A 72,089-nucleotide genomic window follows, 5' to 3' on the forward strand; every position below is an offset into this window, starting at 1 on the left:
AGATATCTGAAGAAATGACACTCATGTATTTGGAAAGCTGTTTTCACTTGTTGAAACGATGCAAACAGTCCTTTGACAAACATGTCTTTCAAAGTCCTCAAGCCATGTGTGGCCCAGATAGTAAAGGAGTCATCAATAGTGGAAGGCACAAACATATGGTTTCGTGCAATAGGAGCATAAACTGACATATTATTTAAACTGAAGCTCCGTCTGAATTGTGCCCAAATCTTAAATGAATGTTTAACAACAACGCTTGTGGAAAAATTACATAAGGGCTGAGGCAGAGGTAATCCTGAGCACAGCAAAGAGTGTAAAGAAGTAGATCTGCATGACATATTCTCAAGTATCAACCATGTAGAGCCACCATTATTTGAAGTCAAAGACCAATACAACATTGCACGGATATTCGATGCCCAATAGTAATATTGAAAATTGGGAAGTGAGAATCCTCCATTTTCTCTGTGTCGTTGTAAGATATTTTTGGAAATGTGTGCACTTTTTCCATTCCATATAAATGATGATACCAACTTATCTATGAGTGAGAAAAAAGATTTTGTTAAGAATATGGGCACTGATTGAAATAGATATAAAAATTTGGGTAAAATATTCATTTTAATAATATTTATTCTTCCCCCTAATGACAACGGTATAGTATTCCAGCGTTCAAGGTCCTGTTTTACTGAATCTAGTAGTGGAATAAAATTTGTTTTGTACATCTGTTTGTATGTTTTCGTAATCCAAACTCCAAGATACTTAAATTTATTTTCACTTAATTTAAATGGGAGTGAACTTAGCATACTTTGTTGAACTGCACAATTTATGGACATAAGCTCACTTTTCTGCATATTAACCTTATAGCCTGATATTTTTCCAAAACTATCCAAAAGATCAAGGAGTCTTGGCAGGCTTTGAAGTGGCTCAGACACATATAATAGTGTGTCGTCCGCATAAAGGGAGACTTTATGTTCAAAATCACCTCTTCGTACACCCTTGATAGAAGCATCATTGCGTACAGCTGCTGCAAGTGGTTCAATTACCAGGGAGAATAATAAAGGGGATAGGGGACATCCTTGCCGGGTTCCACGTTCTAGAGTAAAAAAGTTTGAGCGATTGTTATTTGTACGGACAGCAGCCACAGGGGAGGAATATAAAGTACGGATCCAAGATATAAACTTCACACCAAAGCCAAATTTTTTAAGGGTATAAAAAAGGTAATCCCACTCCACCCGATCAAATGCCTTTTCTGCATCTAAAGAAAGAACCACTTCTGGTGTATCGGGTGGAGTGGGATAATGAAGAATGTTCAAAAGCCGGCGAATGTTAAAAAATGAATATCTATTCTTAATAAACCCCGTTTGATCATCAGTCACAACAGTAGGTACAACAACTTCTAAACGACGTGCTAATATTTTTGCAAAGATTTTACTATCAACATTTAACAATGAAATAGGCCGATATGAACTACATTCTAATTTACTTTTGCCATTTTTATAAATTAAAGATATGACAGCCTGTCTCATAGTTTCTGGAAATGTGCCAGCATCCGAAGACTCTTCATATACAGAAAGCAAAATAGAGGACAATTCCTTTGTGAAGGTTTTAAAAAACTCACTTGGGAATCCATCTGGCCCTGGAGCTTTTCCACGTTGCATAGAAGCAATAGCATTTGTTAATTCTTCTTTGGAGAAGGGCCTCTCCAAGTCTTGGGCAGATTGATCGCTTATAGTGGGAAGACCAAATTTACTAAAAAATGAACTAAACAACGATTCATTTCTTTTGGACTCAGAAGTATATAAATGTGAGTAATATTCACCAAAACGTTGATTGATTTCTAAAGGATCTGTTAATTTTACCCCATGCTTATTATTAATTGCAAGAATAGTTTGGTCAACCTGTTGCTGTCGCAACTGATGAGCCAAGATTTTCCCAATTTTTTCACCATGTTCATACATTTTATGTCTAGTTTTATTTAGAAGATTTTCCGTTTGTTTTGTAGTAATCAAATCAAATTCAGTCTGAAGAGCTATGCGTTGTTTGAACAGCTCAGGAGAAGAAGAATGGGTCAGGGCTTCATCAAGTCGTAAAATATCATCTTCAATCCTTCTGACCCGCTCTTCTTGAGCTTTTTTTACTTTAGCGCTATAAGATATAATTTGGCCTCTGAGATAAGCTTTTAGTGATTCCCAAATCAGACCAAAGGATATTCCTGGAGTTTTATTACGTATCAAGTATTCATTTATTTCTTTTGAAATAAATTTGACAAACTCATCATCAGAAAGCAAAAGTGTATTAAACCTCCAAGGTCTATATCTGCTGCCTGAAATTGGCATGTTTAGAGTCATCAACAACGGTGCATGATCTGAGATCACTATTGCCTGATAATCGCACTTATTAACTAGTGAGAGCAAATTATTGTCAAGAAAAAAGTAATCTATTCTAGAGAATGTCTTATGAACTGGCGAGTAAAAAGAGTAACTTCTACGACCAGGATTTCGAAATCTCCAGACATCAGTCATTCCATTCGCTTTAAGAACTACGGTCCAGTGAACATGATAGTACACAATTAATGTCACCTCCCAAAATGAGATGATGTGTATCTAAATTTGGTATTTGAGAAAAGAGTCCAGTAAAAAATGCGCTGTCATCCCAATTAGGAGCATATATATTTGCAAGGACAACAGGAGTGTTATTTAGTCTTCCCACTACAATTACATACCGCCCATTTAAGTCTGCTTCAACTTTTGACATAATGAACGGAACTGTTTTTTTAATTAAAATAGCTGTACCTCTAGATTTGGAATGAAAATTTGAATGAAAGAACTGTCCCACCCATCCGCCTCTAAGTTTAGAATGATCAAAGGTAATAAGATGGGTTTCCTGGAGAAAGGCAATGTCTGCATTCAGCTGATTCAGATGAGAAAGCACTTTTCTACGTTTTACCAGGCTATTAAGAGACTTAACATTCCAGCATACAAAATTCAGCTGGCATATATTGGCTGGAGATGTCAGCAATGGATTAACCATGAGTTTTGAGATGTATAAGTTTTGACAAGATTATATTCAGTTGAATCAGAACATACCTTAGGAAATCCCATCACTACTAAAAATACACAAAATAATTGCAATATAAATGGTGCAACAAGTACCCACCCCAAATTGTCACCAACAAGAACATGGTGACAGAGCAACCCTTTACAACAAAATCCACACATTGCGTGCTTATCAGAACTCTAGCTTTCCAAGTAGGTCCGCATAAAACTAAAGTAACAATGAAAATAATAAAGTCTTTTGTTTTACCAAAGTATAAATGAAGAATATATGTTTTAGGCGTTCAAAAATCAAATAATAATAGGAATACCACGGATATAATGGCAAATAGAAAAGAGGCAGAAAGAAAGAAAACAGTGCCCCAGCAACGCAGACATAGAAAATTTAAGGAATATAATTCTATAGAGACACAATCAATATAAAGAGTCCGAAATAATATTAAAATCAAAATGGGGCAACTTTACCAGTCATTATAGTCTCTTTCTTTTCACATATTTTCCTCCACGTACATCTTGGCTTTCGCTGGATCTTCGAAAAACTTTTCCGTGCCGTTATGTGTGATCCGTAGCCGGGCAGGGTGGAGGAGCCCGTAGCGTATCCCTTCTCGTCCGCGGAGGAGCTTTTTAACATCATTAAAGGCCAATCTGGCACGGGCCACACTTGGTGGGTAATCAGGAAAGATAAAGATGGTTGAGCCGTTGTAACTGAGTGGACCAGCTTCTTGTGCACGGCGAAGAAGGTCGACACAATCTTGGTAATAGTGAAGTTTTGCTATGATAGCTCTTGGTTTGCCGTCTGCTCTTCTCCCCTGTAAAGTGCGATGAGACCTGTCAATCACCACGTCCTTATCCATTTTCAAGGCATCTCTTAGTAGTCTGGACACTGAGGCAGGTGCGGACGAGGATGCTTCAGGGACATTCACAATGCGAATGTTAGACCTCCGCATACGCCCCTCCATGTCTACACATTTCTCCTGCAGCGTTTCCACAGTTTTCTCCAGTTTGCAAACCTTAGTTTGTAAAGTCGTGATGTCGTCCGAGCAGCCAGAGAGCCCCCGCTCTATATCTGAAATAGTTGTCTTGACAGTGTCCAAATCCGACCGGAGGGCTACCGTGTTGTTAGCAATTTCCTCCTTGACTGAGCGGAGCTCTGCCTTGACACCCTCGATCTCACTCATAAGCACTTTTGTCACTTCCCTCTGGAAAAGTTCAGTCATTTCAGTTTTAATGGATGACAACAGTTCCACTTTCAAATCCGCCAGGTTGGTTTGTTCACTTTGCTCGGAAAACATGCTAGCCGTATCGCTTGGTTCTTCTGACCCAGACGGTGTGCTAGCATTAGCTGCATTGCTAGCCGTGTCAGGGTTCGTCTCTCTTGATGAGGCCTTGCCTATGTATTTGTACTTGCGCAGGTTAGTCGCCATTTTCCGAAGAGAAAGCCGTCCCATATGATGCAATGGTGTCTTAGATAAGTCCGTAGTGTTTCACTCTTAATGAAAACGCCAAATAAAAAGACCTAAATTCAATTTATGCGGAGCTCACCGAACACACACCCTACTCCATTGCTTGCTCGCTAGCGCCCCCCATCCACACAATTCTTTGATCAAAATTTATTGCATACTCATTCATAGCAATGAAACTGTGTCATGCCCCAGTACTTCTGTTGCTGCCGTTTGTGGCCATCTTGTTGAATTCTTGCGGGTCTTGCGAGTGTACATAAAGTTTGTTGACATTCTACATCTCGCAACCTTTGGGACGATATCTAACACTTAAATGAGACTTCATCCGTCATGTATGGAGCATAAAAGCGGAAACAGAAGCAATATAAGTAATGACACACAGTGGCACAGCACACAGAGCCAATGGCAGCAGTTCCTTATATTGTGGAGCAGCGCAGCGTCCATAATGCCAGACCACCATGCTTCCCAGCACTCCAGTATGCTGGAACCCTACTGTTTTTAATGCTTTTCATTCTTCTTATTTGTCTTACTCAGCCAAAACCTTATGAGTATGGACAATGGCATTTACAAGACCTGGACCATACCTGGAAGGCTTTGCAGGTATGGTGTCTGACGGGTGTCTTTTTTTTTTTTTTTTCTTCACACCTGTCAGACACTAGGTGCCGCCATGGCAGAGGTCATTGCGTTTTGGCATTGAAAGAAAAAAATGGAAAGTCATAAAATCCGTAATGATACGTTGTCAGATTCCTTGTATGATGCACCATCTGTCTCTCGTTGACTATTTTTGTTGATAAAGTAATTTTTCTGGGTCTACGTAGAAAAATACGTAAAACCTATTTTCATTAACTTGTTTGAGGGCATTGACTGCATCAGTGTGAAATTTTGTCCCATCAAGCAAAGTCAAAACAAACCACTTGAAAAGACTTTCTCTTGGTTACGAAGTGAACAGAGGATGCTAGTGATGTCTGTGACTGATTTAGGACACTAACCTGGTACAACATTAAAAACAGGACAAAATGATCTCAGTCAAAAGCTGTTGCTCTTAAATGCAAATGCAATTTTACTTTAAAAATATGAAAAACTAAGACATTGTCGTCAATGTGAATGTAAACAGTGTGCTGGTTACCAGCTTCAAGTTATATAATTGTAATTTTTAATAAATGCAAATAGCAATGGTACAGTACGGTAACAAACATAAGTGCCTCACAGTCTTGTTTAAAAGCTTTGAGTACTTTAATTATAAGACATTTAACTGCCATTTAAGTGTAGGCATGTAAACCGGCATTTTAAACTTAAATTATAAATAGAAAAGCATTGCCCACTATTCTATTCTATTCTATTCTATTCTATTCTATTCTATTCTATTCTATTCTACAGTCATTTAACAGACACTTTTATCCAAAGCGACTTGCATATGGGTGAGAACAACACAAGCATGAAATCAAACAGTAGAGGACACTAAACTATAAACAGAAATGCTCTGCAATTGAAACTCAACTAGACAAACTGTCAACTGTCCTGTCAACTACCATTACTTCACCATAGTACTTCACATTACATCACCTGCAGTTGAAAACACCCTCTCAGACGCAACACTGGTCCCAGCGTCACGGAAATATCGCTTTGCCATGCGAGCCAAAAAAGGATACTCCTTTTTGTTCTCCCTCTACCAGACCAGAGGATTGTCCTGTAGTCCTGCAGGTCTCCTTGCCCTGACCTTTGGACCTCATTTTCTGCCTCTTCTGCTCTCGACAGCCGAAGCAACAAGCAGCATGTCCTTCTGCTTCACCATCCATCCATCCATCCATCTTGTGCTGCTTATCAGGTCGTGGGGGCAGCAACCTAAGCAGGGAAGCCCAGACTTCCCTCTCCCCAGCCACATTTGCCGACTCTGCAGGGGGATCCAAGGCATTCCCATTTCCATTCTAGATTGCGCCGTCTGTTGGCAGCAAATTGTAGTAGCTCTGACTTGCTATCTTGATTTTTTTTTTAAAGTACAAACTCTCCTCACATAGATATTACCTCAAATTAGGTCTTTTTTTCTGAGGATTTTATGCCGGTTCGGAGGGTGTGCTGCAAGGAAGCTTTTTCTGCATATATTTTGCTCTTTCAAGACTTGTTATGATGAGTCTCCATGACAACGAAAGACTTGTTTACAATCGGGATCAACTGATTAACCTCTCTCAAATCAGGATTATCAGCGAAACAACACATCAAATCCAGATGGAGTTGAAAAGAAAGAGAAGAGGATGCAGAGCGGGAGTGAGACAAAGGAGAAAGCGATGGAGATTTAAACCATTTCTCCCGACCGTCGTCATGGGTAATGTGAGATCGCTAGCTAACAAAACGGACAAGCTTGAGATGCTAACAAGGTCTCAGAAAGAATACAGAGAATGCAGTATTATGTGCTTCACCAAGACATGGCTGCATGAACACATCCCTGACTGTAATGTGTCTGTACCGGGCTTTAAAACGGTCCGTGCAGACCGCAGTAGACAACACAGCGGAAAGCTAAAGGGTGGTGGAATTGCAGTGCTGGTTAACCAGCGTTGGTGTCATCCTGGACATGTTACTGTCAAGGAGAAGATATGCACAAGGGACATGGAACTGTTAGCTGTGAGCTTCCGTCCATATTATTTACCCAGTGAGTTTACCTGTGTTATTCTGGTAGCGGTTTATATAATACCTGGTACCGCACCAGACACAGCCTGTGACGTCATCAGCTCCGTCGTTGCTCGGCTACAAACACAGCATCCAAACTCATTCATGGCGATCTCCGGAGACTTCAACAACGTCTCCCTCTCTGCAACTCTACCAACATTCCAGCAGTTTGTCAGCTGCTCCACCAGAGAAAATAAGATGTTGGACTTATTTTATGCAAATATGAATAATGGATGCAGTTGTTCTGCCCCGCCTCCTTTAGGAAGATCTGACCATAATCTGGTTCTTCTCACCTCCACCTACAAGCCCATCGTTCAGCAGCAACCAGTCATCACAAGGACTATCAGAATCTGGTCTGCTGAAGCTGAAGATGCTCTTAGAGGAGGCTTTGAGGCTACAGACTGGAACGTCCTCTGTGAACCTCATGGAGACGACATCAACGCCATGACTGAGTGTGTGACAGATTACATAAACTTCTGTGTGGACAGCATCGTCCCAACAAGAACAGTGAGGTGCTTCCCCAATAACAAACCCTGGATCACCAGTGACCTGAAAAAGCTGCTGAACATCAAAAAGAAAGCCTTCAGGGATGGAGACAGGGAGTTATTGAGGGCAACACAAAAACAACTTAAAACACAAACTAAGAAGTGCAAGGAGGACTACAGGAAGACAACCTCACAAACAGACCCCAGTTTGTGAGACTGAAAGGTTGTGTGTCTGAGATGGAGGTCAGCAGCACTGGTGCACCACAAGGAACTGTACTCTGGCCATTCATCTTCACTCTGTACACCTCAGACTTCCAGTACAACTCTGAGTCCTGCCATCTGCAGAAATACTCTGATGACTCTGCAGTTGTGGGGTGTATCAGGGATGGACAAGAAGCAGAGTACAGAGAACTGGTCAGTCAGTTTGTTAAATGGTGCGGTGACAATCATCTCATATTAAATAGCAGCAAAACAAAAGAGATGATTGTTGACTTCAGGAGGAAGAAGAATAAACAAAGCACTGTTTCCATCCTGGTGGAGGTGGTGGAGGAATACAAGTATCTTGGAGTTCAGCTGGACAACAAACTGGACTGGAAATGCAACACTGACTACATCTACAAGAAAGGTCAGAGCAGACTGTACTTCTTAAGGAAGCTGAGATGGTTTAACGTCTGCACCAAGATGTTGCATATCTTCTATAAGTCTGTTGTGGAGAGTGCAGTCAGCTTTGCAGCATCTGCTGGGGTAGTAGCATCAGAACCAGAGACTTGAAGAGAATCAACAAACTGATCCAGAAAGCTGCTTCTGTGCTTGGAGTAACTCTGGAGCCGCTGGAGCTGATTGTCCAAAGAAGAATGCTGCACAAGCTGATGAAGATGATGGAGGATTCTTCACACCCTCTCCACAACACAGTGATGAAACAACAAAGTGTGTTCAGTGAGAGGCTTCTTCAGGTCCCATGTAAGACTGAAAGATACAGAAGATCATTCCTGCCAGCAGCCATCAGCCTCCGGAACAAGACCTCCTCTAGTTAATTAAGTTAATAAAGTATTTTTTATTTCATTTCATTATAGTGGTCTTTGAGCCGCACTTGGTCTGGGCCCTCTCCTAGACAGCTGTTTACCATGGGTGACCCTACCAAGGGCATAAAGCTCCCGACAACATAGCTGCTAGGATCTTCAGGACACACAAACCCCTCCACCACGATAAGGTGGCGGCACTGCCACCTCAACTGGAGTTTGAGATCTTCTTGCGATGCAGTGTTGATGATGTGTACAAAGCAGCTGTCGTGAGTTAGCCCAATCATCTCAACTCCACGGACCATATTTGCCCCATTGTAGACACACAGCTGGGTTTTTGCTCATTAGCCCCCAGTCAACATTTCAGCTAGACTAGCAGAACGATGGTCGGTGTCAACTTCGGTGGTCTGTAGTACATACAATATAAGATTCCACTCTGCATCTATGTAGTGTGTAGTCACACTCATGTTTAATGTCATGACTGTCTCTAATTAACTGTGCCAGAGGCTCTATACTGATATTGAAGAGCAGAGGTGACAGGGGGCAGCCTCACCCCAACGCAAACTTCTCTGACAAAGTCCCATTTACCTTGACTGCAGCTAGCAGATTAGAATATAAAATTTGTATCCATTTTAAATAATTTGGGCCAAACTGGTATCTATCCAGAGTGTGATGCAAGTATTGCCAGGACACACTATCGAATGCCTTTTGGGCATCAAGAGACAGTACAATAGCTTCTTCCTTATTGGCTTTAGTATAGGACATTATGTTCAGCAATCTACGAACATTGTCTCCATAGTGTCTCCCTGTCATGAACCCAGTTTGGTCTGGACTTATTATTTCTGTAACAATTTTACTGACACGTTTAGCTAAGATTGTGCTAAGAATGCGTAGGTCAGTGTTAAGTAGTCAAATAGGTCTGTATGATTGGCACTTTGTGGGGTCTTTGCCCTCTTTATGAATCACAACAATTGTGGCATCATTCCAGGAAGGCGCCATGGTTCCAGATTGCAAAGCATAATGATAGGCATTCAGCAACAAAGGAGCAATTTTTTCTTTAAATGTTTTGTAAGATTCATTGATGAAACCATCTGAGCCTGGGCTTTTGTTGTTTTTGAGCTGAGAAATTACTTGTTTAATTTCTTGAATAGTAACTGGTTCATCTAATTGTTTTGCCATAGCCTCAGGGAGAGGTTTTAGTTTGATATTTTCCAAAAAACATGTCAGTTCGGCATCATCTTTGCATGTGTCTGAATTTTCATATAGGGCTTTATAGAAATCAGCAAAGCAGTCAGCAACCTTGTCTGGGTTAGTTATCATAGTTTCATCTGACGTAAGTTTTTGGACTGTGTTTAAAGACTGTTTCTTAAGTCTCATTGTTAATAATTTGCTTGCCCTGTTACTGTTTCCGTAGTATTTTTGTTTAGTGAATCTTAATGAGCCCTCTATTTTATCTGTGATTAGATGGTCAAGTTCTCTACGAAGAAGTTTTAGCTCCTCAAACAATTTAGTGTTTGATGTCTCTTTATGTTGTCGCTCCACACGCTAAATGTTGTCCTGTAACTCATACTGTCTGGCTTCCTTTTTCTTTCGTTTGGCACTCGCAAAAGATATTATGCGACCTCTGATATAAGCCTTGGCGCAGTCCCACAAAGTCAATGGTGATATTTCAGGTGTAGTATTTAAATCTAGGTAGACATCCAATTTGATATTTATAAAATCTAAAAATTCCCTATAATTTAAGAGTGAGGCATTCAATGTCCAGTATTTTCTTTTTGGTGTCTGTCCCAAATCCCATATTAGTACTAATGGTGCGTGATCAGATAAGGTTATTGGAAGGATTTCAATGTCATCTATTCTATGTTCCTCGGCTTTAGGGGTTAAAAAAAAAGATCTATTCTGGAATATGAGGAGTGCCTATGTAAAAAGAAGGTAATATCTCATTTTCTTGGGAATCTACTCCTCCATATGTCTACCAGACCAAGTTTTGTTACATAATATCTTAGAGCCTTACACATTTGAGGAACTGAACTTTTTGAACTAGGTTGTCTGTCCACGTGAGGGGACATGGCACAATTTAAGTCTCCACCGAGTAACAAAACACCAGAACTCTGTGGAAGCACAGTATTAAAAATATTGCGCATGAAATTAGGTTAATCATTGTTGGGGACATAAATGTTTAAAAGGGAGACCTGCACTCCATCCACTATTCCATTAACCATAATATATCTTCCTGAGGAGTCTTTAAATGTGGCGGTTGGTGTAAAATTAACCTGCCCATGTATTAGGATAGCAACGCCCCTTTTCCTGCCACACAGGTGTGAAGAATAGAAGACCTGCTTTGCCCATAATTTTTTCAGTTTATCATGCTCAGCATCCGATAAATGTGTTTCTTGGAGATAAGCTATTTGATAGTTTTCTTTTTTAATTGACCAATAATTTTCTTTCGTTTTATCGGACTATTAAGTCCTTTCACATTATATGTCATGACCTTCAGAGAACCCATATTTAATTAATTTAACAAATATGAAAATGATCTATCAACATAGAAATAGGTAGAAAATAAAACCATAACAGTCTGTAGGTAAAAATGAAGGGAAAGAAAAAGAAAGAAAGAATAAAAAAAATTTAAAAAAAACAAAGCAAAAAAAAAAAACAAAGCAAAGCAAAACAAGAAAAAAAAAGTTTGTTTGCATGAAAACACTTTTTTTGTTTTGTTTTTTATTTTTGTTTAAACATATGATCCCTGAAAAACCATGGGACCCGAACAAGAACAAACAACACACCATAACTCAAAAAAGCCCTGGACATAAACATTATCAACTTAAAACACTGAGAGTCACGATCAGGGCATCTACCAGTTCCAAGTCGCGTCTGGATACGCGTTTTTGCGTAAAGTATAGGCCTGCCTATAATTACGGCTCAGCTAGAGCCCCTGCATAATGGTAACAGATAGCAGATAGACATTGCGCACACAATGTTTATGGCTGCATCAAGTACCTCGCATCATTCAGTTGTGGAGTTTATCTGCGGCGGAGAGGATTCAATTCAATTCAATTCAACTTTATTTATATAGCGTCAAATCACGGCAATGCCATCTCAAGACGCTTTACAGACAGAGAAGAAAACATAATGAAAGCCAATTCATAACAGCCTATGTAAGGAAACCAACAGATTGAGTTGAGTCCAACTCAATCTCCCATCCTGAGCAAGCACACTGGCAACAGTGGGAAGGAAAAAACTCCCTTTTAACAGGAAGGAAACCTCCGGCAGAACCCGGCTCAGGACAGGCAGTTATCTGCCTCTGCTGTGTGGGGGGAAGAGGACAGAAAGACAACAGACAACAGGAACTGCTACTCCCGGCCAGGGAGACCTGCTGAGACAGGAGACATACATGTTAATGATGCAACACTGTTATTTGGGGGGGGGGGGGTAAAAGAAAGAGATAAAGAGAAAAAGAAAGAAGCTCAGTGTATCAGGAAATGTCCCTCAGCAGTCTAAACCTATAGCAGCATAACTAAGGGATGCTAACCATCCCTAGCTATATGACTTATCAAAAAGATAAGTCTTCAGCCTAGTCTTAAAGGTGGGGAGGGTGTCTGCTTCCCTAACACTAACTGGGAGCTTATTCCATAAGAGAGGGGCCTGATAACCAAAGGCTCTGCCTCCTGCTCGGCTCTTTGAGACTCTAGGAACCACAAGTAAGCCTGCAGTCTGCGAACGAAGTACTCTGCTTGGTATATAAGGAACTATGAGGTCTTTGATATATAGTGGTGCCTGGTTGTGGAGGGCTTTATATGTAAGGGGAAGGATTTTAAATTCTATTCTAGATTCAACAGGCAGCCGATGAAGAGAGGCTAAAACTGGAGAAATATGATCTCTCCTGCTGGTTCTGGTCAGGACTCTGGCTGCAGAATTCTGGATCAGCTGAAGGGTTTTCAGGGCATATTTAGGACAGCCCAGTAATAGAGAGTTACAGTAATCTAGTCTCGAAGTAACAAAAGCGTGAACCAGTTTTTCTGCATCACTCCGAGACAGAATGTCCCTAATTTTGGCTTTATTACGTAAACGAAAGAAGGCTGTTTTAGTAACCTGCTTAATATGTGGGCCAAAGGACAGGTCCGAGTCAAATATTACTCCAAGGTTTCTCACTGTAGCACTGGAAGCTAAAGTAATGCCATCCAGGTTCATTACAAAACTGGAAAATTTAGCTCTGAGTTTTTCAGATCCAAAGAGAATTACTTCAGTCTTATCTGAGTTTAAGAGGAGAAAATTTCTAGACATCCAAGTCTTGTCTATGAGACAATTTTGTAGCCTATTGGGCTGATTTGTTTCATCTGGTTTAAAGGATAAGTATATCTGAGTATCATCGGCATAACAATGAAAGTTTATTCCATGCTGTCTAATAATTTTGCCTAAAGGGAGCATATATAGTGTGAAGAGTATTGGTCCAAGTACAGAACCTTGAGGAACTCCATGACTTACTGTAGTTTGGGAGGAGGACTTGTCATTTACATGAACGAACTGAAGTCTGTCAGATAAATATGATTTAAACCAGCTTAACGCTGTACCTGTAATTCCAATCACCTGTTCTAGTCTTTGTAACAGAATGTTATGATTGACTGTATCAAATGCAGCACTAAGATCAAGCAAGATAAGTACGGACACAAGTCCTTTGTCTGAGGCCATAAGAAGGTCATTAGTAACTTTCACCAATGCCGTCTCAGTGCTATGATGAGCTCTAAATCCTGATTGAAACTCTTCGCATAAATTATTTCTGCTCAGGTGGGCATGTAGCTGAGCGGAAACTAATTTGGATGCTTCCCTTTACGTAGTCCATGGCTTTAGCGGCATCTACGAACTCCATCTCTGTATTGTTGTAAATGATGTGGAGTGTAGCCGGAAAAAAAATTCTGTAGCGAACGCCCGGCTTATCTTGAAGCATCTTCCTCACCTCGGTTTTAAATTAATTGTCTTTGACAACGCTGGCTGTATAATCCGGAAATATGGAAATGGGGTGGCCATTGTAGCGGAGTTTACCTCCGCTATTACGTGCTCTTCTTAAAATGTCCTTGGCGTCTCCTTCGCTGTTCATTTTGGCGATGATTGCTCTTGGGCTTCCTCCAGGTGTTCTTTTGGTCAGACTGCGGTGTGAGCGGTCAACTCCTACCTCCTTTTCCATCTGGAAGACGTCCTTCAGGAGCGATGAAACGGCCTCCGGCGTACTGGACCCCTGTAGCTCTGGGAAACCAATGATTCTAATGTTGCCCCTTCTCATCCTTCCCTCCATATCCTCACACTTTTCTTTAAGCACCGCAACTTGTGTTTCGAGTGTAGAAACTTTCCTGTGCAATTCTACTACGTTGTCAGACCATACAGACAAGCCTTCTTCCATGGCTGCCACATTAGCTTTCACATGGTCAACTTCGGCTCGAATGGCAGAGGTGTTGTTATTGATCTGTCTTTACATCTTGTGTTTTTCTCAACATGGCAAAATCATCTGCCAAAGCATTCTTCATTTCTTCTTTGATGATGATAGTGAGGTCTTTTCTCGAAGATTGAAGAATGTCCGTTTTCATTGCAGTGGGATCCATGCTAGCTGTAGCAATAGCACTCGTCTTCGGTGGTGATGACCGGTGCTCGGGTTTGTCCGGGCTTTTTGCCGTGGTCGCGTCTGGCCTTGTATTAGATGGACCTTCGTACTTGAACTTTCGAAGACCCGACGCCATAGATGTAGAATTCCGCACTTATTTAACGTCTTGCCACTGTTTTCAGCCTTAGGAAAACTTTGCTAGACAACTTGGTTGCGCAATGTCAATATATAGTATAATTATGAGCAAAAAGTGTCGGAGCTCTGCAAAGTGCGTCTTCACTGCATTGCCGCCATTTTGTCCCCCATGACAATATGTTTTAAAAAAGACTTAGCGTCTGCTTGCCAATACTAACGCCGATGCATTGTGCATCTTTACCTGAAAGTTAAATTTCCCAAACTCTTTGCAAGTAGTGAATGTTTGTAGCTGCCAACCAAACATCTGTCTAAACATTAGAGTAGCGTAAAAGAACTTCAGCAGCCAGGTATGATGGAAAAAGAGAGGACTGTCCAGAATGTCCCCACTTTGAAAATGTTTCACATTAAGAACCTAGAGGTCCTTACAACGGCAACAGAACAAACCCCCCCCCCACAGTTCTGATGATTAAATTCAGACAAATAAATGACTGATAGTTTTTCATCGTATTGCGTACCAGATCTGTTCCTGTTCCTCAGCTAAAGTTCTCTGACAGGATTTTTCTGACTCTTTCTGGTTCTGTTGTATCTCAGATGGTCTTCAATGTGGTCTACCCCATGGCTCCAGACCAGAGGCGACATGTCAGCATCAACTCTGCCCGCTGGCTGCCGGATCCAGGGATGGGCCTGGCCTATGGAACCAACAAGGGTGACCTGGTCATTTGTCGACCTGTGTGAGTGTACAAACACAGACAGTTGAGACATGATGAAGTCCAGGAGGAGGCCTGGGTGGAGGGAGAACCAGCTCAGAACAAAGACAACTTGTTGGATCCCGGGCTTTGCCTCCATCAGGGAGTGGGTGGTTCCGATCACACCCAAAGTGATTCAGTGGAGGACAGGAAATTAAATGGTCATGTCAGAGTAACAGATGCTGCAGCCTTTACACATTACTAATTCATGGCTTTCGTTCACGGTTTACATCACAAAGAAAAAATATTCACTTTCTATCTCCACTGTTCACTACACCACAAATGAAAAGGAGCAGGTTGAAGAAAACTTATAAATACCTGCCCCTCTCTATAGATCGCCTTCTATTTGGGGCCAGAAGTATCACTTCCAACATTCACATGAAATAGAAAAAAATAATAAAAAAACAAAAAACAAACACAAATTAAGTTTTCTATTCATCAACTAAAACATAGCAACTAATTTTCTGTTTTTTAAACATTTTCTTAAAACAATAGTTGTACGACTTTTCACATTAACATCCAATGAATTCCACAATTTACCGCCTGCAACACAACTTCACATTTGCTTTATGGTTAATTGAGATTATTTGGGTTTGAAATCCGGCCATCGCCTCCAGCCCTCCCTGTCTAATTCTAATTCTGTAATTGCTCAGGTAAAACTTTGTTTTTCACTTTATATATTATTATTGATGTTTGTAACTCAGCTAAATCCTTCATTTTCAGTAAACCAGATAAAATAAAAAGTTTATTTTTATGTTCCCTGTAGCCTACTATATGAATCATTCTTAATACTCTTTTATGTTTTGTAACAAAAACAAGGGGGTGAAACTGCTTCTATACTTCTCTTCCCCATACTACCGAACAATAAGTAAACTCTGGTAAAATCAAAGCACAAAACATTTTAAGGTATTTGTTATAAAAAAAAAAAAAACTTAACCTTTGTTTAAAATTAAAATGTTTTTGCCTACTTTTGTTTTTATGTAAAAATTATTTTTCCATGTTAGTCTTTAATCCAATATGACTCCATCCATCCATCCATCTTCTGCCGCTTATCCGGGGTCGGGTCGCGGGGGCAGCAGCCTAAGCAGGGAAGCCCAGACTTCCCTCTCCCCAGCCACATTTGCCAACTCTGCGGGGGGGATCCCGAGGCGTTCCCAGGCCAGCCGAGAGCTATAATCCCTCCAGCTTGTCCTGGGTCTTCCCCGGGGTCTCCTCCCAGAGGGACGTGCCTGGAACACCTCACCAGGGAGGTCCAGGAGGCATCCTGACCAGATGCCCGAGCCACCTCAACTGGTTCCTCTCGATGCGGAGGAGCAGCGGCTCTACTCTGAGCCCCTCCCGGATGACCGAGCTCCTCACCCTATCTCTAAGGGAGAGCCCGGCCACCCTGCGGAGGAAACCCATTTCAGCCGCCTGTATACAAGATCTCCTTTCGGTCACGACCCACAGCTCATGACCATAGGTGAGGGTAGGAACGTAGATCGACGGGTAAATGGAGAGCTTCGCCTTCTGGCTCAGCTCCTTCTTCACCACGACAGACCGGCGCAGAGCCCGCATTACTGCAGACGCCGCACCGATCAGTCTGTCGATCTCACGCTCCATCCTTCCCTCACTGGTGAACAAGACCCCGAGATATTTAAACTCCTCCACTTGAGGCAGGACCTGACTCCCGACCCGGAGAGGGCAATCCACCCTATTCCGGCTGAGGACCATGGTCTCAGATCTGGAGGTGCTGATTCTCATCCCAGCCGCTTCACACTCGGCCGCGAATCGCTCAAGCGAGAGCTGGGGATCACGACCAGATGAAGCCAACAGGACCACATCATCTGCAAAAAGCAGGGACCCAATCCTGAGGCCACCAAGTCTGATCCCCTCAACACCTCGGCTGCGCCTAGAAATTCTGTCCATATAAGTTATGAACAGAATCGGTGATAAAGGGCAGCCTTGGCGGAGTCCAACCCTCACTGGAAACGAATCCGACTTACTACCGGCAATGCGGACCAAGCTCTGACACCTGTCGTACAGGGACCGGACAGCTCGTACAAAGGGGTCCGGTACCCCATACTCCCGGAGTACCCCCCACAGGAGATTCCGGGGGACACGGTCGAATGCCTTGTCCAGGTCCACAAAACACATGTAGACTGGTTGGGCAAACTCCCATGCCCCCTCCAGGACCCCAAAGAGGGTATAGAGCTGGTCCACTGTTCCGCGACCAGGACGAAAACCACACTGCTCCTCCTCAATCCGGGATTCAACTTTCCGGCGGACCCTCCTCTCCAGGACCCCCGAATAGACCTTACCAGGGAGGCTGAGGAGTGTGATTCCCCTGTAATTGGAACACACCCTCCGGTCCCCCTTCTTAAAAAGGGGGACCACCACCCCAGTCTGCCAATCCAGCGGTACTGCCCCCGATGTCCACGCGATGCTGCAGAGGCGTGTCAGCCAGGACAGCCCCACAGCATCCAGAGCCTTAAGGAACTCTGGGCGGATCTCATCCACCCCCGGGGCCTTGCCGCCAAGGAGCTTTTTGACCACCTCAGCGACTTCAGCCCCAGAGATAGGAGAGTCCATCCCTGAGTCCCCCAGCTCCGCTTCCTCATTGGAAGACGTGTTGGTAGGATTGAGGAGGTCTTCGAAGTATTCCTTCCACCGACCCACAACGTCCCGAGTTGAGGTCAGCAGCTCCCCACCTCCACTGTACACAGTGTTGATGGAGCACTGCTTCCCCCTCCTGAGCCGCCGGATGGTGGACCAGAATCTCCTCGAAGCCGTCTGGAAGTCTTTCTCCATGGCCTCGCCGAACTCCTCCCATGCCCGATAGGACTCCTTCTTCAGCTTGACGGCATCCCTCACTGTTGGTGTCCACCAACGAGTTCTGGGATTACCGCCACGACAGGCACCAACGACCTTACAGCCACAGCTCCGGCTGGCCGCCTCAACAATAGAGGCACGGAACACAGCCCATTCGGACTCAATGTCCCCCGCCTCACTCAGGACATGGTTGAAGCTCTGCTGAAGGTGGGAGTTGAAGCTCGCTCTGACGGGGGACTCAGCCAGACGTTCCCAGCAGACCCTCACAACACGTTTGGGCCTGCCAGATCTGACCGGCTTCCTCCCCCACCATCTGAGACAACTCACCACCAGGTGGTGATCAGTTGACAGCTCCGCCCCCATCTTCACCCGAGTGTCCAAGGCATGTGGCCGCAGGTATGACGATATGACTACAAAATCGATCATCGAACTGCGGCCCACGGAATCCTAATGCCAGGTGTACATATGGACACTCTTATGTTGGAACATTGTGTTCGTTATGGACAATCCATGACGAGCACAGAAGTCCAATAACAAAACACCATTTGGGTTCAGAGGGGGGGGGACCATGCCTCCCAATCACTCCCCTCCAGGTCTCACTGTCATTGCCCACGTGAGCATTGAAGTCCCCCAGCAGAACAATGGAGTCCCCAGAAGGAGCACCCTCCAGCACTCCCTCCAAGGACTCCAGAAAGGGTGGGTACTCTGAACTGCTGTTCGGTGCATAAGCACAGACAACAGTCAGGACCCGTCCCCCCACCCGGAGGCGGAGGGAAACTACCCTTTCATCCACCGGGGTAAACCCCAACGTGCAGGCACCAAGCTGGGGGCTGATGAGAATGCCCACACCTGCTCGGCGCCTCTCACCATGAGCAACTCCAGAGTGGAAGAAAGTCCAGCCCCTTTCGAGGGTTCTGGTTCCAGAGCCCAAGCCATGCGTCGAGGTGAGTCCAACTATATCTAGCCGGAACCGCTCAACCTCGCGCACAAGCTCAGGCTCCTTCCCCACCAGAGAGGTGACGTTCCACGTCCCTAGTGCCAGCTTCTGCAGCCGGGGATCGGACCACCAGGGTCCCCGCCCCTTGCTGTCGCCCAGCTCACATTGCACCCGACCCCTACGGCTCCTCCCGCAGATGGTGAGCCCACGGGAGGTGGGGCCCATGTAACACTTTCGGGCGAAGGCCCGGCCACCAGACGCTCGCTCTCGTACCCCACCTCCAGGCCTGGCTCCAGAGGGGGGTCCCGGTAACCCGCGTCCGGGCAAGGGAACATTCATGCCCAGGTTGGTCGTCATCGTAGAGGTCGATGACTCGTAAGAACTTAATTTTATGTACTTTTTCAATCTTAACTCAATCTATGAAAAGTGAAATATCTTGCTGTTTATTAGTACTAGAAACCATAAATTGAGTCATTTCTAAATTCAGTCTCATCAACAAACCATTTTTATAGTTTAATCATTTCATTTCTTTCTTTTTTTTTTTACAAAGAAATTTTAAGTTGTCCCAAGAACAAAAGAAATCGGTATGATCTGCAAATAAAACACATTGCATTGAGACTCACAAATACCATATAAAATAAAGGTTTTTGAAATTATGAAACCTTGTGGGACTCCACATATAATAATCTTATCATTAAAAGTGTAGTTTTCTTCCTGAACATATTGTTGTCTTCCCAGTAAATAACTCCTTACCCAGTGTGATGCCAAACCTCGCATCCCATAATTATACAGCTTAGAGATTAAGATCGATCTTTTTCTGTTTTAAGTTCTGCTTTGCTTTTGCAGAACTGAGTTTATGTAGATGACCAGAGATCAGATCATCTTCAGTTTGACACTTTTTTCTATCCAAATTAAATTTTTTATCGCACACTGCTACTAGTTACCATTCAGTTAAGCATTAAACACTAGTCCTGACACAATCACTCCATCTGGGCCAACTTAATTCGAGGATCAGAGAATGGGAGAGTGAAGGTGTGACTCATATGGATGATTTGTTTGAAGTGAAAACCCCACAAGTCACATTCAGGAGGAAAATTGGTGTCATTTCAATTAACATTCCGATTTTTGCAGCTAAGGAGTTATTTCGGATGTCCCATGAGGAATGATCACTCCTCAAAATAAACTGCTCAAAAAAATACAGAGAACACTTAAACAACACAATCTAACTCCAAGTCAACCAGACTTCAATGAAATGGAACTGTCCACTTGGGAAGCAACGCTGATTGACAATCAGTTCCACATGCTGCCCAAAACTCTTGGGAGTTCTCCTTTGTGATTTCTTGAATAACAAAAGAATATATGTTTAAATTTAGTTGTGAAAAGATGGAACCCGATAATAACGTACTTTGTTTGTATAAATAGATGTATTTATACAGAAGACTTCCCTGTCACACCTTTATAAATCTCTAATGATCATAGTCAAAGACATCCGCTGGCCAAGACGTTCTAGCCCCCCGATTTTTACAACAGTGTGGAGATATTACAGGCCGTAAGTAATACTTGTAATATTACCAAAACATTTTATGAAAAAATATTTACATTATTAAGTAAATTTATCTTGTTAATTCACATGGCCCTGAAGATGTTTTTATTTATTTTTATGTAAAATGATTTAATTTACTGAGGGAAACCTGATCAGGTCCAGCTGACTGGAAATTGTATAATTTATACGCTGGGTGTTTTCTTCCTCTGAGCTGTTTGTTTACATGTTTCTGTCTCCAGTAAACAACACATTAACCCCCTTCTCTCCTCCATGTTTGTGGAAACCTTAATGTGGATCTGTGTGAGCTCAGCATCCCTCCCTCCTCCACACCAAAACTGATATGATTATCTTAATGCTGGATCTCAACAGGAAGAGCATAAATTGGAAAAGTCCAATTAGGGGTTTTAACGAGGTTTTGATTCCACAAAGATGCCCCTCCTCTGCTCAGAGGCTTCCTGAAGGGAAGTCTATTAACACACATTTTGTGTGTCTGTGTGTGTGTTCAGATTTTACCGGAGTGATGGGGAAAGTCCTGCAGAGCCCAGCAGCGAGCCACTATTCTCTGTCAACAACAGCGGAACCAGCCGGACCCGAGGTGCAGAAAGGCCAGGGTAAGAACCGCGCCCTGCTACTGAACCAGGACCCTCATCTCATGAACCGATACCTCAGTTTTTACCTTCAGTCCTGAACACTTCTGCTCATTCACAACCAGGAATGCTCCCATCTACTATATATGGTACCAACACACCTGCTGAGAAATCACCTGGACACTTGTTGGGCCTCATTCACCAACATGTAATCTTAAATTTGTTCTGAAGTTGTGCTTAAGAAGTCTTTTATGAAAGAAGACTCTTATCCAGAGAATACTCTAAATAAAATCATCAAACTGGGCAGTAAAGTTATAGACCGGCAGCAGTCGCTTAAAGACCGGAACGATAACAGAGTCCTGAGGAAAGGACCTGGTATCCTCCGGTCCAGGTTCGTTGGGCAGACCTGCTGTCCGTCAGGGAGACCTGCTGTCCGTTAGGACGTTGGGCAGACCTGCGGTTCGTTGGGAAGACCTGCGGTGCGTTGGGCAGACCTGCGGTGCGTTGGGCAGACCTGCGGTGCGTTGGGCAGACCTGCGGTTTGTTGGGGAGACCTGCGGTCTGTTGGGGAGACCTGCAGTTCGTTGGGCAGACCTGCGGTTTGTTGGGCAGACCTGCAGTTCGTTGGGCAGACCTGCGGTTTGTTGGGCAGACCTGCGGTGCGTTGGGGAGACCTGCGGTTCGTTGGGCAGACCTGCGGTTTGTTGGGGAGACCTGCGGTTCGTTGGGCAGACCTGCGGTTTGTTGGGGAGACCTGCGGTTCGTTGGGCAGACCTGCGGTGCGTTGGGCAGACCTGCGGTTTGTTGGGGAGACCTGCGGTCTGTTGGGGAGACCTGCGGTCTGTTGGGGAGACCTGCAGTTCGTTGGGCAGACCTGCGGTTTGTTGGGCAGACCTGCGGTTTGTTGGGGAGACCTGCGGTTCGTTGGGCAGACCTGCGGTTTGTTGGGGAGACCTGCAGTTCGTTGGGCAGACCTGCGGTCTGTTTCGGAGACCTGCGGTTCGTTGGGCAGACCTGCGGTTTGTTGGGGAGACCTGCGGTTCGTTGGGCAGACCTGCGGTTTGTTGGGGAGACCTGCGGTTCGTTGGGCAGACCTGCGGTTTGTTGGGGAGACCTGCGGTCTGTTGGGGAGACCTGCGGTCTGTTGGGGAGACCTGCAGTTCGTTGGGCAGACCTGCGGTTTGTTGGGCAGACCTGCGGTTTGTTGGGGAGACCTGCGGTTCGTTGGGCAGACCTGCGGTTTGTTGGGGAGACCTGCGGTTTGTTGGGGAGACCTGCGGTTCGTTGGGCAGACCTGCGGTCTGTTGGGGAGACCTGCGGTTCGTTGGGCAGACCTGCGGTTTGTTGGGGAGACCTGCGGTTCGTTGGGCAGACCTGCGGTTTGTTGGGGAGACCTGCGGTTCGTTGGGCAGACCTGCGGTGCGTTGGGCAGACCTGCGGTTTGTTGGGCAGACCTGCGGTGCGTTGGGCAGACCTGCGGTGCGTTGGGCAGACCTGCGGTGCGTTGGGAAGACCTGCGGTTCGTTGGGCAGACCTGCGGTTTGTTGGGCAGACCTGCGGTTCGTTGGGCAGACCTGCGGTTCGTTGGGCAGACCTGCGGTCCGTTGGGCAGACCTGCGGTCCGTTGGGCAGACCTGCGGTGCGTTGGGCAGACCTGCGGTGCGTTGGGCAGACCTGCGGTGCGTTGGGCAGACCTGCGGTTTGTTGGGGAGACCTGCGGTCTGTTGGGGAGACCTGCGGTTCGTTGGGCAGACCTGCGGTTCGTTGGGCAGACCTGCGGTTTGTTGGGGAGACCTGCAGTTCGTTGGGCAGACCTGCGGTTCGTTGGGCAGACCTGCGGTGCGTTGGGCAGACCTGCGGTTTGTTGGGCAGACCTGCGGTTCGTTGGGCAGACCTGCGGTGCGTTGGGCAGACCTGCGGTTTGTTGGGCAGACCTGCGGTTTGTTGGGCAGACCTGCGGTTTGTTGGGCAGACCTGCGGTTCGTTGGGCAGACCGTCTGTTGGGGAGACCTGCTGTCTGTTGCGGAGACCTGCTGTCTGTTGGGCAGACCTGCGGTTCGTTGTACAGACCTGCTGTCTGTTGGGAAGACCTGCGTCTTCCCCCGTCAGAACCAACAAAGTCAACATCCTCTTCCAGCTCTGAATGTTGTTGGGTTTTTCCTTAACGTCAATTAGTTCTAAATGTTATGTAAATAGACCAGTCACGATGGAGCGGTTAGACCAGTCACGATGGAGCGGTTAGACCAGTCACGATGAACCATTTAGACCAGTCACAATGGACCAGTTAGACCCATCAGGATGGACCAGTTAGACCCATCAGGATGGACCAGTTAGACCCGTCTCGATGGACCAGTTAGACCCGTCAGGATGGACCAGTTAGACCCGTCTCGATGGACCAGTTATGTATAATAAACAGTGTCCCTAACGGTTTATTTGTTGTTGTGACGATGTTAATTGACATGATTGTGTTGTGACTGTAGACCGAACCGATCCGGGTGGAGACTGGACCGAGACATGGGACTGATGAACGCCATCGGCCTCCAGCCACGAAACCCCGCCCCTTCTGTGACATCACAAGGAACCCAAACACCAATCATCCAGCTGCAAAACGCCGAGACACAGACGGAGAGGGAGCTGACCGAGACGGGCACCTCGCACCCGCCACCATCCGGTACTAAACACACCTGCAGAGACAAGGATCAGACGGGGGACAGACAGGGGACAGAGGGAAAGACGGGTGACAGACGAGGGAAAGACGGGGACAGAGGGACAAACAATGGACAGAGGGACAGACGATGGACAGAGGGACAGACAAGGGACAGAGGGAAAGACGGGGACAGAGGGACAGACGATGGACAGAGGGACAGACGATGGACAGAGGGACAGACGATGGACAGAGGGAAAGACGATGGACAGAGGGACAGACGATGGACAGAGGGAAAGACGGGGACAGAGGGACAGACAAGGGACAGAGGGAAAGACAGGGACAGACGATGGACAGAGGGACAGACGATGGACAGAGGGACAGACAAGGGACAGAGGGACAGACGATGGACAGAGGGACAGACAAGGGACAGAGGGAAAGACGGGGACAGAGGAACAGACAAGGGACAGACGATGGACAGAGGGACAGACAAGGGAAAGACGGGGGACAGAGGGACAGACGATGGACAGAGGGACAGACAAGGGAAAGACGGGGGACAGAGGGACAGACGATGGACAGAGGGACAGACAAGGGAAAGACGGGGGACAGAGGGACAGACGATGGACAGAGGGACAGACAAGGGAAAGACGGGGGACAGAGGGACAGACGATGGACAGAGGGACAGACAAGGGAAAGACAGGGGACAGAGGGACAGACGATGGACAGAGGGACAGACAAGGGAAAGACAGGGGACAGAGGGACAGACGATGGACAGAGGGACAGACAAGGGAAAGACGGGGGACAGAGGGACAGACGATGGACAGAGGGACAGACAAGGGAAAGACAGGGGACAGAGGGACAGACGATGGACAGAGGGACAGACAAGGGAAAGACAGGGGACAGAGGGACAGACGATGGACAGAGGGACAGACAAGGGAAAGACGGGGGACAGAGGGACAGACGATGGACAGAGGGACAGACAAGGGAAAGACAGGGGACAGAGGGACAGACGATGGACAGACAAGGGACAGACGAGGGACAGAACTTTTCCCTGAAACATCAGGACGAACTGGAGTTTTACTGGTTCCTGTCTTCAGATGTCCCTCCTGAGACTCCGTCCACCAGTCAGGCCGCTCCGGCGGACAGCAGCAGCGTTCCGGACGCCGTCCCGGCTGATCCTCCGTCTGATGCTGGTACGTCTGTCGGAACTTTAGCCAGCCGTTGTCATGGGTACGGGTTCAGCGAGCTCTGTCGGTGTCACACAGGTCCGGTGGACTCCGGGGACTTCGGCTCGGGGGAGGACGCTCTGGCGCGGATCCGCCGGCTGATAGCGGAGGGCGGGATGACGGCGGTGGTCCAGCGGGAGCAGAGCACCACCATGGCGTCAATGGGCGGCTTCGGGAACAACATCATCGTCAGCCACCGGATCCACCGCGGCTCCCAGACCGGCTCCGGGGTCGCCAGGACCGGAGCCGACCCGTTGTCACGCCCCCTCCTCCTCGCCCAACCCTACCCCCCCTCTCAGGCTGCAGGCTGGGGCCCCCAGGTGCTGCCGGCCCCCCGGCCCCCCAGGCTGTCCCTGGGCGTGGATGATGTGTTTGATGGAGGACGGATGGACGACGACTCTCCTCCCGGTCCATCGACGTCTTCGTCGTCTCACGCTGAGGGCAGTGGGCCTAGCGGTTACCACGGCGACCCGTATAGCAGGTAGTCGTCCTATTGGCCAGGCGGTACAGGACGGGTGCTGCCCCCCCACATCCAAACCAAGCCCCCCTTCCTGCTCCCTGCTTACCAACCGCATCATGAAGGACGCCGACTTCATTCCACCGGATCAGTGTTGTCGTCATGGAGACGCCATGTCTTCGGGCAGCGTAACCTGTGGCTCCCGGCGCCGTCATGCAAAGTCGAGATGGCGAAGCGGACTCGGCGTGCCGCCGATCCGAAGGAAGGTTCTGGAAGTCGGACATTGGGAACAGGAAGCTGGAATGACTGAGGACGGGTCGGAACCGATCAGACTGATTGATTAGGACTGAACAGACTGATTGGTTAACTGTTTCCTGTAGGGGGGCGGGGCATCGTGACCCGTTGCACCCCTCCCACCATGGCCCCTCCCTCTAAAAACACATCGCTGCACTGCAGTGTGATAGGTGCTAACCAAGACTGGACGTGTGTGTGTGTGTGTGTGTGTGCGGGCGCCTGTGTGTGTGTGTGTGCGTGCGTGCGTGTGTGTGTGTGTGTGTGCGGGCGGGCACGTGTGTGTGTGTGTGCGCGGGCGGGCACGTGTGTGTGTGTGTGTGTGTGTGTGCGGGCACGTGTGTGTGTGTGTGTGTGTGCATGCGTGCGCGGGCGGGCACGTGTGTGTGTGTGTGTGTGTGTGTGCGGGCGGGCACGTGTGTGTGTGTGTGTGTGTGTGCGCGGGCGGGCACGTGTGTGTGTGTGTGTGTGTGCGGGCACGTGTGTGTGTGTGTGTGTGTGTGTGCGGGCGGGCACGTGTGTGTGTGTGTGTGTGCGGGCGGGCACGTGTGTGTGTGTGTGTGTGAGACCATTGTTTTTAGTTTTAGCCTTTCTTCTTCATCATCATGTGAGATGCAGGTGTTCACCTGCATCAGGTGAGACGTCGGCGGTACCGACCCCGCTCTCCCAACCAGATCAGGTTGCTTCAGTAGACGGTACGGTCCAGAACGGGTTGGAACCGGTTCTGTTGGTTCTGACAAAAGGAACGGTTTTGTTTTGGAAGCAGAACTCCATGCTGGTTCTGGTTCTGATGACCCAGACCCTGAAGTCTCAGATCCAGACCAGTAAGTCGGTGGTTCTGCTCCAGAACCCGTAACCTGGTTCTGCTAATGAGAAACTGGTCTCAGAACCAGAACCGGGACTGCACACAACGAACTGCTTCCACCACCACAAGGCATCATGGGAGTCGAAGAGAAGCCCGTCAGAACAGCACCTGGTTCTGGATCATCAGGTTCTGGAAGACTTTGGATCCTCTGGAGCCGTTCATGGTCTCGTGGCGAGCTGTTCTTCACGTTGAGTTCTGGATCTTTCAGATCATTTTGTAGGTTCTGGTGAAGTAAAGCAGCAGAACTAACTGGATCAGAACCAGGTTTGGATCCAGTGCTTTCCTGTCTGAGAGCGGCTCCTGGTCCCAGTTGGGTTTGGATCAGACCCAGTGTGTGTGCGTGATCGGTGGTTCGCTGTAAGACTTTCAGACGTGATGAAATTAAAGAGCTTTGAGAGTTTCTGGACATCTGGAGGTTTTTCTGCCCGGTTACATGCATCTGATTGGACGAGGGCAGCTGTCAGTCAGCATGATTGGTGAGATGGACCAATCAGCTGTATTTAAAATAAAGGTTTGAAACGACCAACGTGACTGAAATGAATTGAGAAAAAGTAAATATCTATATTATAATATTTAAATGTAAAAAAAGGTGCGGGCGGCTTTGTGGACGATGAGCGGTCTCGGGTCTGGACATGATCCGGTTCAGCTTCATAAAACCTGTCGACGTCTCGGCGTTTCACAGACGGATCGCATCTCATCTAGAACCCACTCTTTTATCCTGAGCTGAACGGGAAGGGAAAGCTCTGGTAGAACCAGAAACCGGATCAGGCCGGCTGTCTGCCCGGGCCTCACACACACACACACACACACACACGTTCAGAGTCATGGCGCTGCTGGCAGAGAAGGCTTTTGGGTGTTCCTGGTAAAACATTGAGTTGGTCTGAAACTTCATGAGACCTGCTGGAAGGAAGGAAAAGTTGTGTTTTAATCATCGAAAAAAAATCGTTTTATTCTTGGGATATGTTCTAATTCCAGCAGGTGACGGAGGACGAGGGTCCCTTCAGGAGTTCTGAGTAAAAGTTGCACTTGGACATATTTTAAACTATCAGATATGAAATGTAGGACATTACCCGTGTTTTTCTGGGAAACGTCAGCGGATGAAAAGGGAGACGAGGCCATGATGATGGGACGTCTCAGTGGTGTCGGACCAGGATCTGCTGGACCAGATCCTGGTCCGACACCACTGAACCGGTTCGGCCCCAACGGCGGAGGGTTCCGACAGAAACCAGATCCCGGTCCGGCTGAACCGGTTCGGCCCTAACGGCGGAGGGTTCCGACAGAAACCAGATCCCGGTCCGGCTGAACCGGTTCGGCCCTAACGGCGGAGGGTTCCGACAGAAACCAGATCCTGGTCCGACACCACTGAACCGGTTCGGCCCCAACGGCGGAGGGTTCCGACAGAAACCAGATCCTGGTCCGACACCACTGAACCGGTTCGGCCCCAACGGCGGAGGGTTCCGACAGAAACCAGATCCCGGTCCGGCTGAACCGGTTCGGCCCCAACGGCGGAGGGTTCCGACAGAAACCAGATCCCGGTCCGGCTGAACCGGTTCGGCCCTAACGGCGGAGGGTTCCGACAGAAACCAGATCCTGGTCCGACACCACTGAACCGGTTCGGCCCCAACGGCGGAGGGTTCCGACAGAAACCAGATCCTGGTCCGACACCACTGAACCGGTTCGGCCCCAACGGCGGAGGGTTCCGACAGAAACCAGATCCCGGTCCGGCTGAACCGGTTCGGCCCTAACGGCGGAGGGTTCCGACAGAAACCAGATCCCGGTCCGGCTGAACCGGTTCGGCCCTAACGGCGGAGGGTTCCGACAGAAACCAGATCCCGGTCCGGCTGAACCGGTTCGGCCCTAACGGCGGAGGGTTCCGACAGAAACCAGATCCCGGTCCAGTAAAACCCCGTTCAGTGATCACTTCCTGCTTCCACTCGGGGAACATTCTGCAGTCACGCTTTGTTCACGTGATCCGTCAACCTGACATGTGGGAGGAAGGGAACACACACACACACACACAGAGCAGAACATGCTAAACCCATGACGCTACTGGTCACGCCTACTCGAGCATGGAACCTTGCTGTGAGGCTGCAGCGCTAACCACTCCTCCACCGTGGCGTCAGGATGGCGTTTTCCAGGATGAAAGTCGATAGTTTTGCTCATGGTTGGTTGTTTAGACGAAGCAGGATGTAGTTTATGTAAAATATCTCCTCTTCATCATTTATTTTTCTTCTAAAAAGATGTTGTCAGGTTATTAAATTTGCATCTAAAGGGGGGGGGGCTGCAGGCAGGGCTTCACGCTGATGATGAGAATAAATCTTCCTCGGCTGCATAAAACCTGCTGCTGCTGGTGATGACGATGATGATGGTCTGAAGGAGGACGAACAGCTGCAGCAGCTCCGACAGCAGAGGTGAGCAACATTTCCAACATTTTTAGACCTTGAAGGCATGGCGAGCTAAGACTAAAACCAGACCAGAAGACGGGTCTCTGGACTGGGTCCGTCAGTGCCTGCTTGATTAAATGTGTCAGAACGATGACGAGTCTGAGTCCTGATGAAAGACTGAAACAAAACGGCTTCATTACCACCAGGTTCCGCTCGCAGAGGAAAATAAATTAATGTCAATGGAAAAAAACCAACTTTTTTTTAATTACTTAATTAGAATTATGATCTTTTAAATCAGCTGATCGCTTTGAATTCCCACTTTGGATTATAACAAACTCACTGTATCACATCCAGAGACCTGATCCAGTCCTCATGTCCTACTCTGGTTTTATCATCATCTCCTCACAGGGTCTGGATCAGTACCTCAGGTTCAGTCCCGGCACTGAACCCGTTCCAGCCCGGTCCTGCTTCCGGCGGATCCTTTCGGATAGAAGTCTCCTAACCGGCAGGATCCGGCAGTCAGTACATAACCAAGGACAAAGAACCAGTTTCTGTAGTTTAATCTGCAATGATCAGACGGGATTTTTATCAGATTTCTTCATATTTAATAAAAATATTGGTTTTCGGGATTCAGTAAAAAAAAAAAAAAATCGTTCATTTCCTAAACCTCTTAATCCAATTCAGGGTGGCGGGAAGCTGGAGCCTATCCCAGCTGGCTTTGGGCGACAGGCAGGGTACACCCTGGACAGCTCGCCAGTCCATCGCAGGGACACACAGAGACACACAACCACACACTCCTAGGGCAAGTCAGAGTAACCAGTCTCTGGTCATCATGTCTCTGGACGGTGGGAGGAACCCGGAGAACCCGGAGAGAACCCAGCATACACGGGGAGAACATGGAAACTCCACACAGACCACTGACCAAACCCCTCCACAGCCAAGGATCAAACCAGCGACCTTGCTGTGAGGCCACAGTTCTAACCACTATTCCACCGTGCAGCATAGTGAAAAAAAAGTTCAAGTAAATGTAAATTATTTTTCTGATAATTTATCAAAAATATCCATTTTTAAAGTGAAATATAATTGTGTCAGTGAAGTCAAGCTTCCCATACAACCTCAACAACTTATCAAAGTAGAATAATAATTTATTACTCTGATCCAAGTAACTTTTTAAGATCTAGAAGTGATTCTACATGTGCATACATGTCACTCATGCTGAAATGTGGAATCTGTGGTTCTACAGGTTAATGTACTCGGTCCCCACTTTGCAGTTGAGACAGGAATATGTGTGTGTGTGTGTGTGTGTCTGTAGGAAACATGGAACCTGATTTTATTCTCAACACTTCTTCTCGGCTCAGCCCCTGCACAAACGTGTCCTGCCACCCTCCGGTTACAGACCTGTATCCGTACAGCATCGCTCAGCTGATCCTCGTAGTCATGGTAACCGGCTCCCTCAGTGTGGTCACCATCCTGGGTAACGCGCTAGTCATCCTTTCCATCAAGGTGAACCGACACCTGCGGACGGTAAACAACTACTTCCTGTTGAGCCTAGCAGTGGCTGACCTCATCATTGGCCTGCTCTCCATGAATGTGTACACGTTGTACCAGCTGCGGGGCCGCTGGCCCCTGGGGCCGGCGCTGTGCGACACGTGGCTCGTCCTGGACTATGTGGTGAGCAATGCCTCAGTCCTGAACCTGCTGCTCATCTGTTTGGACCGGTATTTCTGCATGACGCGGCCGCTCAGCTATCCGGCGTGGCGAACCAGCAGGACAGCAAGCCTGATGATCGGTGCCGCCTGGCTGTTGTCCTTCCTTCTCTGGACCCCCGCCATCCTATGTTGGCAGAGCGTCGGCGGACGGCGCCTCATCCCTGAGGACGAGTGTTACATCCAGCTTCTGGTCAGTCCAGCTGTCACGCTCGGGACGACACTCCCCTCCTTTTACCTGCCGGCGCTCGTCATGGTCGGGTTGTACAGCCGCCTGTCGGCTGCCAGCCACAGCCGCCTGAGCGCACTCAGAGCCGAACGGGTGGCGCCCAGGACGTCCAGCCGGTCTTTCAAAGACGTCCTGAAACGACGCAGCTGTGTGGCCAGTGATCTGGGTTTGGACCTAAACCAGTCTGAGTCCACTGGCTTGAAGACCAGATGGACCCAGAGAGCGTCGGGAAATCCTGTAGACGTGTTGGAGTCGGGGGATGGGTGGAGACGCCTGGTAGGCTCAGTTTAGCACATTCTGTCTTCTGCTTGTGATGTCAGAAACTGACCCTTCTCCTGTCTCCTCAGCGCCGTCTTTCTCGCTCTGTTTCCTACCACGCTGGAGACGAAGACTCCAACAAGATGGACAATGACTCCTCGTCCAACACTGACCTCCACCGGTCCGCCTCGGCAGCATTCTCCACCTGCCCCAGTTTCAGGTCCCAGGAGAGGCGGCAGAGACGGGTCATGGCGAGGGAGAGGAGGGTCACTAAGACCATCCTGGCCATCCTGCTGGCCTTCATCCTGACCTGGACTCCATACAACATCATGGCCGTCATCGCCGCTTTCTGCCACTTCCGCATCCCCAAGATATTGTGGACCACAGGTTACTGGCTGTGCTACGTCAACAGCGCCATCAACCCCGCCTGCTACGCGCTGTGCAACATCACCTTCAGGAAAACGTTCTGCAGCCTCCTGAGCTGCCGCAGGAATCGCCACTGACGCTCCGGCAGGTGATACACCACGACGCAGGATAACGTCTGCTGCTGGGTTTCAGAATAAACGGTTTGGTTGGAGCACAAAAGCCATTCGAGCTGAAGAACCAATCAGCTGCTTGCTGCACTGACCGTTCATTGGTCATATGAATGCTAGTGTTTGACATGAATTCAGTCTTAAGCTTCATTTCGGATCCCCAAACGTACAGTAAGGGTTAAAAATCTGGCATTTATGTCATGTCACGTAACATCCAAACAGATCACGTTGTTGCATCACGACGTCACACGATATCATGTCACGTCATATAGCGTGACGCGAGGAAAGACTCGAAGCAGCTCAAGGACATTTGGGAAAGGAGCTTCGGTGTGGCATGTGTGAAGGCAGTTAATGGCGGACAACGTCGCGTTGAGTCACCACCCAGTCTGCTGTATCAATGTTTTGCAACAAGTCTACAACGTGTTTTTTCCCTGAGACCTGGGATCCGTGAGTTCAGTACGAGCATGAGTAACTGTGATTGTGTGTGTTGGGGCCCACCGCCGTTTAATATGAGACTCAAATTGTTTTGATGTGGTTTACATTTCATTTGGTATTTGAATGTGTTGGACTGAGAAATGCTGATAGTATTGAGACGGGTGTAACAGAAATAAAAAAAACAAAAATGACAGGACATTGTGCCGCTAAGAGGTTTTGAACCAGCTGGAAAAACATTGGCTTATTTGTTTTATTTTGTGATTAAAGTTTTATGTTAATTTGCTCGTCCTACTGTTCTTGTCGACAAAACTGGGTGGATGTTAAATAAAGGTCAGGCAGTTTGACAACTTTCAGTGATCTCCAGGTCATATCTGTGGAAAGACATTTTTGGACATTATCTTTACTTTTAAATCAAATCAAATCAAAGATACTTTATTCATCCCCAAGGGGAAATTCAAGTCATCCGCTTTTCAGGTGTCCCTTCGTGCACCTTAGTTAAAACGAACCCAAGCATTCGCTATTCACAGCTGAAAGAGTGTTACACTAGCATACCTTTAGACTCAGCTTTGACAAGTAATGTCCTGCAATTAATTGGTAAAATGATGTTAAAATAATGTTATCATCAAAATGTTCAAAAAAGTACAATACCATTTATAAGCTAGAAAACCATTCAGAGCGCGCAAACCTGCGCCAAGGGCAAATCCTGGATCCAAATGGTGAGATCTCCTTCTTTCGGTCACGACCCACAGCTCATGACCATAGGTGAGGGTAGGAACGTAGATCAACTGGTAAATCGAGAGCTTCGCCTTCTGGCTCAGCTCCTTCTTCACCATGACAGACCGGCGCAGAGCCCGCATTACTGCAGACGCTGCACCGATCCGTCTGTCCATCTCACGCTCCATCCTTCCCTCACTCATGAACAAGACCCTGAGATATTTAAACTCCTCCACTTGAGGCAGGACCTGACTCCCGACCCGGAGAGGACAATCCACCCTATTCCGGCTGAGGACCATGGTCTCAGATCTGGAGGTGCTGATTCTCATCCCAGCCGCTTCACACTCGGCCGCGAATCGCTCAAGTGAGAGCTGGAGATCACAACCAGATGAAGCCAACAGGACCACGTCATCTGAAATTCTGTCCATATAAGTTATGAACAGAATCGGTGATAAAGGGCAGCCTTGGTGGAGTCCAACCCTCACCGGAAACGAATCCGACTTACTACCGGCAAACTCCTTCTTCAACTTGACGGCATCCCTCACTGCTGGTGTCCACCAAAGAGTCCTGGGATTACCGCCACGACAGGCACCAACGACCTTACAACCACAGCTCCGGCCGGCCGCCTCAACAATAGAGGCATGGAACACAGCCCATTCGGACTCAATGTCCCCCGCCTCACTCGGGACATGGTTGAAGCTCGCTCTGACGGGGGACTCAGCCAGACGTTCCCAGCAGACCCTCACAACACGTTTGGGCCTGCCAGATCTGACCGGCTTCCTCCCCCACCACCTGACCCAACTCACCACCAGGTGGTGATCGACTGTTTAAATTAGCCAATAGGTTCATACGGGTTTTTGTAGGGCTTGACATGGAGCATTTGTGTACCATATGTCGTGCATTTCAGTCAACTGAGTGGGCGGGGCTAACCAATTGCATTATTCTAGAGGCGCCATTCATCCAAATTGGGACTTGTTCAACATGCACATACACGATTCAGTTAACAGCATGACTATCCACGTTGTCAGGTTTGGTGGAGATCAAAGGTTTCCTGGCTAAGTTACAGGTCCTTCATGGGGTCGGAGCATTATTTACCATGGTTACATTTGGTGTAGCAACTTGAGTTTTTGTCTGAAAGCGTTCGACATGTAAAGAATTTCCGAGTTTTTGAGATTGATTGTTCAGGAGAAGGACCACCCTTGGGGGAAAAAATCACTTCCTGTTGGAAATGGGTGGGGCTTAGGCTAAGAATGGAAATGGTCAAATCCAGAGTGCTCCAATGAGAGTGGCATTTTCTCAGGTAACAGGCTAAAATGATTAAATCAACTGGTTTTTTTTTTGTTTTTTTTAATTTGGCCAGTTTTAGTTAATCAAGCAGCTAGTGATAGTTTAAACTGTGGTTAGCTAACAGGAGCCAGACTCCAGTCTCTAGACGTTGCCAGTAAATCTGTATTTATCTCCGTTTTTTTTGCAGTTGTTTGATGTTTGTTCCCATGTAAAGATTTTTGTTGAGGTTTAGATTTATCCTTTGGTGATGACTGAATTAGTTCACCTGGTTTTAATTCCTGCTTGTAAACTAGACATAATATTAACTAGATATTTAACTTTCTGTGAGGTTCATTTAGGAGGAGTTTTACATCCATGAAGAGAAAAAGTCTCAGTAACAGCAGCATTAATGCAGAGACAGCCTGGTCATGCTGGATAATTCTGAATGTTATTAGTTAAATGATGAATATTTGATAGTATAAATATGTATTTAATGTTTTCCAGCAGATGTCAGAGCCTGGTGAACCTCCAGGATTCCTCTGTCTGATGCAGCTGCTGCAGTTTTCCACACAGTCTTTTCCATCTTGTGCTTCCTGTCAGCATGAAGCTGCTCCAGTACGTCCAGTCACATTGTCCAAAAGCTTCCCAGTTCCATGTTGCCGTGGTTACCATCTCTGCACATACTCTCCATCTCTGTGAGACTGTACAATAAGGTTATACTGAATAAAAATGTTTTGTTTTCTGTTTGAAAGTTGTATTTTTTTAAGATGTGAATTTCAGATTAAAAATTGTTTGATATTTTACAATAGTTTTCTGGCTACAACAACAATAAACAGGGTTACATGTGTATTTATTCAATTACACAATGAAAAGTGAAAAATTAATTATTTATTGATATAACTGTTCTCCATAATCAATTAGATTAATCAGAAAAATGAATCCCAAGTAATTTGATTTGATACATAAATCATCATTTACAGCATCTGCAGCGACTTGTCCTTCAAATCATTGAAAAGATCTTGAAAAGGATTTATTGAGATCTCTGCCATTCAGCTAATTTCCCATCTGACACCAGTTAAACCAGACAGACGGACTGGTTTCCACTACTGGTTTGTTAGCAGACAGTAAAACCTGGAACAGACAATATCATGGCTTTGTTGTATAATGTAGCACCTGTTTGAAGGTAACATCAGACAGGTGCTAGCAAGCTGTAGCAGGTATAGACATAATATACGTAGACGCCTCATTGTGTGCTGGAGAGTGAACCAGCGTCACCGCCATATTGGATGGGTCTCTGCTTTCCAGTCTTGCTGCAGATCAAAGTAGTTTCCCCACATAACTGTTTTCTGTGGAACAACGCGTATATATTACACACAAAATATTTTTCTACATTACTGGTTAACAAGTAATGTTAACACAGTGAAATAATCTACTAAATGCAAATTTTACTCCTTTGAGGTGTTTATGGAAAAATATGATATTGATGCTTCACAAAGAGTTTTACATGGTAGCATAATTTCCTCCATCAAGGAGGTTATGTTTTTACCGGCTTTATCTGTTTGTCTGTGTGGCACGAAACAGTCAGCTACAAGCTAAAGATATAAAACCGGACAACACCACCCTGGGTATTATGCCCAAGGAAAATAGCTAGGTGGTTACACCCACCACCAGGCACTCAGGTTCGTTTACCAATGGAGGCAGACATCAGTTACTATAAAAAGAGATTATTCCCACTTAAAAACCTACTAGATACTTTAAAAAGAAAGATAAATCAGGGCTGAGACCTACTGGGGTGGATGTGTCCAGAAGCTAGGGAAGGGACCCCAAGAACACCACACATGAAGACTAACTAAAACCACACCAGAGAAGCAGGGAGGCACCACCACCAGGACACCAATCCACCACTGCAGTCTCAGCACCTGAAGAATAGAAATAAGTTAAACACAAATTAAACAATTAAGAAGAAAATAATCAGCTTTGTCCCAAAATGTCCTTCTGCCGCTCCCCACCATCATGGGCGGCTCAACTGTCCAGTCTGCACCAGCTTGTGGTGAATCCGGCGCCCACGTCAGTGTTCCCTTTCGCCAAGAAGGGGTTGTTGCAGGCGGAGAAGGGAATGAAGTGAAGTAGAAGCCGCAGTAAAACAGAGCAGCCGATGGAACACCTGAAGAGATGCGTCAGAGCAGAGCAGCAGCGGTCTCCAGAGCAGTTTGATACAGCGCATCCAGCTGCTCCTCGTAACTCAAAGGAGATCAGCGTCGGCCCAGTACAACGTGGGTGACAGAGTATTTTGACATCAACTAATTCAGCGCCAGCAGATTTATGTCAGCTTCTGCCTGACCATAAGACTGGAACACCGTCGTGTGCCTCGGAACCCGCGATGCTGCTGGCAACAGCTTGCCACAGCAATGAACAAGTCCAGGCTACTGAACCAAGCCTCGGAGCACCCAGCGCCGATCTCTGAAACAAACCCAGAGAGCAGTACCGGATGGATAAAATGTAATTAAAACGTGACATGCTGCACTGCCGCTGAGCCTACCTGCCACCAACCTGAAGCGGAAGCAGGGAATCCCCTGAATGTAGCCCAGCTGCTCATCGGCAATCTAAGAGCTGAATTCCCAGCTTACCTATATAGGATGGCTCCCCTGCAGCGATTGGCTGCTGGGAGGGGAAGCCAGAAACTACTAAAAAGACACAGCTGTGTCCTGCTACATCCGTTTGTGTTCAAGATAACTATAAAAGTTAAGGACGGATTTTCATTAAATTTTCACGACTTGTTGGAAATGTGAATAGGAAGAACTGGTTTAATTTTGGTGGTGATCCAGATCACTGTTTGGATCCAGGAAGTTTTTAAAGGCCGTGGCGGAGGTTTACGCTCTCCAAGTGTTTTTCTTGGTAACTTCTGAATTGTACAGTTTTGATCCAACACTTTATTTTCAGACTTCGCACAACTCTATATTTATATTGATGAATTAATAAAAGTAAAAAAGAAAAAAGTCACCTCACCAGGCAGGCGTCCAGGAGGTATCTTGACCAGATGCATCCTAACTCCCATGCCCCCTCCAGGTCCCCAAAGAGCTGGTCCACTGTTCCGCGACCAGGACGAAAACCACACTGCTCCTCCTCAATCAGAGATTCTGAGATCAGAGATGTGGTGGACCCTCCTCTCCAGGGACCCTGAATAGACCTTACCAGGGAGGCTGAGGAGTGTGATTCCCCTGTAGTTGGAGCACACCCTCCGGTCCCCCAGCGGAACTGTCCCCAATGTCCATGCGATGCTGCAAAGGCGTGCCAGCCAGGACAGCCCCACTTGACTTATATGATTCAGAATATTCAACTAATGACTCACAAGGCAACAAATGTCATCATTTCAGCTATTTAGCCGAGAAAATTCTTCCAAATCAGCAAGAATAAATGATGAACATGCAACTATTGGTGCTTGGAGCTAATGGCAGCTCCATTAACCACATGACTTCTGCATTTCCATTTTCATTCTAGATTGCGCCGTCTGTTTGCAGCAAACTGTAGCAGCTCTGACTTGCTATCTTCATTTTTTTTTTTTAAAGTAAAAACTCTTCTCACATAGATATTACCTCAAATTAGGTATTTTTTTCTGAGGATTTCATGCCGGTTCGGAGGGTGTGTTGCAAGGAAGATTTTTTTGCATATTTTTGGCTCATTCAAGGCTTGTTATGATGAGTCTCCATGGCAACGAAAGACTTGTTTACAATCAGGATCAACTGATTAACCTCTCCCAAATCAGGATTATCAGTGAAAAAACACATCAAATCCAGATGGAGTTGAAAAGAAAGAGAAGAGGACGCAGAGCGGGAGTGAGACAAAGGAGAAAGCGATGGAGATTTAAACCATTTCTCCCGACCGTCGTCATGGGTAATGTGAGATCGCTAGCTAACAAAACAGACGAGCTCGAGATGCTAACAAGGTCTCAGAAAGAATACAGAGAGTGCAGTATTATGTGCTTCACTGAGACATGGCTGCATGAACACATCCCTGACTGTAATGTGTCTGTACCGGGCTTTAAAACGGTCCGTGCAGACCGCAGTAGACAACACAGCGGAAAGCTAAAGGATGGTGGAATTGCAGTGCTGGTTAACCAGCGTTGGTGTCATCCTGGACATGTTACTGTCAAGGAGAAGATATGCACAAGGGACATGGAACTGTTAGCTGTGAGCTTCCGTCCATATTATTTACCCAGAGAGTTTACCTGTGTTATTCTGGTAGTGGTTTATATAATACCTGGTACCGCACCAGACACAGCCTGTGATGTCATCAGCTCCGTCGTTGCTCGGCTACAAACACAGCATCCAAACTCATTCATGGCGATCTCCGGAGACTTCAACAACGTCTCCAGATGTTGAGAAGAACCACACACCCTCCATAAGCCCACTGCTTTCCTGTCACGCCTCCAATCTGTCACCCTGCAGCTCAGTCATGGACCAGAACACAGCTTCATCTCCCTCCACATCAGGACATCCTGAGACCTCCACCTTGTTTGTCTCCTGCAATCAGGTTAAGAAGCAACTTGAGAAACTGAACCAGAACAAGGCTGCAGGTCCAGATGGTGTCAGTCCCAGAGTTCTCAAGACCTGCTCAGAACAACTATGTCCGATTCTCCAGCACCTTTTCAACACCAGTCTGAGACAAAATAGAGTCCCGGTGCTGTGGAAAACCTCCTGCCTTGTTCCAGTGCCTAAAAAAACACAACCAGCTGAACCAAGTGACTACAGACCAGTTGCCCTGACATCTCACATCATGAAAGTCCTGGAGAGACTCTTACTGGCTCACCTCAACAAGCAAGTAAACCCCTTTCAGGACCCATTCCAGTTTGCATATCGTAATGGACTTGGGGTTGAAGATGCCATCATATACCTGCTCCAGAGAGCACACTCTCATCTGGACCATTCAGGCAGCACTCTGAGGGTCATGTTCTTTCATTTCTCAGTGCTTTTAATACCATTCAGCCTGCTTTGTTATGTGAGAAGCTCCATAAATTCCAGGTGGATACCTCCACAACCACCTGGATCTATGACTACCTCACAAACAGACCCCAGTTTGTGAGACTGAAAGGTTGTGTGTCTGAGATGGAGGTCAGCAGCACTGGTGCACCACAAGGAACTGTACTCTGGCCATTCCTCTTCACTCTGTACACCTCAGACTTCCAGTACAACTCTGAGTCCTGTCATCTGCAGAAATACTCTGATGACTCTGCAGTTGTGGGGTGTATCAGGGATGGACAAGAAGCAGAGTACAGAGAACTGGTCAGTCAGTTTGTTAAATGGTGCGGTGACAATCATCTCATATTAAATAGCAGCAAAACAAAAGAGATGATTGTTGACTTCAGGAGGAAGAAGAATAAACAAAGCACTGTTTCCATCCTGGGAGAGGAGGTGGAGGTGGTGGAGGAATACAAGTATCTTGGAGTTCAGCTGGACAACAAACTGGACTGGAAATGCAACACTGACTACATCTACAAGAAAGGTCAGAACAGACTGTACTTCTTAAGGAAGCTGAGATGGTTTAACGTCTGCACCAAGATGTTGCATATCTTCTATAAGTCTGTTGTGGAGAGTGCAGTCAGCTTTGCAGCATCTGCTGGGGTAGTAGCATCAGAACCAGAGACTTGAAGAGAATCAACAAACTGATCCAGAAAGCTGCTTCTGTGCTTGGAGTAACTCTGGAGCCGCTGGAGCAGATTGTCCAAAGAAGAATGCTGCACAAGCTGATGAAGATGATGGAGGATTCTTCACACCCTCTCCACAACACAGTGATGAAACAACAAAGTGTGTTCAGTGAGAGGCTTCTTCAGGTCCGATGTAAGACTGAAAGATACAGAAGATCATTCCTGCCAGCAGCCATCAGCCTCCGGAACAAGACCTCCTCTAGTTATTATTATATACTACAATGTTGAATTTTCCTTTGGGGATTAATAAAGTAGTTTTCATTTTATTTTTTCATTTAATTTCATTCTTCGAATAGAGGTCTATGATAATGTCGCCACTATTGGAGCACTCAGGTTTGAGGGCTACATGAACTGCATGTTTGCAAATTCCAGGAATGTAGTAACTCTCTTATTAAATGGCTCTTGATACGCCCATCTTAAACGTCACGGCTCTGATGTTAGCATGGTTGTTAGCAGATACGCTCACCAGAGGGCGGCACAGAGTCCCAGTTTGCCTCCCAAGTTCTGATGTCGGTTTCAGACGGTGGAATAGACCAGATCATAAATAACAGCCTACTACAGATAAATAGTTTGTATATGTCTTTGGGGTTGAGCATAAGTGGACCTCAGAGTAGGTATGAGCTTCTGGATTAGTCTCCATAAATGTGTAATCGCAGAAAAGCTTGGTAGGTTTCTCGCTGGGTCTGAACGCTCACATATGGAAACTCTGCACAGGGATGTTTTTCCTTAAGTTATGTTCCCATCACATTGTCTTGGTTATTTCAGCTAATTTATAGCGTTATGTTGGCAAAAGAAGAAGAAATTAGGCTAAAGATGATATCTAAATATAAAAGTCACACTTGAGTCCTGATCATTGCTGCTGCAGATTCTATTTTTCTGTACTGTAGCAGCAGAACATGGATTAAATGCATTTCAGTTTTTGTGTTTCTAAAGTTAAAATAAAGTTTATTAAATAAAAATGAACTGGAAAGTAGAATAAAAGTAGAAACTGTTGAAACTTTGTTTCAGGTTTGATGCTTCACAACCACACGTGATGGGTACTTCTGATTACATGACTGTAAAAGCACATCATCTGGACCCGGTGTTGGATCTGTAAAAACTTCTGAACCAGTAAACAGACCACACTTCCACCAGAACAACGTACACTCTTTAATTTGTTCATTTGTACATAAGTCATCAATAATCTGGAGACACCCCACTCCCCCCTTTTTTCTTTGTTTAATAAATTTTAGAACATTTCAGAACCAAACTGAATCAGCGGGAAGACAACGCCGTTTCCTAGACATTATTTTTCTCTTAGCTACAGCAAAACTAGCTGTTAACTGTTAAACTATCGGCTACTGCAGGACTCATCATCTAAGCTTCCAGACTTTACCTGAAGAAACATCAAACTAGAACCAGAGCAAACGTCAGAACCAGGTAGGCAGTTTTAGAGTCTTTTGTGTTTGGAGGAGGACGGAGGATTGTTCATCTGGACGACGAGGAGGAAGAAATCTGTCCATTATTCTCTCATCCTTTAGTTAGACTTTTTCTCCCCTGGAAACAGAAAGACAGACAGATAAATGATCCAAGATAACACCATTATTCATCACATCTTCATCACCATCACTACTATGCTGCTAAGAGACCTCTATTTTCACCTGGACATCCTGATGATGATGTTAGACTTTCGACCAAACAGAGAGCTTAAATTGCTGGTAATGTCCAATCAGGAGCAGCCAAAGATGAACTAGAATGTGTAAATGCAATAATGTGTAATTACGGATGTATAATGCAAAAAAGCTGAAGATGTGACTGAAATCAGTTGCAACACATTCCAGCAGCGAGCAGATGTGCAGCATTCTTTCCAATCAGATAACGTATAAAAGAAATTCAAAGAAAACACCTTTTTGAAGTAATGAAAACTGCAGAGAGAGGAACAATTTCTTAAAAATTAAAATGAGGAAGGAGGTGATAAGTTGTATTGTGCAGACATATTAGGTAAAAGGTCACTTGATGGATTTGAACCCACAACATCCAGAACCAAAGCCTATTCTCATAGCCACTAGGCCACTTCCCCACAAATTCTACACACTTATACCCTATATGTGGAAAAAGACAAAACTCTTCTATTGAGAAGAGGATGCATTTTCTATTTGTGCATGTGAAGACATTGTAGAAAAAAATGAAATGTTTCACTATCTTCCAATGAGGACTGGTGGACTCAGGGGTGGACTCTCCTATCTCTGGGGCTGAAGTCGCTGAGGTGGTCAAAAAGCTCCTTGATGGCAAGGCCCCGGGGGTGGATGAGATCCGCCCGGAGTTCCTTAAAGCTCTGGATGCTGTGGGGCTGTCCTGGCTGACACGCCTCTGCAGCATCGCGTGGACATCAGGGACAGTGTCTCTGGATTGGCAGACTGGGGTGGTGGTCCCCCTTTTTAACAAGGGGGACCGGAGGGTGTGTTCCAATTACAGGGGAATCACACTCCTCAGCCTCCCTGGTAAGGTCTATTCAGGGGTCCTGGAGAGGAGGGTCCGCCGGATAGTTGAATCCCGGATTGAGGAGGAGCAGTGTGGTTTTCGTCCTGGTCGCGGAACAGTGGACCAGCTCTATACCCTCTTTGGGGTCCTGGAGGGGGCATGGGAGTTTGCCCAACCAGTCTACATGTGTTTTGTGGACTAGAAGAAAGCCTTTGATGTCTCCCCCACGACCCCTTTGGGAGGTACTCCAGGAGTATGGGGTACCGGACCCCCTTGCGCGAGCTGTCCGGTCCCTGTACGACTGGTGTCAGAGCTTGGTCCGCATTGCCGGTAGTAAGTCGGATTCGTTTCCGGTGAGGGTTGGACTCCGCCAAGGCTGCCCTTTATCCCCGATTCTGTTCATAACTTATATGGACAGAATTTCTAGGTGCAGCCGAGGTGTTGAGGGGATCCGGCTTGGTGGCCTCAGGATTGGGTCCCTGCTTTTTGCAGATGACGTGGTCCTGTTGGCTTCATCTGGTCGTGATCTCCAGCTCTCGCTTGAGCGATTCGCGGCCGAGTGTGAAGCGGCTGGGATGAGAATCAGCACCTCCAAATCTGAGACCATGGTCCTCAGCCGGAATAGGGTGGATTGCCCTCTCCGGGTCGGGAGTCAGGTCCTGCCTCAAGTGGAGGAGTTTAAATATCTCGGGGTCTTGTTCACGAGTGAGGGAAGGATGGAGCGTGAGATGGACAGACAGATCGGTGCGGCGTCTGCAGTAATGCGAACTCTGCGCCGGTCTGTCGTGGTGAAGAAGGAGCTGAGCCAGAAGGCGAAGCTCTCGATTTATCAGTCGATCTACGTTCCTACCCTCACCTATGGTCATGAGCTGTGGGTCGTGACCGAAAGGAGGAGATCTCATATAAAAGATGGGCGGAACCTCCGTGATGTCACCCGTAGGTTTCTGAAAAGCTGAATTGAAGCTCGGTGGGCGGTTCCTACCATCACCATCTTGGCAGGGGCATGCGCATCATCTCATCCGAAAACAACAAATATGGGCAAAGAGGTGGAGCTGAGAGGGGGGCTGTGAGCGTCATGGTGGATAATTGACATCGAGCGAACTCCAAGCTTTCTGTAGCTAAGAGCTAACCGAGCTAATCTGGAGATAACAGGAGCTAACCAGCTAACAGAGGTAAGCGGGCTAAAGCTAAGTCACGTTGTTAACCAGCTAAAAACCGCGGTTGTTCTACGTTCTTCTGACTTGAAGCCAGAGATCGGGTACCTGTCAATCAAAAGGACACGCCCCTAAATCAGCCGAACTTTGTGATTAAATTACATTTAAACGGGCGAATTAGAAAAAAATTCACTCCCCCCACAGTTGTCATGAAGATAAACCTGACCTATTAAACCTAAAATGGATTTTTGAACCAGGCTGTAAACATGTTTATTTTAGCTGTAAACATGTTTATTTCTGCTGTAAACATGTTTATTCCTGCTGTAAACATGTTTATTTCTGCTGTGAAGTTGGTCTTTTTAACATGGGAGTCTATGGGGATTTGCTCTGTTTTGCAGCCTCTAGTGGATGAAGGGGGAACTGCAGTTTTATGCACTTCTGCAAAGGCTTCACTTTCGGGATCCCCCCACAGAGTTGGGAAATGTGGCTGGGGAGAGGGAAGTCTGGGCTTCCCTGCTTAGGCTGCTGCCGCCGTGACCCGACCCCGGATAAGTGGCAGAAGATGGATGGCTGTTGTAGTTTTTGATGAACTCAAAGAGAATTTTGGTTTTAAAATCAGGTGTTGGTCCCTGCGATGGACTGGCGAGCTGTCCAGGGTGTACCCTGCCTTTCGCTCAAAACCTGCTGGGATAGGCTGGAGCTTCTAAGATTTGGAAACCTGGTCTCTGACCTATTCTCTGTCTCAGACTGTGTCCCGGTCTCTGACCCGGTTTCTGTCCCAGTCTGTGTCCCGGTCTTTGACCTGGTCCATGTCCCAGTCTCTGACCCAGTTTCGGATGACTGCAGCTGAAAAGGATACACAAACCCATCTGAGAGATCTGAACCAGGTTTTATGACCCAGCTCACCTCTGGTCTTCTTGGCTTTGGAGGAGCAGGGTTTGGACACCTTGACGGTGGTCTGACACTCGGCGTTGAACAGGGCTCGCTTCAGTGTACCAGAGCGGGTCTTGGTGTTTGTGGCGGTGTCGCAGGAGCTCCACGATCCAAACTTGTATTTGCAGTCACCTGAGAGAATGGTTTAGATTTTAGGACCCTGATCTGGTTCACGAGTACAGTTCACCTGCAAGCTGGGTTTCATAGAGGTTGCCATGACAACAAAGGCAGGTCTTTATCCAGACATAAACAAAAGATGAAGCTTTCTTTCTCCTCCCTGAGGAGAAACTTCAGCTTTATTCGACAGTTTTCAGGTAAAACTTTGTTTAAAAAACGTTTTTGTTTTGGAGTTGATGTTGTTGCTGTAGTTTTCCCTTTATGTCATGATGAAAACAGAAGTCTGGATCAATAACTCTTGACCATAGACTGTATATAAAAGATGGGCGGAGCCTCCATGACGTCACCCGTAGGTTTCTGAAGAGCTGAATTGAAGCTCGGTGGGCGGTTCCTACCATCACCATCTTGGCAGGGGCATGTGCGTCGTCTCTCCCGGAAAATACAAATATGGGCAAAGAGGTGGAGCTGAGAGGGGGGCTGCGAGTGTCATGGTGGATGATTGACATCGAGTGAACTCCGAGCTTTCTGTAGCTAAGAGCTAACCGAGCTAATCTGGAGATAACAGGAGCTAACCAGCTAATGGAGGTAAGCGGGCTAAAGCTAAGTCACGTTGTTAACCGGCTAAAAACCGCGGTTGTTCTACGTTCTTCTGGCTTGAAGCGGGAGATCGGCACCTGTCAATCAAAATGACACGCACCTAAATATGCCGAACTTCGAGATTAAATTACTTTTAAACGGACGAGTTAGAAAAAAAATCACTCCCCCCACAGTTGTCATGAAGATAAACCTGACCTATTAAACCTAAAATGGATTTTTGAACAAGGCTGTAAACATGTTTATTTCTGCTGTAAACATGTTTATTCCTGCTGTAAACATGTTTATTCCTGCTGTAAACATGTTTATTTCTGCTGTAAACATGTTTATTCCTGCTGTAAACATGTTTATTCCTGCTGTAAACGTGTTTATTCCTGCTGTAAACATGTTTATTCCTGCTGTAAACGTGTTTATTTCTGCTGTAAACATGTTTATTTCTGCTGTAAACATGTTTATTCCTGCTGTAAACGTGTTTATTCCTGCTGTAAACGTGTTTATTCCTGCTGTAAACGTGTTTATTTCTGCTGTAAACATGTTTATTCCTGCTGTAAACGTGTTTATTTCTGCTGTACACATGTTTATTCCTGCTGTAAATATGTTTATTTCTGCTGTAAACGTGTTTATTTCTGCTGTAAACGTGTTTATTTCTGCTGTAAACGTGTTTATTTCTGCTGTAAACACGTTTATTTCTGCTGTGAACATGTTTATTTCTGCTGTGAAGTTGGTCTTTTTAACATGGGAGTCTATGGAGATTTGATCTGTTCTGCAGCCCCTATTGGATGAAGGGGGAACTGCAGTTTTATGCACTTCTGCATCGGCTTCACTTTTTACCGCTGGAGGCTCCGTCCATCTTCGGTCTATGCTCCTGACAGAGAACCCAAGGAAGTGGAGGATTAATAAACATTTGTCTCATTCTGCTTCTCGATGTCTCTAACTGACCTCTGATGATTTAGTTCTGCTGTTAACATAAAAACTATAAATCTCATTTAAGCTGTAGCGGTGAAGGCTTAGTTTCATGTTGCCATGGCAACGAGGAAGTTCTTAGCTAGACAAGCGCTTTGGAGCCATGTTTGGACCTTCACAGCTGGAGGTTTTCGTTGATGGTGTGTGGACCTTACTGATGTCTTTCTTCCAGTTGCAGGGGATCTTGCAGGGGATCTTGTTGGTGCGATCCTTGCAGGTGGCCTCTCTCAAACCGTCTCCACAGTCTCCATGTTCTGGAACACATTTCCCGTATTTGGTCTCAGCAGGGGAACACTCGGAACTGGGCCGAGACTTATCATGTTTCCCACCTGGTGAAAAAAAAGACCATTACACACTGGGATTGTCTCAAACCCACAAAAAAGACAGATATAAAAGTGGTGAAAAGACAGGCTGGCAGTGTTTTTCAACAGGAATCAAACAGAGAATGTAGCGTGGAGACACACCTAAAAGCATGGAAAATCCATCCACATGGACATGATGAACGATACTCAGGCATTTCAAAAAGAAATGAAGTGGCTTATGTGAAGTCAGTTACTGCAAGCAGATATTTAAGAACGTGGAGGTCATATCACCAGCTTCTGGCGCCGACGCAAGTGGCAGGCTTTCGAGCACCTCGCACTTTTGTATTTTACTTTAGCTTTTCTCTGAAAATGGATCATCAGTGTATCACATGGATATGGATTCCACCACACAGAGACTTGTTTACTCGAGGAAGTTTCTACTCAATCTGAGAAGAAAGTCCCGCAGTGACGTGGTTCCTGGTTTACATGACGATATGAGGAAGCTGTAATCAAGGCTTAAGAGCCAGTGCTAAGCTAAAAGCTAACGACAGTGGACTTTCAAGCCTCGGGTACCTTCGATGATCATGGGAAAAGTAAACTCACCACCAAATAAAATTGAAAAACTGGCTGCACTGACGAAGAACACCAAGACCTATAGGGAGTGCAATTTATTTTCGCCAGTTCACTGTGAGCCAATGAAACGTGGCTCACAGCGAACATCCCAGATGCTAACGTGGAGCTAGCAGACACAGTCAGAATGGACAGAGATGTCAGAGCTTGTGGTATGCACAATGGAAGGGCGTCTCAAACTTTATTTAAGCAAACAGTGGTGTAACCTGGGACATGTAAACATAAAACCTCCTTCTGTTGCAAGGACACTAAACTCATGGCTGTCAGTTTACGTTCTTATTACATGCCCGGGGAGTTCAGCCATGCCGTTGTACTTGTTACATCCCCCATGAGCAGGCTGGAAGTCACCACCTCTAAATTACAAACCCAGAACCCTGAGGCCCTCGCACTAATCCCTGTGGACTTTCATCATGTCACTTCAGACAAAACACTGCCTGCTTTCCATCAGTATGTAGACCGTAAAAACAGGGTGAACAAGACTATAGACCTGATGTATGCATACCCTTCAACCTGCACTGGAGAAAGCAGACCACAACATGGTCCTACTCAAACCTCACTACACATAAAAAATGAGACGACTACCCTGCAGAACTCGGTCATTCAGGAAGCAGAGCAAGACGGCTTTGAGACCACAGACTGGGATGCAGTGCAGGGGTCTAACGACAGCAACATGGAGGAGATGGCTGACTGCACCACAGACTATATAAACTTCTGTATGGACACCATTGTTCCTGTTAGATCTGCACGCTGCTTTGCCAACAGCAGGTCCTGGATAACCAGAGATGGTGAAGGACTTCTTACCCTGAAGAAGAAGACCTTTAAACACGGTGACTTGCACGAGCTTAAGTGGGTACAAGAGGATCTCAGAGTCCGGCTCAGAGAGGCGAAGGAAAAAGGAAAACAGGATGCAGAACAACAACATGAGAGAGGTGTGGGAGGGAATGAAGACCATCACGGGCTACAACTCTAAGAGCGGTGCCCCCACTGAGGGGGATGTTGGAAGGACAAACCAGTTAAACCAGAACAGGCTTGATCTACCCACCCCACTCTCACCTACCAGGAACGCAGCCCCCACCCTGCCCTCCTCCCAGCCACCACTAAAACGGGAGGAACCTACTTCCTTATCCGTGGGGACGGATAAACGTGGGGATATTTGTAGGTTCAGATTGGATGGAATTAGGATTAGGGGTGGGGTCTCTTTGTTTTCATGTTTAATAAGGTTTTTTTTTCAATTTCTAATTTTTTCATAGACTTTGGGACCTTGTATGAAGAGGTCCAAACAGGGTATTTGTGATTAACAGTTACTTAAGAGATTTCAATGGAATGTATATTTTAACTAAAATAGTCAAAGATGATGAGGAAAAGTCTTTTCATCCCCTTATTCTACACAATCTAGAAGAGCACGGATTAATGAACATACTGACAAAATAATGATCCCGTACATTTTTTATGACTTATTTCTAAACTGCTAATTTGACTGGTAAAACATATTTGCTGGAGATTTTAATTGTGTTTTGAATCCAAGAATAGACAAATCATCAAGAATTGACTCTACTTATTCAAGATCAAGGAAGACCGTACAGAGTTTTATTGAAGAACTTAATATAGTAGAAATTTGGAGACACTTGAACCCAAATAAAAAAGATCTTTCCAGCTGTTCTACGACAATTAAGTTACTGTAGAAAAGATTGTATTTTAATGTATAAAGAGCTTCTAACTAATATTAAAAATGTTATTGTAGTATAGTTGTCTGACCATGCAGCAACTTCAATGCTGCATGTGGAACTGAAATTGGTATGAAACCGAGGAAGTTGAAATTTCAAATTAAATGGATTCAAGACAAAGATTTCTGAAACGATGTGGGTGAACAAACTGAACTATATTTTGAGGTAATATAGTTATAGTTATATACTAATAATATAGTTATAGTTATATTATAGTTAATATAATATAATATATAATCATAATAATGTTATATAATAATAATAATAATAATAATAATAATAATAATAATAATAATGTTATATAATATAACATATAATATATATGTTATATTATAGTTATAGGTAATATAGTTATAGTTATATAGTTATATACTCACTCAAACGTCAGTGAATATCAGATAGGAAGTGTTTAAGACTATAATTAGGGGATAAATAATAAGCTTAATCAGTAGAAAATCTGCAAAAGCTCAAGAACACTTAATAAAGTTAGAACTTAAAATAAAAACATTAGATCACAATCTGATTGGGAAAAAAAAGAAGAATGAAATATCCAAACAACTTCTGATGCTTAGATCACAATATAATCAAATAACATATGACAGAGCAGCAGCAAGTATCCCAAGACTCAGAGAGCGAGAGAGGAAAACCAAGTAGAATCCTAACGTACTAATTAAATGACAAGAGAGGGAGGGAGGAATCTCAATGATTGAAAACTGGAACAAGATTATTGATCCAATGGACATTAATACTGGTTATTCCTAAGATTTCTGAAAAAAGTAAAAGAAAACAAGAGGAAGAAGCATAGAAGAAATAATAAAAGCTATAGAAACACTGAAAAGTGGTAAAGCTGCGGGCCTTGATGTTCTTCCAATAGATTTAAATACATATTTTAAAAACTAGATGGTATGATATGTATTTGGAATCTTATTTATGTGGATTTCTTCCAGATACAATTTGAGAAGGTCTTTAATTCCAAAACCAGGAAAATGAAATAATAAATGTGAAAATTTACAGCCCATAGGCCTGTTAGATACAAAAATCATTTGTAAAATGCTTTCTAAAGGATTAGAAGTTATACTAGTAAAGGAAGATCAAAATGGATTTGTTAAAGGAAGACAAGGGTTTCACAATGTAGGACAGGTTTTTATTACCGAATATGAAAAAAGAAATGAAGAAATGCTTCTCCCGCTACATGTGGAGAAGCCGTTTAACAGGATAGAGTGGAGCTATCTTTTTGATATTATCGTTTGACATAACAAACGATAATATCAAAAAGATAGCTTTGGAAACAATTTCATTATGTGGGTTAAAAGAAGATGCCCTGAAGTCACCACTGTTTTTAGCTATTGAGCCTTTAGCTAAAGCAATGAGACTAAGCAGAGAAATACACGGTAGAAGAAGCGGCAGTACGGAACATAAAATAACACTTTTTGCAGAAATTCTATTCATGAAATGACTGAAAACCTAAATACCAGCAATAATGGCCTTGACTGAAACATATTTCTGGATATAAAGTAAATACATCACATCTTCATTAATGATACTTAATGATATTGACAAAGTTTCAATCCTAAGTACGGTTTAAAAATGTTGACTGATTTTACATATTTAGGGTGAAAGATAACACCAACTTTTTCGGATTTAGGGTTTAAAAAAGGAAAACTATGGGGCTCAAAATGTATGTTGTCAGAAATGGGAAATAAAAATTATTACAAAAAAAAAACAACTTCCTAAATCTGATAAAAGATACACAAATCATAATGTTTTACTCTGAAATTGTTTTCCAGTAACTTGAGACATTCATGCACAAGAGGAAAAACCTGTTCTGTAGTTTTCTGACGTGTACATCAGAAACCATTTCCTCCTTCCTGCAGGTTTGTATCTTTAGTTCCCACCTCTGTGATTTTTGGCTCTCTTGTTGGCCTCGGCCGTCACAGTGAGGACCAGGAGCAGCAGCGTCAATGACAACAAACTTCGCATCCTGCAGAGACCAGAACACAAACAGTCACATTATGAGCCAATCAGGGGAGATCAGAGCACTCTGAAGCCGGTGGGGCCCACGTGGGGTCCCAACATTTTACATCATCATGTTCACGACTGAACCACATCCAACACAAACCTGCAGCCTCCCAGTGTCTGTTTCCCAGTCCAGCTGTCAGAGAGGAAACGCTGATGGAGGCTGGGACATGGACTAGCATGGGGACATGACTAGCATGGGGACATGACTGGCATGGGGACATGGATTAGCATGGGGACATGGACTACCATGGGGACATGACTAGCATGGGGACATGGATTAGCATGGGGACATGGACTACCATGGGGACATGACTAGCATGGGGACATGGACTACCATGGGGACATGACTACCATGGGGACATGGACTACCATGGGGACATGACTAGCATGGGGACATGGACTAGCATGGGGACATGGACTAGCATGGGGACATGACTGGCATGGGGACATGGACTAGCATGGGGACATGACTAGCATGGGGACATGGACTACCATGGGGACATGACTACCATGGGGACATGGACTACCATGGGGACATGACTAGCATGGGGACATGGACTAGCATGGGGACATGGACTAGCATGGGGACATGACTGGCATGGGGACATGGACTAGCATGGGGACATGACTAGCATGGGGACATGGACTAGCATGGGGACATGACTACCATGGGGACATGACTAGCATGGGGACATGGACTGGCATGGGGACATGACTATCATGGGGACATGGACTAGCATGGGGACATGACTAGCATGGGGACATGACTGGCATGGGGACATGGATTAGCATGGGGACATGGACTACCATGGGGACATGACTAGCATGGGGACATGGATTAGCATGGGGACATGGACTACCATGGGGACATGACTAGCATGGGGACATGGACTACCATGGGGACATGACTACCATGGGGACATGGACTACCATGGGGACATGACTAGCATGGGGACATGGACTAGCATGGGGACATGGACTAGCATGGGGACATGACTGGCATGGGGACATGGACTAGCATGGGGACATGACTAGCATGGGGACATGGACTAGCATGGGGACATGACTACCATGGGGACATGACTAGCATGGGGACATGGACTGGCATGGGGACATGACTAGCATGGGGACATGGACTAGCATGGGGACATGACTAGCATGGGGACATGACTGGCATGGGGACATGGACTAGCATGGGGACATGGATTAGCATGGGGACATGGACTACCATGGGGACATGACTAGCATGGGGACATGGACTAGCATGGGGACATGACTAGCATGGGGACATGACTGGCATGGGGACATGGACTAGCATGGGGACATGACTAGCATGGGGACATGGACTAGCATGGGGACATGACTACCATGGGGACATGACTAGCATGGGGACATGGACTAGCATGGGGACATGACTAGCATGGGGACATGGACTAGCATGGGGACATGACTAGCATGGGGACATGACTGGCATGGGGACATGGACTAGCATGGGGACATGGATTAGCATGGGGACATGGACTACCATGGGGACATGACTAGCATGGGGACATGGACTACCATGGGGACATGACTACCATGGGGACATGGACTACCATGGGGACATGACTAGCATGGGGACATGGACTAGCATGGGGACATGGACTAGCATGGGGACATGACTGGCATGGGGACATGGACTACCATGGGGACATGACTAGCATGGGGACATGGACTAGCATGGGGACATGGACTGGCATGGGGACATGACTGGCATGGGGACATGGATTAGCATGGGGACATGGACTACCATGGGGACATGACTAGCATGGGGACATGGATTAGCATGGGGACATGGACTAGCATGGGGACATGACTGGCATGGGGACATGGACTAGCATGGGGACATGACTAGCATGGGGACATGGACTAGCATGGGGACATGACTACCATGGGGACATGACTAGCATGGGGACATGGACTGGCATGGGGACATGACTAGCATGGGGACATGGACTAGCATGGGGACATGACTAGCATGGGGACATGACTGGCATGGGGACATGGACTAGCATGGGGACATGGATTAGCATGGGGACATGGACTACCATGGGGACATGACTAGCATGGGGACATGGACTACCATGGGGACATGACTAGCATGGGGACATGGACTAGCATGGGGACATGACTGGCATGGGGACATGGACTAGCATGGGGACATGACTAGCATGGGGACATGGACTAGCATGGGGACATGACTACCATGGGGACATGACTAGCATGGGGACATGGACTAGCATGGGGACATGACTAGCATGGGGACATGGACTAGCATGGGGACATGACTAGCATGGGGACATGGACTAGCATGGGGACATGACTAGCATGGGGACATGACTGGCATGGGGACATGGACTAGCATGGGGACATGGATTAGCATGGGGACATGGACTACCATGGGGACATGACTAGCATGGGGACATGGACTACCATGGGGACATGACTACCATGGGGACATGGACTACCATGGGGACATGACTAGCATGGGGACATGGACTAGCATGGGGACATGGACTAGCATGGGGACATGACTGGCATGGGGACATGGACTACCATGGGGACATGACTAGCATGGGGACATGGACTAGCATGGGGACATGGACTGGCATGGGGACATGGACTGGCATGGGGACATGACTAGCATGGGGACATGACTAGCATGGGGACATGGACTAGCATGGGGACATGGACTGGCATGGGGACATGGACTAGCATGGGGACATGGACTGGCATGGGGACATGGACTAGCATGGGGACATGGACTAGCATGGGGACATGGACTGGCATGGGGACATGACTAGCATGGGGACATGACTAGCATGGGGACATGGACTATCATGGGGACATGGACTAGCATGGGGACATGACTAGCATGGGGACATGGACTATCATGGGGACATGGACTGGCATGGGGACATGGACTAGCATGGGGACATGGACTGGCATGGGGACATGGACTAGCATGGGGACATGGACTAGCATGGGGACATGGACTGGCATGGGGACATGACTAGCATGGGGACATGGACTGGCATGGGGACATGGACTGGCATGGGGACATGACTAGCATGGGGACATGGACTATCATGGGGACATGGACTGGCATGGGGACATGGACTAGCATGGGGACATGACTAGCATGGGGACATGGACTGGCATGGGGACATGACTAGCATGGGGACATGGACTATCATGGGGACATGGACTGGCATGGGGACATGACTAGCATGGGGACATGGACTATCATGGGGACATGGACTGGCATGGGGACATGGACTGGCATGGGGACATGACTAGCATGGGGACATGGACTGGCATGGGGACATGGACTGGCATGGGGACATGACTAGCATGGGGACATGGCTAGCATGGGGACATGGACTAGCATGGGGACATGGACTAGCATGGGGACATGGACTGGCATGGGGACATGGACTAGCATGGGGACATGGACTAGCATGGGGACATGACTAGCATGGGGACATGGACTAGCATGGGGACATGGACTAGCATGGGGACATGACTAGCATGGGGACATGGACTAGCATGGGGACATGGACTAGCATGGGGACATGGACTAGCACGGGGACATGGACTAGCATGGGGGCATGACTAGCATGGACACATGGACTAGCATGGGGGCATGACTAGCATGGGGACATGGACTGGCATGGGCACATGGACTGGCATGGGCACATGGACTATCATGGGGACATGACTAGCATGGGGACATGACTAGCATGGGGACATGGACTGGCATGGGGACATGACTAGCATGGGGACATGGACTGGCATGGGGACATGACTAGCATGGGGACATGGACTAGCATGGGGACATGGACTGGCATGGGGACATGACTAGCATGGGGACATGGACTGGCATGGGGACATGACTAGCATGGGGACATGGACTAGCATGGGCACATGGACTAGCATGGGCACATGGACTAGCATGGGGACATGGACTAGCATGGGGACATGGACTGGCATGGGGACATGACTAGCATGGGGACATGGACTAGCATGGGCACATCGACTTGCATGGGGACTTGCATGGTTGGGGACTGGGTCCAGCTGTAGGGGGGTGTATCCATGCGGAGCGTGTTCACGCTTCACTTTGGTGAAACCAGTCAAACCATTAGAATAATATCTCCCCATTCCCACCAGAGGTGGCGCTGCACTAGTATTTAGCAGAAGAGAGGACCAGACCGGTGTGAAGAAGAAAACTCTGTTTCCTCCACCTGCCAGTTAAACATGGAGACCAAACTATGGCTGTTTTGGGTTTTTATTGTGTCTTATGCAAGTATCCTGCAGAAATCCACTGCAACAATGGACGCAGTATGAACACCAGACGAGGCAGAGGACCCTTAACGCCATCGCTATGGATTTACCCACAATGCAACGCTGTGCCACATGCAGGAAGGGACTTGGTTTGTAGTCCGCTTCCTGTATTTGGTCCGCTTGAAACGGACCAAGACCTGTGTTTGTAGGCTGCAGAGTCTGCTTCTTTGGTCCGAACAAGAATTTGTTTGGCACGTTCACATTTCCCCAAACGAAGCGACCTTCCAAGCAAACGATATCAGATTGGGATCAGAAAGGCTGATGTAGACGTGGCCTTGCAATTCACTACCACTAAACCCAAAAACATTTGTTCATTTTCTACTCTGTGAAGTCCATCTCAGTCCCCTTGGTTCTAGTTTTGGTTCTATTTATATTTCCAGTTCCAGTCCTGGCTCTGGTCCCGGATCTGGTCCTATGCCTGGCTCTAGTCCTGGATCTGGTCCTATGCCTGGCTCTGGTCCTGGATCTGGTTCTATGCCTGGCTCTGGTCCTGGATCTGGTACTATGCTTGGCTCTGGTCCTGGCTCTGGTCCTGGATCTGGTTCTATGCCTGGCTCTGGTCCTGGCTCTGGTCCTACGCCTGGCTCTGGTCCTGGATCTGGTCCTATGCCTGACTCTGGTCCTGGATCTGGTCCTATGCCTGGCACTGGTCCTGGATCTGGTCCTATGCCTGGCACTGGTCCTGGATCTGGTCCTATGCCTGGCACTGGTCCTGGATCTGGTCCTATGCCTGGCACTGGTCCTGGATCTGGTCCTATGCCTGGCTCTGGTCCTGAATCTGGTCCTGGCTCTGGTCCTGGATCTGGTCCTATGCCTGGCTCTGGTCCTGGATCTGGTCCTATGCCTGGCTCTGGTCCTGGCTCTGGTCCTATGCCTGGCTCTGGTCCTGGCTCTGGTCCTATGCCTGGCTCTGGTCCTGGCTCTGGTCCTGGATCTGGTCCTATGCCTGGCTCTGGTCCTGGCTCTGGTCCTATGCCTGGCTCTGGTCCTGGCTCTGGCCCTGGATCTGGTCCTATGCCTGGCTCTGGTCCTGGATCTGGTCCTATGCCTGGCACTGGTCCTGGATCTGGTCCTATGCCTGGCTCTGGTCCTGGATCTGGTCCTATGCCTGGCTCTGGTCCTGGATCTGGTCCTATGCCTGGCACTGGTCCTGAATCTGGTCCTGGATCTGGTTCTATGCCTGGCTCTGGTCCTATGCCTGGCTCTGGTCCTGGCTCTGGTCCTATGCCTGGCTCTGGTCCTGGATCTGGTCCTATGCCTGGCTCTGGTCCTGGATCTGGTCCTATGCCTAGCTCTGGTCCTGGCTCTGGTCCTGGATCTGGTCCTATGCCTGGCACTGGTCCTGGATCTGGTCCTATGCCTGGCACTGGTCCTGGATCTGGTCCTATGCCTGGCTCTGGTCCTGGATCTGGTCCTATGCCTGGCACTGGTCCTGGATCTGGTCCTATGCCTGGCACTGGTCCTGGATCTGGTCCTATGCCTGGCTCTGGTCCTGGATCTGGTCCTATGCCTGGCACTGGTCCTGAATCTGGTCCTATGCCTGGCTCTGGTCCTGGATCTGGTCCTATGCCTGGCACTGGTCCTATGCCTGGCTCTGGTCCTGGCTCTGGTCCTGGCTCTGGTCCTGGATCTGGTCCTATGCCTGGCTCTGGTCCTGGCTCTGGTCCTGGCTCTGGTCCTGGATCTGGTCCTATGCCTGGCACTGGTCCTGAATCTGGTCCTATGCCTGGCACTGGTCCTGGATCTGGTCCTATGCCTGGCTCTGGTCCTGGATCTGGTCCTATGCCTGGCACTGGTCCTGGATCTGCATCTGAAGGACACCCTCAGACTCCATGTTGAGACAATTTTCTACTGAAGCTTTGCATCGATCTCACATCAAGTTGTTTGTTTCTACTTTAATCTGCAGTCCAATAATCCGGCTCCACAGAGACCAGATGGTCCAAACCAGGTCTGGATCGGACCTGCCCCATTTCAGCCTCACGACGCCTAAACCTGATAATCTGACAGTTGTGGTGGCGGCAGCGTCAGGATTATGGAAGTGGGCTAATGTATGCAGACTCAGATTTAAAGCTCCGATGGACGCCTTCGTCTCGCGGGACAAACCCAGTTTAAGAAAAATGGAGTCAATTACCCAGAATGCCGTTCTGCTGCTGAGTGTTGTCATTGTGCTGAGAGATGACAGCCTCCTCTTTCACATGTCAGCTGGCCTCCACGTCCTTTATGAAGAAAGAACCAGCTCTCAGCAGGCCTCCAGTCTGTCCTCCATCAGTGAGGAGGAGGAGTGGGGGGGCAGCAGAAACTCAAAGAGCCCTTTACATTTCCTCACTAAAGAAAACTGATTCATTGGAGCAAAACAAAGCCTCCTCTAGCCTGGTTTCAGTCCTCTAAAGGCGGACACAGAGCCCCCCTTCTCCGCCCCCTCCCTCAATGAAACTCATTTACATAAGAAAGCAATCAAACCCCAGCCTCTGGTCCAGGACCAGCAACACCGTTCAGACCACTTCCTCCTGAATCTCAGGGTTCATCCAGACCACAGAGAGTCCCGGGTCCGGCAGACCTGACCGGAGGACACCGGAGACAGAAAGTCCTCCAACCGGACCGGGAGTCCCGGGTCCGGCAGACCTGACCGGAGGACACCGGAGACAGAAAGTCCTCCAACCGGACCGGGAGTCCCGGGTCCGGCAGACCTGACCGGAGGACACCGGAGACAGAAAGTCCTCCAACCGGACCGGGAGTCCCGGGTCCGGCAGACCTGACCGGAGGACACCGGAGACAGAAAGTCCTCCAACCGGACCGGAAGTCCCGGGTCCGGCAGACCTGACCGGAGGACACCGGAGACAGAAAGTCCTCCAACCGGACCGGGAGTCCCGGGTCCGGCAGACCTGACCGAGGACACCGGAGACAGAAAGTCCTCCAACCGGACCGGAAGTCCCGGGTCCGGCAGACCTGACCGGAGGACACCGGAGACAGAAAGTCCTCCAACCGGACCGGGAGTCCCGGGTCCGGCAGACCTGACCGGAGGACACCGGAGACAGAAAGTCCTCCAACCGGACCGGAAGTCCCGGGTCCGGCAGACCTGACCGGAGGACACCGGAGACAGAAAGTCCTTCAACCGGACCGGAAGTCCCGGGTCCGGCAGACCTGACCGGAGGACACCGGAGACAGAAAGTCCTTCAACCGGACCGGAAGTCCCGGGTCCGGCAGACCTGACCGGAGGACACCGGAGACAGAAAGTCCTCCAACCGGACCGGAAGTCCCGGGTCCGGCAGACCTGACCGGAGGACACCGGAGACAGAAAGTCCTCCAACCGGACCGGGAGTCCCGGGTCCGGCAGACCTGACCGGAGGACACCGGAGACAGAAAGTCCTCCAACCGGACCGGGAGTCCCGGGTCCGGCAGACCTGACCGGAGGACACCGGAGACAGAAAGTCCTCCAACCGGACCGGGAGTCCCGGGTCCGGCAGACCTGACCGGAGGACACCGGAGACAGAAAGTCCTCCAACCGGACCGGAAGTCCCGGGTCCGGCAGACCTGACCGGAGGACACCGGAGACAGAAAGTCCATGTTCAGATGGCTGCAGATCAACAGGAAAGTTTTACTTCCAGTCTGAGGACGATGGACAGACTTTAAAACTAAAACATTTTAATTTGTCTCCTGGAAACAGGATTCTTCTTTTCTCCTTCTCCATTCTTATCCTCTCTTCCCGCTTTTCCTGTTTCCTCTCCGTTTAACAAAAGCAAAACTCAAACTGAAGTCAAACAGACAAATTGCATTAAAATGGAGGAAAAGACGGTGAAAATAATCAGACATGTAAGATATGAACTGAATCTAATCGATCGGATCAATCAGACTGATCGGCTTCGGGAGAAGTAAAAGAGGGAAACTCACTTGTCGGCCTGAGAGAAGCAGCCAGTCGAGCCGAGTCGTCGTCGTCTTCTGTTGCTGCTTCAGCTGCAGCTCTGAACACCCCACACACACACACACACACACACACACACACACACACACACACACACACACACACACACACACACACGCTGACATCACAGCCTTTAATCCTGGGAACAAAAGCAGCAGCTCATTTGCATAAAGTCTGTTTAAACTGAGGAATGTGTGTCATGTAGGAGGAGTGTGTGCTGCATCCGGCTGCTTTCAGGTGTGTCTCAGGTGTGTGTTGCTTGTCTCACAGGCAACTGGGTCAAAGGTCACTCTTCCTTTCTGTGATGATGATGAGGATGAGGAGGAAGAAGCTGTTTTAACTGCTGCTTTGGGGAAGGTTTTAACATGTTCAGATCTACTTGAGCTCTGCTGGTTCTGCAGAGTTCTGCTCTCAGTCTGGGTCCTGGAGCCCGGTCCAGCTACTCCCGCTGGGCTCCTGATGGCTCAGTCATGTGTGCAGGTCTTTGTTTCTAGCCTGCAGCTGGGTGGATCACCTCATTTGTTTCTAAACTTGCCCCCTGATCTGGAACATTCCAGCCCAGAGAGCCAGTTCTGGTTCTGGTTCTGGCGTCTGCAGATGGCTCAACTGGTTCTTCCTTAAAACACGAGTCCTGAAAGTTTCCCGAACAGAAGCTGAAGAAAAGGACACATTAAAGAAGTCCTGTTGGACATGGAGGGACTGGATTGGAGGTTACTCTTTAACTGGGAGCTCAGTGGAAGTGTTGGGAAACTGGGAATGTTTGCTTTGGTTTCAGGGATAAACCAGGATTAACCCCAGATTAAAAATGACTGAAAACATTTTCAGGTTGCTGGAATGACCGAATGGAGTCATCTCATCGATTGCGTTGCGTTGAATAGACTCATAGGTCCTGTACTCTTGGATGACATGATAATGGGGTTAATCCTGACACGGTTTAATGCAAGATTTTCTGTTTATCATATTACTTTTAGATATATTTTATTTCCATTTAATCCAAATAATTTATATTAATCTGTAGTTTTATTGTTCTAAAAAGATTGATCTTATTTAATTCACTCATAACTATAATTTATTAATGCATTAAAATAATTTCTTTCAAGTACTTATGTACTTCAAATAAAGTAGGTTCATCCGTATGCCCCCATGGGCATTCACATTATTGAGATCCTGTTCGGCCATTTTTCTAATTCCGCCAAACTTTGCCGTGCTACTCCTCATACACTGTTCAAGTCACTTCAACCATTCAGATCTGAAACCCTGCAGCTCCTTCAGGAGAAGTGTGCTATGACTTAAACACATTGAACAAAGTCTTTGACATCCTCACTGGAGTTTAGTTCAGCTCGGTGATTGGTCAGTTTTTGCATAATGAGCTGAAAACAGCTTCAACGATGGCTCGGAGTTCTGCACCGGTTTACAGTGTCCGGTTCGTCTCGGTCCCGGTCTCCATTGTCTTTTCTTGCAAAATCTTTGAAACGCTACTCCTCCTACACCGTTTGTCTCACTTTAATCATTCAAGTATCAAACTCTTCAGCCCATCCAGGAGATATGTTCTACGACTTTTGGTCTTTGTAACATTTAAAGTTTTTAAATTATTCAAGTTTTTGTCAATGTATTGAAATCCATTCCTGTGATTGGACGAAACGGAAGTCAGCTCAACGATTGGTCCATTTTGTGCACTGGTACACAGGTACACATACAAGGCACTGGTTCAAATGCAGCATTTAGCATATAGCTTCATTGTCGTTTGTCGATTGTTGCTTGTGTGATGGCATGCAGTTCTGCAGACTGCTCAATGTGAATTATTGGTCTCAGCTGCACACTTCAAGGAGCAAAGGAATTTATTTACAAATGTCACAGTTAAATATGAAGGATTTGTTCCAACAATGCTCCCTGCAACATTTCAAGACTTAAAAAGTTTTTCACATTGAACAATAAAGTCTGTCACATTTTTACTGGAGTTTAGTTCAACCACGCACATGTTTTTGCAGTCCAGCTAATTACACCTTGCTTGAAGTGAAAAAAAAAAGGCATTCCTGTCCCAATTGGAAAAAAATTTCAAGGCTTTTTCCAAGATGTGAGAAAGCGTACTGGTAGCGTAGTAAGTCAATGGGCTTCAACGCAGGAGTTCATGGGTACAAATCCTGATGTATTACTGTGATAAATTAAGTTGCATAGTTGTGCTGCTTCTTTAAATGGTTATGCAATTGCATATCAATCATTCAGCATAGAAGGGCATTCACATTACTTCTCTAGTTATTATTATATATTATTCCGCCAATTTTTGCCGTGCTACTACTTCCGCACCGTTCCAAGTCACTTCAATCATTCAGATCTTAAACCGTGCAGCTCCTGCAGGACATGTGTGCTGCGATTTTTTAAATTTTAAATCTTTGTAGTTTTTGAGATATTTAGCATTTTGTAAAAATAAATTCAGCCTTGTGATTGGATGAAAGTCTTTCAAACCAAATGCGGACTGGACGTTGAAAAAATTCAGCTCTGCGATTGGTCGGTTTTTGTATAATGAGTTGAAAACAGCTTCAACAGAGGCTCGGAGCTCTGCACCAGTTTGTAGTGTCGAATACGAAGGGTTAGTTCAAGATAAAAAATAAACTGCAGAAAAGACAGTTAAATATTAGTTTTGTTGTTAAAATGCTTCAAATGAAACATTGCTCACATTGAACAAAAAGTCTTTAACTAATTACACAAGCAGCTCTAAATGGTTGATGGTGGTTAAGTGGTTGATGTAGTTGAACTACTGACTTCTGAATTTTAGTTGTATTTACAAATTATTTAAAATAATCTTTGGCTTCTTGACAGCAGTTCAACCTGCTCGCTGCTATTTTTATATAAATAAATGTGAAGTAGCAGCTCAACACCAGCATACTACTTCACTTTCTGCAGCAACTGAGAAGGAGAAGAAAGACAGACCACGGAACACGGGAGGTAAAAAGACGTCATCGGGACAGGACAAGGTAACGAGCATGCTCAGAACGACCAGAATTTACTTAGAGCAGAATGAAGGGACATAGATCAGCCAGTAAATTGAGTTTTGTCTTTCAGTTCGGCTCCTTTACCAACACAACAGCATATGTTGCACTGACCCACCTGTTGAGTTCTCTCACTTGTCAACAAAGACCCCCGATATTTTAACTCCTCCTGACCATCTCAACTTGGCTGCAAATCGCTCAAGCGAGAGCTGGAGATCACAGCCAGATGAAGCCATCAGGACAACATAATCTCCAAAGAGCAGAGAGCTAAGCCTGACGCCACAAAACCAGAACCAGAAATGTCTGAACAGAATCAATGATAGGAGACCCAAGGAAGACCCAGGACACGCTGGAAGGATTGGTGGCTCAGGGAGACAATAAAGCACTCTACTCAGTTCCATTCTATTCAACTGAAGATTTAATTGATGAAGAGCTGTTCTAAATGTTAAAATGACTTATTGATCAGTTGAAGTAGAATAATGTCATTGTGTGAATGTGTGAAGTGTTTATGCTTGATGAGAATAAGATCAAACCTGGCAGACGGGGGTGATGCTGAAGTGCTTTATTGCAGGTCACAGAAATGATAAAACCAACCAGTGAAAGATGAAGATTATACAGTGAGAATAACAACCTCCTGCCTGCAGCAGGTAGATCACCAGGTGGGAGGGCTTTGGCAGAATCAGCTTCTGTTTAAAGTTCCAACACTGCTGAGTTTACCGAACGTTGCAGCTATTTACAGTCCACCCACACATGTACACACACACACACACACACACACACACACTGAAGGATTCCTGCCTAAACAAATGAGCGGAAAATCTTAAAACCGTTTGATCTTTAATGTCTACAAACTCGTGATGCTAAATATCCTAACGTCCAAATGGAAAGATCCACAGATGATGTTTCTGATATGAACAATGCTGACATACTAACAATGCCAACTTACAAACATAGCAAACTAACGAATGCTGCCAATATACAAATGCTGCTGATGCATGAATGCCAAGTATGAATTCTGTAGCTGTATGACTGCAGCAGACTTACAAATGCAAGCGTACGAATGTTGCAGATATAAAAGCATGAGGCAAACTTAAGGCCAACTGTTGATGTACGTATGAATCAAACTGATGATGAATGCTGATGATGTACAGGTGCTGCAGATATACAAGCATGAATGCTGTTTTGATCTTACTCTCATCAAGCACAAACATTTCACACATTCACACAAACGCTGCAGAAATACAAATGCAGTGAATGAACGCATGAAGCCAACTTCCAGATGCTGTAGAGGCATAAGTCCTACAGACATATGACTGGTGCAGACTTGAGTTTTTCGGCTGTTTGCCGTCAACTCTTTCTCTCTCTCTCTCTCTCTCTCTCCATCGCTTCGTCATCTCACACTGACCCCAAATTCTGCTAGTTTGATTTTTTTTCTTTGATGGTCCACATGCTTTTCATCCTGGCAACTGCAGACTGACAGTGTCCATGACAATGCTTCATTTCTGATCAGTTAAAGAAGAAAACATAACATATTAATAATGAAATAAAAAACAAGACAGAAACAGTGAGTTTTATCTTCAGCCTCCTGCCTCCATACAGATCTGAGCAGGTTACATTCAGACCGTCTACTCGTCCTCAGACTGGCCAGACGAACAGGGTGTGTCCAGATCAGACAGGATAGAAGATGCGAGTCACACCGCTGTCTCCTGGTCCTCTCTCTGGATCATCTGGTAATGTTGGCAGCTCTCCAGGTAATCAGCCAGTTCTTGGTCATCGGCCTTGGCAGCACGCTGTTTGGGAGTTTCCCCCTGAAACACAAACAGCAGAATGTGGTTCCGCTTGTTGGACTGGTTAGACTGCAGCATCATCAGGAACCAGTTCGCCTTACAAGCAACCTTTACTTATTTCTTATGTCATTTATTTATTCATTTTGTTTATATTAGTTATGATACACAAACATGAACTCACTAATAAACAACTCAACATTTAGACCCGAGTATTGCATCTCTGGTACCATTTCTTATTCAAATCAAGTCAGGTTGTTTCTTTAAGTTGTGATGTCATCATTTTGTGACATCAGTATGAGATGAAATCAGACAACATGCTGACCTTTGACCTCTCTGTACTTAAGGAACAACAGTGATCAATACAAATACTTAATTTACTGATTAATGAGGTCAGAAGTCATCAACCCTGATAGCTGTCAGCTGACTCAATCTGGATGCCAAGTATTATAATAATGTCATCTGCTTTATTCTGTTCAATAGTGTCAAAGCTGTGATCCAGATTTAACAACCAGATGTTTAATCTAGATCAGATCGTTTACAACTGGTTTCAGAACTGGGGGGGCTTGTTTACTTTGTGTGTCGGGATGTGGGGGAGGAGGGGTGGGGGAGGAGGGATGTGGGGGAGGGGGGGTGGGGGAGGAGGGATGTGGGGGAGGGGGGGTGGGGGGGGCTTGTTTACTTTGTGCGTCGGGATGTGGGGGAGGAGGGATGTGGGGGAGGGGGGGTGGGGGGGGGCTTGTTTACTTTGTGCGTCGGGATGTGGGGGAGGAGGGGTGGGGGAGGAGGGATGTGGGGGAGGGGGGGAGGAGGGGTGGGCTCGTCCGCGCTGTTTTCTTCCCGTTGTTTCTTACTGTTGCCGTATCTCCAGTGGTTCTGTTGGGTCTGCTAAAGACGTGGGACCTGGTTTGTTAGAAAACTTGGGGTCTCGGCTCTAAAACGTCAGACCCCGGACCGGGGGAACCGTTCATGCGGGTGTCGTTCAGTCCGAGTTTGCGTGAAGCAAAAAGAGCAGCGATGAAAGAGACGCAGCGGTTCAACACCTCTATTTCCCTCCAGTTGTAAACATTTCTTCATAAATAGAAAATGATAGAAAGAAAATAAGCTGCTGCTGATTTATCTGCGTGTGTGTGGACCGCTTCCATACTCTGTGTGTGCATGCGTGCAGCGATGCGTGTCTGTTAGAACATACACTTATTACAGTCGCAGGACTAATGTGGGATAAAAACTTCTTGTTTGTCTTTATTAGTCTGTCATGTGATTGTGATGGAAACCCAGCAGCTCTTCAGATGAAGAAGGAGCAGCTCCTTCCAGAGGAAGACTACATTCCTGCCCTTCAGACCACCAGGACCCCTGCTCATCATAACAGCTACATATTCTGCTCTCCTGCTTTTTACTTTACTTTTACAAACACTCTTTATCAGACAATAGTTCTAATCTAATGTAAATATGTAAATTCTATTGTGTTATGGTGTTTTTATTATTACATTTTGTTTACATAACATAACATGACATTATATTGTTCACATATATAAACATGATGACCGAGGGTGAAGATGGGGGCGGAGCTTCAACTGATCACCACCTGGTGGTGAGTTGGCTCAGATGGTGGGGGAGGAAGCCGGTCAGATCTGGCAGACCCAAACGTGTTGTGAGGGTCTGCTGGGAACGTCTGGCTGAGTCCCCTGTCAGAGCGAGCTTCAACTCCCACCTTCAGCAGAGCTTCAACCATGTCCCGAGTGAGACGGGGGACATTGAGTCCGAATGGGCTGTGTTCCGTGCCTCTATTGCTGAGGCGGCCAGCCGGAGCTGTGGCTGTAAGGTCGTTGGTGCCTGTCGTGGCGGTAATCCCAGGACTCGTTGGTGGACACCAGCAGTGAGGGATGCCGTCAAGCTGAAGAAGGAGTCCTATCGGGCCTTCTTGGCCTGTGGGACTCTGGAGGCAGCTGATGGGTACCGGCGGGCTAAGCGGCATGCCTGCTTCGGCTGTTGCCGAGGCAAAAACTCGGGCATGGGAGGAGTTCGGCGAGGCCATGGAGAAAGACGTCCGGACGGCTGTCCTGGCTGACACGTCTCTGCAGCATCGCGTGGACATCGGGGACAGAGCTTCTGGATTGGCAGACTGGGGTGGTGGTACCCCTTCTGCTCCAACTACAGGGGGGAATCACACTCCTCAGCCTCCCTGGTAAGGTCTATTCAGGGGTCCTGGAGAGGAGGGTCCGCCGGATAGTCGAATCCCGGATTGAGGAGGAGCAGTGTGGTTTTCGTCCTGGTCGCGGAACAGTGGACCAGCTCTATACCCTCTTTGGGGTCCTGGAGGGGGCATGGGAGTTTGCCCAACCAGTCTACATGTGTTTTGTGGACCTGGAGAGGGCATTCGACCGTGTCCCCCGGGGGCTCCTGTGGGGGGTACTCCGGGAGTATGGGGTACCGGACCCCCTTGTAAGGGCTGTCCGGTCCCTGTACGACAGGTGTCAGAGCTTGGTCCGCATTGCCGGCAGTAAGTCGGATTCGTTTCCAGTGAATATTGGATTCCGCCAAGGCTGCCCTTTATCACCGATTCTGTTCATAACTTATATGGACAGAATTTCTAGGCGCAGCCGAGGGGTTGAGGGGATCCGGCTTGGTGGCCTCAGGATTGGGTCCCTGCTTTTTGCGGATGACGTGGTCCTGTTGGCTTCATCTGGTCGTGATCTCCAGCTCTCGCTTGAGCGATTCGCGGCCGAGTGTGAAGCGGCTGGGATGAGAATCAGCACCTCCAAATCTGAGACCATGGTCCTCAGCCGGAATAGGGTGGATTGCCCTCTCCGGGTCGGGAGTCAGGTCCTGCCTCAAGTGGAGGAGTTTAAATATCTCGGGGTCTTGTTCACGAGTGAGGGAAGGATGGAGCGTGAGATGGACAGACGGATCGGTGCGGCGTCTGCAGTAATGCGGACTCTGCGCCGGTCTGTCGTGGTGAAGAAGGAGCTGAGCCAGAAGGCGAAGCTCTCGATTTACCAGTCGATCTACGTTCCTACCCTCACCTATGGTCATGAGCTGTGGGTCGTGACCGAAAGAAGGAGATCTCGTATACAGGCGGCTGAAATGAGTTTCCTCCGCAGGGTGGCCGGGCTCTCCCTTAGAGATAGGGTGAGGAGCTCGGTCATCTGGGAGGAGATCAGAGTAGAGCCGCTGCTCCTCCGCATCGAGAGGAACCAGTTGAGGTGGCTCGGGCATCTGGTCAGGATGCCTCCTGGACCTCCCTGGTGAGGTGTTCCAGGCACGTCCCTCTGGGAGGAGACCCCGGGGAAGACCCAGGACACGCTGGAGGGATTGTATCTCTCGGCTGGCCTGGGAACGCCTCGGGATCCCCCCCGCAGAGTTGGCAAATGTGGCTGGGGAGAGGGAAGTCTGGGCTTCCCTGCTTAGGCTGCTGCCCCTGATAAGCGGTAGAAGATGGATGGATGGATGTAACGTTTGACTTTATTGTGATTTTTTTTTATTTGTGTGGTCTTTTATGCTTTTTCCACCATCTTTAATGCTTTTAATGCTTCATGTAAAGCACTTTGATTTGTCTTGTACATGAAAAGTGCTGTACAAATTAACTTGCTTAATATATGATGGACATGTAAATGGATGGATAGCAGGACTGATGCGTGAAAATTAACAGATGGATCAATGTACGATGGATGGATGGATGGACAAAGGATAGATTGTTGATTAGATGAACAATGTATGGTTGGATGAACAGAGGTATAGACTGATGATGTGAGAAAGGACAGGGAAGCGTCTCAGCTGGACCGAGTCCCTGCTGTGAATCTCTGGACACTAAATAACGTGAACTCTGTTCTTTGTGGCGAGGAGAAGAAAAGGCTGAGATTATGGGCTGCTTCCTGTTAGTGCTGGTTTCTCCATGGCGACGGAGAGCCGTGTTCTTTGTGTGTGTCAGAGCGAGGCCGGGGAATCCTGCGGCGATTCGCTTCTCACTGACACAAAACATTAATCACTTCACACAAGTGGGTCATATAGTTGAGGATCCCTTAAGGCTGCTGGCAGGGATCAAGCCGGTGGCTGAACCACCAACCGCTTCTCCATCAGGGCCAAACATGATAAACCACAATGTCTCAGTCAGCTGCTTTCATCTGTCAACACAGCTGAATAAAACATCTTTTCATTTCGTTATTTCTGTAAATGTTCCTTTATTTTGACGCAGAAGCGTCACATGTAAACATAGTTACTTATAAATAAATGGGTCTTTCTTTAATTAGAATATAAAAAATGGCCCTTAGATTGATGAACGTTTCATTAAGAAATAAAACAATTTAAAAAAAAAAAAACTTTTTGTTCAATAAATAATAATAATCCAGATTGTACATTTTACTTTTAATAGTAATGTAGAGTTTATGTAGACATTCGCCTTAAAATAGAAATAAATAAATAAATAAGCCAGAAAGTTGATAATGATTTTTATTTACAAGGTTATTAAGGGAATAGCCTTTGTTTAATCTAAATAAATAAATAGCTTAAAAATCCTTTAAATAAAAAAAACAAAAAAAAAACAACTAGGTAGATAATCTTTAAATGAAATAATTCTATATATAAATAGGATAAACTTTCCAATAAGTTAATATTTTTCTCTAATCAGAAATAAATAAAATAACTAATTAAAATACAAAGTAGATCAATTAGAATACATAAATAGATCAATAAAAAATAACAAAGAAAGAAGAAATTATTTATTTTAAAACAGTAACTAAGAGAAAACCTTCTTTAATGTTTTCACATTTGGCTCCATCTGGTGACAATAAACAAAAGTGCAGATGGAATCAAATTCATTTGGTTAATAATGGATAATGTATCCATATTTCTGTTTTTCTTGTAATGAAGTGTTCAAATCCTAAAAATGACTGAATGAATTTTTTTTTTTTTTTTTTTTTTTTTTAAAAATCAGGATGGATTGTTTAAATGAATCAAATAAAAAAAAAAATACACTGATTCTTATGTATTACAGCTGTGTGTAACAGCTGCATGTTACAGGTATGTATTACAAGTGTGTGCAAGAGGTGTGTGTAGTACAGGTGTGTCCTCTACCTGCAGGTCCGTCTTCATCAGGGAGGCTCCAGCCTCCACCAGGAAGTGACAGATGCTTCTCTGACACAGTGATGCTGACTTGTGGAGCGCCGTCTCACCTCTGGCACAGAGACAAGACAAGGTTCATCCAATCGTCACAAGACGTCACAGTGAAAGAATAAAAAGCTTGAGAACTTACCTCTCTTTGTCTGCAACGTCCAGGTGAGCTGTGGGGACTGAAACACAGCAGGAAGAGACACGCAATCTATCATTAAAATGCAAGAACATAAGAAAATAACAAGAGACTGTAGACATATCCAGCCTGTAGCCATGTCCAGGCTGTAGCCATGTCCAGGCTGTAGCCATGTCCAGGCTGTAGCCATGTCCAGGCTGTAGCCATGTCCAGCCTGTAGCCATGTCCAGCCTGTAGCCATGTCCAGGCTGTAGCCATGTCCAGCCTGTAGCCATGTCCAGCCTGTAGACATGTCCAGCCTGTAGCCATGTCCAGAAAGCATGTGGATCTGATTTTAGGGGTTTGAGTCAGAACTGACCAGAATTTCCTTCAGACTCACCGTTATCGATGAGGTATTTGACGATGTCTTTGCTGCCAACTTCTACTGCATGATGCAGCAGCGTGCAGCCATCTGCGTCCTGTCGCAGCATGTCCGCCCCCTGCTGGTGGAGCTCTGTCAACTGCACCACAAGAAGAAGACAAACAAAGGGAGCTTCAGAATACATCATCAGGGGACTCATTTCTGAAGCTGTCGCACGCACAAAACCCGGCGTACACCAGCTATAGTCACTTTATGGGATTTATAAAACCACGACATGGCGGTAAAACGTCCCGCCCCCACGCCAACTCTGACCTGCTGTACGCACATCATCTGGAGACACAGCGACACCGCACCGCAGAAAATAAAACCAGGAAATGGTTTGAAATTTTAAATATTTGTGCAAATATAAACTTTCACATACATTTTGCAAATTAACATTATCTGCAAAAATTAGAAAATGCTTATTTAATATTGATTCTCCACCACAAAAAATCTGCATCAGAAATGCTATTAATAAGAACGTCATCCTTTAAAGTATGTTCTGAAACGAAGCAGTTCTGCATGTTATAAAATCCAGATCACACAAATCAAATCAAATCAAAGATACTTTATTCATCCCCGAGGGGAAATTCAGAGTTCACGCCAGCTCGTCCAAGGTCAGCTTAGGCTGTGCAGCTATTATACCAGCGCTGCCTTACAAGATAAGAACAGAGATACACTAGGTCGAGGAAAAAAAAAAAAAAAAGGTCATGTAACTCCGGACATACAGAGAAAAAAAAACCTCATACACTGAAGCACAAACTAAAGCAAGACACACAAAGTCCAGGAAGGCGGTGAGTCATGAGGGAGCGGACTGGGGGTGGTTGAGGTGGGGGGACAGAGCGTCTATGAACATCGCTTCTTCCGTTCTCAGGGGGGGTTGCACCAGCCCAAGGCTGCTGGGAAGCCGAATCCAGATATGATTGTTGTTTGGGTTTCCAGGCGAGGAAAAAAATTTGCCCTCGGCCTTGAGTCCATAGCTGACCTCAGGCGGCAGCTCCAGACAGCCGAATGGGGGGGTCCATTTGTTGTCCAGCTGAACTCCAAGATACTTGTATTCCTCCACCACCTCCACCTCCTCTCCCAGGATGGAAACAGTGCTTTGTTTATTCTTCTTCCTCCTGAAGTCAACAATCATCTCTTTTGTTTTGCTGCTATTTAATATGAGATGATTGTCACCGCACCATTTAACAAACTGACTGACCAGTTCTCTGTACTCTGCTTCTTGTCCATCCCTGATACACCCCACAACTGCAGAGTCATCAGAGTATTTCTGCAGATGACAGGACTCAGAGTTGTACTGGAAGTCTGAGGTGTACAGAGTGAAGAGAAATGGCCAGAGTACAGTTCCTTGTGGTGCACCAGTGCTGCTGACCTCCATCTCAGACACACAACCTTTCAGTCTCACAAACTGGGGTCTGTTTGTGAGGTAGTCATAGATCCAGGTGGTTGTGGAGGTATCCACCTGGAATTTATGGAGCTTCTCACATAACAAAGCAGGCTGAATGGTATTAAAAGCACTGAGAAATGAAAGAACATGACCCTCAGAGTGCTGCCTGAATGGTCCAGATGAGAGTGTGCTCTCTGGAGCAGGTATATGATGGCATCTTCAACCCCAAGTCCATTACGATATGCAAACTGGAATGGGTCCTGAAAGGTGTTTACTTGCTTGTTGAGGTGAGCCAGTAAGAGTCTCTCCAGGACTTTCATGATGTGAGATGTCAGGGCAACTGGTCTGTAGTCACTTGGTTCAGCTGGTTGTGTTTTTTTAGGCACTGGAACAAGGCAGGGGGTTTTCCACAGCACTGGGACTGTTGAAGAATATGTTCAGCTCATTAGCTCTGTCCAGACCTCCATCAGGCTGGTCCCCCTTTAACTTGAAGCCGGTGATCTTCTTCATTCCAGACCACACATCCCTCAGGTTATTCTGCTGGAGCTGACTTTCTAACTTCTTCCTGTAGTCCTCCTTGCACTTCTTAGTTTGTGTTTTAAGTTGTTTTTGTGTTGCCCTCAATAACTCCCTGTCTCCATCCCTGAAGGCTTTCTTTTTGATGTTCAGCAGCTTTTTCAGGTCACTGGTGATCCAGGGTTTGTTATTGGGGAAGCACCTCACTGTTCTTGTTGGGACGATGCTGTCCACACAGAAGTTTATGTAATCTGTCACACACTCAGTCATGGCGTTGATGTCGTCTCCATGAGGTTCACAGAGGACGTTCCAGTCTGTAGCCTCAAAGCCTCCTCTAAGAGCATCTGCAGCTTCAGCAGACCAGATTTTGATAGTCTTTGTGATGACTGGTTGCTACTGAACGATGGGCTTGTAGGTGGAGGTGAGAAGAACCAGATTATGGTCAGATCTTCCTAAAGGAGGCAGGGCAGAACAACTGGATCCATTATTCATATTTGCATAAAATAAGTCCAACATCTTATTTTCTCTGGTGGAGCAGCTGACAAACTGCTGGAATGTTGGTAGAGTTGCAGAGAGGGAGATGTTGTTGAAGTCTCCGGAGATCGCCATGAATGAGTTTGGATGCTGTGTTTGTAGCCGAGCAACGACGGAGCTGATGACATCACAGGCTGTGTCTGGTGCGGTACCAGGTATTATATAAACCGCTACCAGAATAACACAGGTAAACTCTCTGGGTAAATAATATGGACGGAAGCTCACAGCTAACAGTTCCATGTCCCTTGTGCATATCTTCTCCTTGACAGTAACATGTCCAGGATGACACCAACGCTGGTTAACCA

At 46.6% G+C, this 72,089-nt stretch overlaps 4 protein-coding genes across 4 annotated transcripts in view; 2 read left to right on the forward strand and 2 right to left on the reverse strand.

Moving 5' to 3' along the window:
- Nucleotides 1–26,929, forward strand: part of ambra1b (autophagy/beclin-1 regulator 1b) — a 78,471-nt gene extending 51,542 nt beyond the window's left edge. The window contains exons 15-19 of the mRNA XM_079253814.1: nt 14,992–15,131; nt 20,944–21,048; nt 23,505–23,695; nt 24,766–24,861; nt 24,934–26,929. Of these exons, the coding sequence (XP_079109940.1) occupies nt 14,992–15,131; nt 20,944–21,048; nt 23,505–23,695; nt 24,766–24,861; nt 24,934–25,379 (978 nt within the window). The 3' untranslated portion in view covers nt 25,380–26,929. The remainder of the gene's footprint in view (nt 1–14,991; nt 15,132–20,943; nt 21,049–23,504; nt 23,696–24,765; nt 24,862–24,933) is intronic.
- A 3,279-nt stretch (nt 26,930–30,208) lies between these two features.
- Nucleotides 30,209–31,587, forward strand: LOC306764639 (muscarinic acetylcholine receptor M4-like; the record flags this gene model as incomplete). The annotated part of the gene is made up of 2 exons (XM_079251830.1): nt 30,209–31,102; nt 31,174–31,587. The coding sequence occupies 2 exons, from the start codon at nt 30,209–30,211 to the stop codon at nt 31,585–31,587; spliced, it is 1,308 nt and encodes a 435-aa protein (XP_079107956.1).
- A 9,308-nt stretch (nt 31,588–40,895) lies between these two features.
- On the reverse strand, nt 40,896–58,963 carry mdkb (midkine b). The gene is made up of 5 exons (XM_079248917.1): nt 58,901–58,963; nt 50,506–50,591; nt 46,110–46,283; nt 44,254–44,412; nt 40,896–41,269 (listed from the first exon to the last, which is right to left on the reverse strand). The coding sequence occupies exons 2-5, from the start codon at nt 50,588–50,590 to the stop codon at nt 41,250–41,252; spliced, it is 438 nt and encodes a 145-aa protein (XP_079105043.1). The 5' UTR covers nt 50,591; nt 58,901–58,963; the 3' UTR covers nt 40,896–41,249.
- A 3,502-nt stretch (nt 58,964–62,465) lies between these two features.
- The window catches only part of LOC306766721 (diacylglycerol kinase zeta-like), a 47,590-nt gene continuing 37,966 nt past the window's right edge, over nt 62,466–72,089 (reverse strand). The window contains exons 30-33 of the mRNA XM_079254542.1: nt 69,324–69,444; nt 68,951–68,987; nt 68,773–68,872; nt 62,466–63,726 (exon numbers count right to left, since the gene is read on the reverse strand). Coding sequence (XP_079110668.1) covers nt 63,610–63,726; nt 68,773–68,872; nt 68,951–68,987; nt 69,324–69,444 — 375 coding nt within the window. The 3' untranslated portion in view covers nt 62,466–63,609. The remainder of the gene's footprint in view (nt 63,727–68,772; nt 68,873–68,950; nt 68,988–69,323; nt 69,445–72,089) is intronic.

Source organism: Telmatherina bonti (genome assembly GCF_933228915.1).
Source record: "Telmatherina bonti genome assembly, chromosome: 2".
Lineage (NCBI taxonomy): Eukaryota > Metazoa > Chordata > Actinopteri > Atheriniformes > Telmatherinidae > Telmatherina > Telmatherina bonti.

Excerpts from the sequence above, each read along its gene's own strand:
- mdkb (XM_079248917.1), bottom strand. The coding sequence starts at position 50,590 with ATGCGAAGTTTGTTGTCATTGACGCTGCTGCTCCTGGTCCTCACTGTG. Across the intron at positions 46,284-50,505 it reads GAGAGCCAAAAATCACAGAG|GTGGGAAACATGATAAGTCT; the intron begins GTGGGAACTAAA and ends TTTTTTCACCAG. Across the intron at positions 44,413-46,109 it reads CAACTGGAAGAAAGACATCA|GTGACTGCAAATACAAGTTT; the intron begins GTAAGGTCCACA and ends CCATTCTCTCAG.